The sequence below is a fragment of the Homarus americanus genome, unplaced genomic scaffold (assembly GCF_018991925.1).
Source record: "Homarus americanus isolate GMGI-L3 unplaced genomic scaffold, GMGI_Hamer_2.0 scaffold42643, whole genome shotgun sequence".
Classification (NCBI taxonomy): Eukaryota; Metazoa; Arthropoda; class Malacostraca; order Decapoda; family Nephropidae; genus Homarus; species Homarus americanus.
In genome coordinates this window covers 3,072,503-3,144,591 of record NW_024747582.1, presented here as the reverse complement: position 1 = coordinate 3,144,591, position 72,089 = coordinate 3,072,503, and the positions used below count along the sequence as shown (strand labels likewise).

At 43.4% G+C, this 72,089-nt stretch overlaps 2 protein-coding genes across 2 annotated transcripts in view; both read right to left on the bottom strand.

The window, feature by feature from the left end:
• LOC121879692 (amyloid protein-binding protein 2-like) overlaps positions 1-27,127 on the bottom strand; it is a 29,655-nt gene extending 2,528 nt beyond the window's left edge. The window contains exons 1-12 of the mRNA XM_042386422.1: positions 26,857-27,127; positions 21,901-22,014; positions 21,411-21,515; positions 19,146-19,306; positions 17,857-18,025; positions 13,958-14,098; positions 11,742-11,864; positions 8,880-9,004; positions 5,358-5,491; positions 3,959-4,101; positions 1,108-1,273; positions 1-725 (exon numbers count right to left, since the gene is read on the bottom strand). The exon at positions 1-725 is cut by the window's left edge and continues 2,528 nt beyond it. Of these exons, the coding sequence (XP_042242356.1) occupies positions 493-725; positions 1,108-1,273; positions 3,959-4,101; positions 5,358-5,491; positions 8,880-9,004; positions 11,742-11,864; positions 13,958-14,098; positions 17,857-18,025; positions 19,146-19,306; positions 21,411-21,515; positions 21,901-22,014; positions 26,857-26,997 (1,755 nt within the window). The 5' untranslated portion in view covers positions 26,998-27,127 and the 3' untranslated portion in view covers positions 1-492. The remainder of the gene's footprint in view (positions 726-1,107; positions 1,274-3,958; positions 4,102-5,357; positions 5,492-8,879; positions 9,005-11,741; positions 11,865-13,957; positions 14,099-17,856; positions 18,026-19,145; positions 19,307-21,410; positions 21,516-21,900; positions 22,015-26,856) is intronic.
• Positions 27,128-32,508: 5,381 nt separating this feature from the next.
• Positions 32,509-59,819, bottom strand: LOC121879742. Its single transcript, XM_042386510.1, has 18 exons — positions 59,738-59,819; positions 58,484-58,610; positions 50,497-50,714; positions 43,001-43,188; positions 42,541-42,655; positions 41,945-42,116; positions 41,128-41,347; positions 39,121-40,745; positions 38,111-38,291; positions 37,478-37,621; positions 36,941-37,062; positions 36,828-36,868; positions 36,247-36,270; positions 35,854-35,995; positions 35,462-35,744; positions 34,698-34,837; positions 33,343-33,489; positions 32,509-33,249 (listed from the first exon to the last, which is right to left on the bottom strand). The coding sequence occupies exons 2-18, from the start codon at positions 58,561-58,563 to the stop codon at positions 32,715-32,717; spliced, it is 4,377 nt and encodes a 1,458-aa protein (XP_042242444.1). The 5' UTR covers positions 58,564-58,610; positions 59,738-59,819; the 3' UTR covers positions 32,509-32,714.
• Positions 59,820-72,089: the final 12,270 nt, after the last annotated feature.

Below are 72,089 nucleotides of genomic sequence, written 5' to 3'. Positions count from 1 at the left end.
CGGTATCACCTAAGACAATTTAGTGTATCGATGCCCATCACTGAGTACAGTACAGTACAGTACAGTACAGTACAGTACAGTACAGTACAGTACTGTACTGTACTGCATGTACTTCTGAAACACTGACTTTAAACAATGTTCTTTCTTGCTTCTATCACATGAGCTGAGTGTAAGGAAATTAAAGTGATCTGGGAATATGCACAGTGTGTGTGTGTGTGTGTGTGTGTGTGTGTGCACGCGTGTGTGTGCATGTATATATATATGTATGTATGGTAGGTATGTATGTATGTATGTATTGGCGTGTATGTGAGTGTGTGTATATGTGCAAGTATGACTGTACAACACAGGAGTAAGGGTCTGCACACTACATTGGAGTCACTGAGAAAATCTGCATCCATGATTAGATAAAATGCATTTTTTGAAGCCACAACTCCTGCACTGGGGAGTATTTCTGGTAATGTTACTCACTAAACCAAACATCACGAGCCTCATTCACGACATAGACATAAATTGGTGTAAAGTGTCGGTCACTCGGAGAGGTTCCGTCAGTTCGTTAAAGGGCGACGTTTGCGTCTCTTGGGCTTCGTCTCGCAGGAGTTTCCAATAAGCTAGAACATTCTGGTACTTGAAGCATTTCTCCATGTTGGCCTGGATGCTGTACACGTGTAGTAAACCTCGATAGTCGTACTCCAAACCCGAGTAGCCTTCACCAAACAGCTTCTTGCCTGTTGAGACGGTAACTTTATCAAACACACAAACATCCAAACAAAACAGTCATATATATACTGAACTATGAATTACAGTCTTGGCCCAGTAGTGGTTTGGTGTTACTGGTAGTAGTGTGTGACTCCAACACCTTCCCATAACCTGCCACCCATAGCTCCAACACCCTCCCATAACCTGCCACCCATAACTCCAACACCCTCCCATAACCTGCCACCCATAACTCCAACACCCTCCCATAACCTGCCACCCATAACTCCAACACCCTCCCATAACCTGCCACCCATAACTCCAACACCCTCCCATAACCTGCCACCCATAATGCCAACACCCTCCCATAACCTGCCAATCATGGCCAAATTACAGGTACAAATAACAACTCACCAATAGAGATGGACCTGAGGTACAGTTGCTCTGCCTTGTCATACTTATTCATGTCATAGTTATAGAGGGAGGCTAGGTGGCCTACTGAGAGGGCCACCTCATAGTCCTCTGGCCCCAGCAGCTGTTCCTTGATGGTGATGGCTTTCAGATGCATCTCCTCCGCTAACTGTAAAATACAACATTTTCAAACACTTCGTCTAGCCTAGCCTAGCCTAACCTAACCTAACCTAACCTAACCTAACCTAACCTAACCTAACCTAACCTAACCCTCAAGTAATGCAAAACTTTTATGCCAAAGAGATAAGAAAAAATGTCACTGATATGTACAATGGTTGTAAAACAGTGAGTAAACTACACACCTGAAAAACTACTCACCTGTAAAAATTACATACCTGAAAACTACACACCTGAAAAACTACATCTAGAAAAGTACACACATGGAAACTACATACAGTGGGGTATGCTATAACGAACGGATCCTACTACGAATATTCCTATAACGAACGGTTTTACCTATAAAATTGAGAATGCTATAACGAACGCAACTCCTACAACGAACGCGGATGAATACCGGACTATTTCGCCTGGCGCATGAATATTGTTGCACCGCGACCCACAACAAGAGCGTCAGGCGCCAACTTTGTTTCATTGTGTAGCCAGTGCACCACTGTTATTGCTGAAATTTCGTCTTTTGATGTGGAAATAGAGTTATTTGTATAAATATTTTGTTATACAAGTGTACAATTGTGACAATGAATCGTTCAAAGCGAGTGAGAAAGCTCATAAGTCTTGAAACTAAGAAAGAAATCATAAAGAAATGTGAGGATGGAACAAGCATTGCGAAACTTAGTGTTGAGTATGGGATGGCTAAATCGACTATATGTACGATTTTAAAGAATAAAGAGGAGTTGAAAACAGTGCAAGTGGCTAAGGGAATCTCTAGACTTAGCAAAGCAAGGTGTAATGTTATTGAGGAGATGGAAAATTTACTCTTAGTGTGGATAAAGGAGAAAGAAATGGCAGGTGATAGCATTAGTGAAGCTATAATTTGTGAGAAGGCCAGACAATTGTTTGAGGACCTTAAAGCCAAGACTCCCAGTGCAAGTGATAGTGATGTGCCAGTGTTTATGGGTACCAAGGGGTGGTTTACTGGTTTCAGAAGGAGAAATAAAATACATAGTGTTGTGAGACATGGTGATGCTGCTAGTGCCGATAAGGAAGCAGCTAAGGAACACCATGACATTTTCTTGAATATTATTAAAGAGGGAGGCTTTGTTTCTCAGCAAGTATTCAACTGTGATGAAACTGGACTATTTTGGAAAAAAATGCCTCGCCGTACATACATTACCAAGGAGGAAACTTCTGTCCCTGGCCATAAGCCAATGAAAGACAGGCTTACCCTCCTTCTTTGTGCTAATGCTTCTGGTGACTGCAAAATAAAGCCACTCCTTGTGTACCATGCAGAAAACCCCAGAGCTTTAAAAAACACTAGGAAGACCCACCTTGGTGTTATGTGGTGGTCAAACCCAAAGGCTTGGGTGACCAGGAATTTATTCTCTGAGTGGGTGATTGAGGTGTTTGGACCCAGTGTTCGGGAATACCTCAGGGAGAATAATCTTCCACTAAAAGCTTTGTTGGTGATGGACAATGCACCAGCCCACCCTCCTAATTTGATGGTTGAATTGCCAGAGGAGTTCAACTTCATCACTGTGCACTTCTTGCCACCCAACACAACACCTCTCATCCAGCCCATGGATCAACAGGTAATTTCTAACTTTAAGAAGCTGTACACAAAGGCACTGTTTAGAAAATGTTTTGCGTCCACTTCTTCCAGTGATGTTAGCTTGAAGGAATTTTGGAAGAGTCACTTCAATATAGCAGATGCTGTATTTTTAATTACTTCAGCCTGGAAAGAGGTTACTGTGAGGTGTCTTTGTGCTGCTTGGAGGCCATTGTGGCCTGAATGTGTCCTTCAAAGAGACTTTGAAGGCTTTGAAGAGTCAGAAGAAGAGGCTGTTGTTCATGAAATTGTGGCTCTGGGCAATTCCATGGGCCTGGAAGTGGATGATGATGATGTTGAGGAGTTGGTGGAAGAGCACAGTAAGGAATTGTCCACTGAGGAGCTGCTTGAGCTTCACAAAGAGGAAAACGAGACACTGAAGCGGAGCTTAACTTCTGAGGAGTCAGGGGAGGAGGAGGACAAGGAGGAAAGCCGCATCATTCCAGCCAAAGATCTCAAGGATGCGTTCTTTTGCTGGAGCAAACTGTCCAAGCTTGCTGAGGATTATCATCCTGATGTTGGTTCTGTGCAAAAGGCCATCAGTGTGTTCAATGACAATGTTATGAACTACTTTTGGAAGGTCCAGAAATCAAGGTTGAAGCAGCCAACCCTGGATACCTTCTTTACAAAGATAACAAAAGAACATACAGACAAAGTGCCTGTGAGACAGTCACCAAAGAGGGCTAGGAAGGATGACTCCTCTCCTTCCACCTCTTCTCAATAATTCTCTCCTCCCCCCCTCCCCCCTCTGCCTCCTGTCCTGCATGCTGAACAACACTAAGGTAAGATAAAGTACCGTATTTTTTACATTTTCCACAGAATTTTTTCAGTGTTAAGTGGTTGTATTTGGGGGCCTGGAACGGATTAATCCTATAACGAACGAATGCTATAACAAACGAGGTTCTGGAACCAATTACGTTCGTTATAGCATACCCCACTGTACCTGAAAACTACACACCTGAAAAACCACATCTGGAAAAGTACAGACATGGTAACTACACACCTAAAAAAATAAACCTGGAAAACTACACACCTAAAACCTGAAAACTACATAATTGAAGAACCACACACCTGAAAGAGCCTCATGGACTGATAGAGACGTCCTAGGTTGCCGTAGTGCTTGGCTGTCTGTACATTCATCTCCCCAAAAGCTCTCATGGCCAAAGCTAAGGCTTCCTTGTGTAAGAGATGGGCCTCTGCTAGGTACTTCTTTTCTGTAAAGGCAGTTGTATATTACTAGAGAGACAGACTGGTAGAATACTGTATATACACGTACAATTTTACACGGATTCGGAATACGCATAAAAAAATATACGGTTCAGAATGTACTACAGGGTGTTTATAAAGTCCCTTTCTATCTCAGTGACAACGGTTTTTATTGCAGAACTCCATGATGATGAATGTGTATTGGTGGAAACACTGTGTACTCTAGGAAAGAAATGCAAAGAAATTAGAGAGAAGTTTTAAATAAAATTTCGTAAGCCAGGTCCTACAGACAAGACAATACGCATTTCGTACTGCATTTACGGCACCTTCTGAGACACGTGGACGTCCAGATCTTAGTTCATCATTAACAGATCCCGTTCTTTTAAATTTATTCAACAATTCGCGTATTGTCTATGATATATTGTGATTTTAAACATTGTTCTGTAAGCACAGTATGCACACAGCAACCTTCTTGGCAACATCTGCTCCACAAACAGTTTTCACCATTGCCACTGACTTCACCAGTTCTTCTCCAATGTTATGAGGCTTTTTCCCTCTTACAATATACCGTGCCATTTCAAAGGATGCCAAGGAAGCTTTCTCCAGAGAAAATGCTCAACTTGAGGGAGCATCAATCTGACTTCGGTTTATCTGTTCCTCTTTGTCCTTCCAATAACTCAGTGGCTTTTTAACAAACTTTGGGTGAGGTGAATGAATGCAAACAATGCTTCAATTTGTTTTTTATTTATTATGTCAGTTATGTGATTCAATTATAATATTGTAATATTTCATAATTTTGCCTTTTTTTTTTCAAGACCGTCCTGCGACCCTCACTTTGGGTCACGTTTGGGAACCACTGCTCTAGGGGTTAAGTCAGGGGTGGGCAAAGAGCGGCCCGCGGGCCACATTTGGCCCGCCAAATTATTTCTGTGGCCCGCCACTGCATTTGGCAATCATAAAAAAAAATTCTTATTAATTACAGAAAGGACAATTTTGGAAGTTGGGTGGACATAGCAGCAATACTGGCTCATCGCTGTTAACCTGTGGCCCGCGAAGTGTGCCACCATTCATGAAGTGGCCCTCCATCAAAAATAATTGCCCACCCCTGGGTTAAGTCATCATACTCTAGGGGTTCAGTCATCGTACTCAGAGGATTAAGGAGAGAGAGAGAGAGAGAGAGAGAGACAATTTCTTCATATATTTGGGATGATTCCTTCCTTCACCATTAATATAATAAAACAAAAGGAAGAATAAGTCCACCTACCAACGTCTTTATTTGGGTTATCAATGGCCATCTCCTCCAGTATCAAGGCCTTTACTCTCTTACTGGAGGACAGGAGGAGGTGGTCTTCAGGCAAGAGACGGAGCATCAGCTCAATCGCTCTCTCTGCGTGTGTTCTGAAATATAAACGGATAAACAATAACATTCCATAACGAACAACTAAAGATTTGTTGTATCTAAAAACTCTTAAGTGTAGCTAAATAGAATCAATTAAAGAAAATTTACACCTGTGTTTATTTCACCTAAAGAATAACTAATGCTAACCTAACCAACCCTGATGCTAATCTAACCAAACAATACTTGGAGGGATGAGGTTAGGTTAGAATAAGTCAGGTTAAGTTAGCATGAGGGTGGTTAATTTTTAAGTGAAATAAGATGTGGTGGAGATTATCCAAGTGATCTGCAAAATATAAAAATTACTATTAGTGATCCTAACCAACCAACCACTAACCAACCAAACATGGCAGGTTTTCTCCGGGTACTAACACTGGACAATAAAGGTCAGAATAAAGTATCAAGGAACAGACCAAGAGGTTAGCCAGGTTATTATGATAAGTAAACTATGACATAACATAAAGGATTAAGAAATTCACATGTTGCTAATGTATAAGATGAATTAGTTCAGTAAATAGCTGAGAGGAAGCCTTCAACTTACAGCTCCTCCCCGACTTACGACCCGCCTCAGTCGTACCAAAATTTTGTCAAATTACGTATTTTCGAGTCTCAACTTCAGTACACAGACAAAATTTTCGTTTGTAATTCACTTTAAAATGGCCGGCAAGCTTAAAAGTGAGAGTTTTGTGGTGCTGAGAAGAAAAAGAGACACCCATTTTAGATTTTCTATGTACTATTATTTAAGCATTTTCGACTTACGGCCATTTCGACTTACAACCTGGATTTGGGTCCCTAACCCCGTCATAAGTCAGGGAAGAGCTGTATTATCAAACCAATATATTAGTCTTGTCAGAGGCGAGATGAAGTAAGTGAATATTACAGCAATTTGACGCTGGACCGACTGGCCATTTCTTAACATATTATAACGGTTCCACTTCCATATAACCTATACAAGTCTCCCATTAATATAAACAAAACGTATACATTCCATTTTTTATTATGTTATTAGGCTGGGCTCTGACTTTTAAAAACTTAGACTGGTACTTTAAAGGCATACCCCAATAACCAACACATATGTGGACTGTGAAAAGTCAACAGATAGTGAATCAATCATTTTCAAAACAATTAATCCCATAAGAATATAACAAATTCAGGAAGGTAGAGACTAGCCACACTGAAAAACTCCCCTTGATATGTATCTGTCATGCACACTATCAAGAGAAAAACAACATACAGTACATATAGAGGAAGCATAATACAGGCATCCCCTGCATTACGGCAGGGTAGCGTCCCTGGAAAATTAACCGTATCGCAAAATTCCGTAACGCGAAACCTATGTTCCCATTGACTTCCATTATAAAACTGGCGATGCATTCCTAAAGAATTTTTTCGGCCCCAAAAAAGTAATTCAAGCACTTTTATGAATGAAAATAAACATTTATAAACACATACAATACAGTACATTAAATAATTTATGATGTACCTTATTAAAACATCAAGTTTAATATCCAATGTAATGCCTTTGTGACTTCTTTTTGCACTACTGCAGTCACTTTCACTTGATGGCCTCTTTCCAGTCATCTTGAATAAGGTTAATGCACTGTACTGTACTTACTGTATGTTTGTAAAGGGTAAATCAAACTGTTGGGGTGAGAAACATGCGCGCACACTGGATGTAAACAATGGAGTGACTCCTCTTCGCGGTAGCAAACACCAAGAAATCCACAACAAACAAGTTACAATTAAAAAATAAATAAATTATTTTATATAGTGATTTTTTTTTAATTGTTAAAATTTAACCCAATTTCCGTAAGGGCAGATTTACGGGCCGTATCGCGAAATTATTGGTCATAATTTACAAATTCCGTAGGAGCAAAATTCCACAACTCGGGGTTCTGTAACGCGGGGGATGCCTGTATTGTATATACCTGTATGTGTGTTTTGTTATGACTAAAGCACAGAGTAGACTTGAGGTTAAATTGTCAAATTTTTTAATAAATTTGTTTCTGATTATTTGTGAGGGAATTTTCCCATTATTATTTATTTGTATGTATGTATGTGTGTGTGTGTGTGTGTGTGTGTGTGTGTGTGTGTACACATATATACAATACAGGTAAAATAAATAATTGTCCTAAGGCCAAAAACATAAAGGGAATATACGTTTCTTTGTACACAAGTAACCCCCAGTCAAGAAATGTCATTCCCAGATTTGGCGATTCGCGGCCATTTTGAGAAGCGAACCCCCGTGAATTTGAAGGGCCTACTGTATTATATATCAGTTCAGTATTTTATTTAAAGGTTAGTGAAATGTTAAGGTTTTTAAAATGACAGTCAGTTTAACCCAACATTTCAATAAAAGTACAGGTAGTTCTGCTATAACGCGATAATTGTGTTCTTGTAAAATATCGTGTTATGGAAAATCGTGTAATAGAAATAACAGGGCTTATGGAGAAAATAGGGTTTGGTGCAGATTACTCGAAATCGAAAAAATTTAGTAGTTAGCCTAACACAAAGGATAGCACAGTCTAAATAAATGTTACATTCATATCTAATAATGAAATCATACAGTAAATGTAACACTTTACTTGATGGGGGAGAAGGGTGATTTTGAGGTTGATAAAATCGAGCTTCTCTTCAAGTGTTATATCCTTTCTTTTACGATCATCACCGGGAATTCTATCACCAGAACGCTTCTTGTTGATATTCTTCTTTACTATATTCACAGTTAATACTGTACCACAAAATTGGAGAAATAGTAAGCAAAAATCGCGTTATAGCAAACAAGCGTTCGCGTTATACAAATATCGTTCCTAATTCATAAATCGCGTTAGAGCAAATTCAAGTTATCAAAACACGCGTTATAGCAGAACTCACTGTACCCAATATGGCTCTCGTCCCAAGCATATCATATTCTGTGAGTGAGACCTACAGTATCTTTCTATAGCATAATAAACATTTTTGTAAACATGACAGCCCAGATTTGAGTTACAAAACACTTCCATTCCTGAAAAAAAAATCATAAATAGGGTCACATTCCCCCGTACTCCCAATATAAAAGCCGAGATGTGATCCTAGGAATATAAAAATTCCCAAACATTCTTTATACTGCCACAAAATTTGTTCTCAGTGACAATTTTGTTGCACACGATCAATATAAGTCAATAATAACAAAACAAATGACACACCTAGAGTAATAATCTTAAACCAGATCCTGCGAGAAACCTGAGGCACACAACGATGAATGTGATCCTTAAAGCCTACACTTGCCTATGATGGAGCAGTTCTTCAGCTGACCACCAGGGGAGGAGTGACTGTCTGGTTACTGAGGCAAACACTCATCACTCTGCATAATGATAACAAACTGTTCCTGTACTAGAGTGAGGCACTTACCTGGCGTGAGTAAACTTCCCAAATGCGTAATTGTGGACGTAGGATGCGTAGGCCAGATCTTCGTGGGCAATGGCCACGTGTAAGTTGATTCCTCCAAAAACATTCTGACGGACTTCTAGTGCAGTCTGGAACAACAATAAACTAATAAACTCGGGCACAAATACTCACAGCCTAGCATCTATTATTTTACTGTGTATTATAGAGTGAAGTCACAATACTGTGTATTATAGAGTGAAGTCACAATACTGTGTATTATAGAGTAAAGTCAATTTAGGACCCAATTCAATTTACGTCTTTATTTCATTCGTATTTACGACCAAAATATAATATAAATAAAATAAAATTACATTTTCATATAAATAAAAACTAAATCCCAATATGTATTATAAAAAAAAAATTACTGTAAAAAAATAATAGCGCCTTGAGCAAAGAAGCTGCCGGGCTAATGAGTGGTAAACAACAGTCGGAGCTTGGCGGGCCTCTTATTTTCACGCATCTGGAACAGGAACTGGAGAAAAACTTTCTCAGGTTTCTTACAGCATTTTTGCACCCCTATTCAACATGAGCAAGAGAGCTTAGCTTAGCCGAGAAACTAGATGTGTTGAAACGATATGAAAAAGGTGAGAGGTCTGTGGACATTATATGGAGCAAGCAATGAACATATTTTCTGAAGTGGATCCATTAACAGAAAAAAGCATAAAAATTTAAATACAGTCAGTGCAAGACTTACGACGGAGTTAGGGACCGACGACTGTCCCTAATACATAGAAAATCTAAAATGGGTGTCTCTTTTTCTTCTCAGCACCACAAGAACTCTCACTCTTATGCTTGCCAGCCATTTTAAAGGGAATTACAAACAAAAATTTTGTCAGTACACAGCGCGATCACTAAAGTCGGGACTCGAAAATACGTACCCAGTACAGTGAAGTCGCAATACTGTGTATCACATGCTGCACAGTGAAGTCACAATAATTTGTGAAATACTAATTCACCCTGGTGTCAGTTTCCTGGTGGGACGTGTGTGTGGGAGCTCCGTGTTTTTTGTCAAAAAACAGGGTCTTCCAGGAGTACCCAGTCTGATTTATAGGAAACCTGATTCGTGAGTGACTAGTGAGTGTCATGACCAGTACAGTATCTATCTGTGATCCCACTGAGTAGATACGTATATTTGTCAATTTACTGGTGAATCTGTGTCTACCAAGAGAGAGGTGTAGGCCCACCAAGCTCCCCTCAGTGTCACGGCTTGTAATCTGAGCCCTGTCCACCCCCACCGGGCCACCCAGCTGACCACACAACTCGACCGTCTCCCTACTGCCAGCTACTCAGCCCTCACTAGCTCCAATATGTCTAAGTTGGCTGCTAGTATCAAACATTCAAATTTCACAAAACAACAACTGACTGATGTGATAATGGAAGTCCAGGACATCTTACAACAAATGAATAAGGAGACCATCAGGAAACCCTGAAAGAAGAACCGCCCTTGTGGCAAAAGAGCTGGCTAGGTATAACATCGACATAGCAGCCATTAGTGAGTCGCGGCTCCCATACGAGGGCCAACTCACAGAACGGGGGTCTGGCTACACCTTCTTCTGGAACGGTAAGCCTGCTGCGGAGAGAAACCTCATTTATGGAGTTGGCTTTGCCATCCGCCAATGCATCCTACACAGGCTAACTGAAATGTTTATTGGGATCAACGAGCGCCTCCTGACGCTCCGAGTTCTAATGAATCACTCGCGTCACGCCTTCTTCATCAGTGCATACGCCCCAACACTGGATGCAGAAGATGACATCAAGGAGGCCTTTTACGCCAACCTTGACAGAGTGCTAACCTCTATCCCCAGAGAGGCATATCTCCCAGATAAGTGCTGATGTTGCAAGCAAGATGCAAAATGATTTGAAGAATTCTCTAGCATTTAGCTTAACTCTTGACGAGTCTACAGACATACAAGACAACCCACAACTGTCGGTATTTGTTCGTTATGTTTCCTCTGATGTAACTGTCAAAGAAGAGATGTTAGACTTAATGGCACTAAAAGAAACAACTCGTCACATTGACATTATAAATGCACTTGACAGAGCCTAACAAATGTGATGTTCCACTGGATAAACTTGTCAGTGTTGCAACAGATGGAGCACCTGCAATGGTGGGGTAATATGCAGGACTAATTGCACTCATGATAAGTGATCCCAAATTTCCAGAGTTCCTCTTGTTCACTGCATCATGAACACCTAGCAGCCAGATACTTCAGGTACGAAAATGTTATGAAAATTTTCCTAGATATTGTCAATTTCATCCACTCAAATGGGAAGACCCACCGACAGTTAAAAAACTTTATTGAAGAACTGAAACTTGAAGACAAGCCCAATGATGTCTCTTTCTACTGCACTGTGAGGTGGCTGTCAACCAGCAATGTCTTGAATAGGTTTGTAGATCTGTTGGACCCTATCACTACTTTTGTTGAAGACAGAAAATCTCCTCAACTGGAAAATGATGAATGGATGCAAGATCTGATGTTCTTTACTGATAAAAGAAAACATCTACAAACTCTCAACTTGGCACTCCAGGGGAAGGATAAGATTGTTTCTGGTCTTACTCAAACAATTTTCAGCTTCCAGAATAAAATAAGAGTTTTTCAAAGAGACACACTGTCAAGAAACTTCAGCAATATCTCTTAACATCATCAATAATGTTATGACAATATTGTACCTTTGTAAGTTGCTAAAGTATCTGATTAAAATATCTTTAATTTTATTGGTTTACTTGTTTTTCTTTTGCATATTTTCCTCCAAGTTTTGACCAAATGTTTTCTAAGACAAAAAAAATATTACCGTACTCAAGAGGTTAAAAGACTATTAACTTACCTGATACACTTGAACGCCCTGACTGATGGCATCCACGTTAAGGAGGTAGAAGCCGTAGTCAATGAGTGTGTCGGCGTACTTTGGATGTTTGTCCCCGAAAACTTCTGTGGCGATCATGACAGCCTGAAGGAAAACATGCCAATGAATATACTATATCGTATATAGTACTGTATACAAATTGCTAGGGGTGGGGTTGGTTAAGTTAGGTTTGGTTTGGTCAGGTCAGGTCAGGTCAGGCTAGGTTTTGTTTTGTTTTGTTTGGTTGGTCTGGTGTAATGATTGTTTATCAGACTACAGCTTACAGCCCAGAGAATTACAACACATACAGTGGGGTATGCTATAACGAACGGTTTTACCTATAAAATTGAGAATGCTATAACAAATGCAACTCCTACAACGAATGCGGATGAATACGGGACTATTTCGTCTGGCGCATGAATATTGTTATACAGCGGCTCACAACAAGAGCGTCAGGCGCCATCTTTGTCTCATTGTGTAGCCACTGCACCGCTGTTATTGTTGAAATTTCGTCTTTTGATGTGGAAATTCGTGTTATTTGTATAACTATTTTGTTATACAAGTATACAATTGTAACAATGAATCGTCCAAAGCGTGTGAGAAAGCTAATAACCCTTGAAATTAAGAAAGAAATCATAAAGAAACGTGAGAATGGAACAAGCATTGTGAAACTTAGTGATGAATATGGGATGGCTAAATCGACTATATGTACGATTATGAAGTATAAAGAGGAGTTAAAAACTGTGCAAGTGGCTAAGGGAATCTTTAGACTTAGCAAAGCAAAGTGTAATGTGATTGAAGAGATGAAAAATTTACTCTTAGTGTGGGTAAAGGAGAAAGAAATGGCAGGTGATAACATTAGTGAAGCTATAATTTGTGAGAAGGCCAAACAACTGTTTGAGGACCTTAAAGCCAAGACTCCCAGTGGAAGTGATAGTGATGTGCCAGTGTTTGGGGGTACCTGCATGCTGAACAACACAAAGGTAAGATAAAGTACCGTATTTTTTACATTTTCCACAGAAAATTTTCAGTGTTAAGTGGTTGTATTTGGGGGCCTGGGACGGATTAATCCTATAACGAACGAATGCTAACGAATGAGGTTCTGGAACCAATTACGGTAGATTCGTTATAGCATACCCCACTATAACGGTAAGTAGATGCCCTCGTGGTAACCCACATAAGTTGACACACCCTACAGTGACAGCAAGACCTGACCCAAGAGGACAAGGCCACTAAGTACTCGCGTTAACCGTGTGATATGACCGTGTTAAAGAAACCACACCTGGTCAAGACACACCCAGGCTAGTGTTAATTAGGAGAGGTCATCTGCCGGCTCTCCTCCAATATAAAGGCCCTGCAGCCCCTTACACGTATTCGGATCACTTTCACTGAGTCACGCTCGTCGCTAGTCAGGGTCGGGAGGGAGACTTCGCTCCCCAGCACCGCGTCTCCAGCTCGCAGGGTCTCCCATAGGAGACATAGTTCAGCAGCACCCACTGGGCCTCCCTCAGATCACAAGTGAGTCATTGTCAGAGCTGTCCATAGGGTGAGTTACTTACGGTGGGAAATGCATCCGTTTCATGTTCATGTCTGAGAGTCAGTGTCTAATAACGTAAATATAATGTTCTAGTGACTTTGATTTAATGTGCTATTAATGTGTCTGTGTCATTAAGTGAATAATAAATAGCTGTACCATTAGAGTTGGCGTTTGAGAAGATTTCCCCTGAGGTAATATCAAGTTAAATAACTAACCAGCCAAGCTACCAAACTTCCTCACCTTCCAATCCTACAACTAAATATTCCATCAATATCTTACACTAAAACTCCCCCATTACAACTCTATTCTATTCTACTCTCCTCTACTCTACTCTATTCTATTCTACTCTATTCTACTCTACTTTACTTTAATTCATTCTTTTTTGACTGGGAAAACAAAATATGGACCCCCATAAAATCCTGGATCCATCCCCCGACCATTCCTACAGCTAACTCCCACTGATGATGACCACCGTCCCTACAGCTAACTCCCACTGATGATGACCACCGTCCCTACAGCTAACTCCCACTGATTATGACCACCGTCCCTACAGCTAACTCCCACTGATTATGACCACCATTTGAAGACTAAAACACATTAGTAAACACCTAAGCTCAGTAATAACTCACCTGAACGTGTCTTAATGACCTAAAAAGCTCACCTGTTTGATAAGTAACCCGGCTTTCTTAAATTCCCGTTTCAGAACACAGGCTTTTGCTGACTGTCTTAACACATCGATGAGAGGTGGCTTTGGGAAATTGGCAACCAACGCTTGTAAGGCTTTTACACTCCAGCTGTATGCCTGAAATATAGAGTTAACATCAGTTGTATGCCTGAAATATAGTTAACATCAGTTGTATGCCTGCAATATAGAGTTAATATCAGTTGTATGCCTGCAATATAGAGTTAACATCAGTTGTATGCCTGAAATATAGTTAACATCAGTTGTATGTCTGCAATATAGTTAACATCAGTTGTATGCCTGCAATACAGAGTTAACATCAGTTGTGTGCCTGAAATATAGTTAACATCAGTTGTATGTCTGCAATATGGAGCTAACATCAGTTGTATGCCTGCAATATAGAGTAACATCAGTTGTATGTTAACCAGTTGTATGTCTGCAATATAGAGTTAACATCAGTTGTATGCCTGCAATATAGTTAACATCAGTTGTGTGCCTGAAATATAGTTAACGTCCAGTTGTATGCCTGCAATATGGAGCTAACATCAGTTGTGCCTGCAATATAGTTAACATCAGTTGTATGTCTGCAATATAGTTAACATCAGTTGTATGCCTGCAATACAGAGTTAACATCAGTTGTATGCCTGCAATACAGTTAACATCAGTTGTATTGCAATACAGAGTTAACATCAGTTGTGTGCCTGAAATATAGTTAACATCAGTTGTATGTCTGCAATATAGAGTTAACATCAGTTGTGTGCCTGAAATATAGTTAACGTCAGTTGTATGTGAAATATAGAGTTAACATCAGTTGTATGCCTGAAATATAGTTAACATCAGTTGTATGCCTGCAATATAGAGTTAATATCAGTTGTATGCCTACAATATAGAGTTAACATCAGTTGTATGCCTGAAATATAGTTAACATCAGTTGTATGTCTGCAATATAGTTAACATCAGTTGTATGCCTGCAATACAGAGTTAACATCAGTTGTGTGCCTGAAATATAGTTAACATCAGTTGTATGTCTGCAATATGGAGCTAACATCCAATGTAATTTGTATTTATGTAACCACACTAATATGAGGTGCTGTATGTAAGAAGGGCAGGTGTACAAGATGTATGGTAAGTTTTATAAGAAAAATTTAACGAGTACAAAACTCAAGCAGATGTGTAAGAATTCTCATTATTGTGGGTCTTATTTTACTGTTTAACTCACAGCTGGTCATTAATGTTTAAGTACGTTTTTCCGGTCTTTCAAACTGGGTCTAGCTACCACAGTCTGTTGGTGTCTGGCATTTTGTGTAAACGTTTCACTCCACTCAGCCTTGAGGACCTCCCCCCAGGGGGCCCACCCTCCTTGTGGATTTATTTTAACCCTTTCACCGCGTGTCACGCACTTGCCATTTTATTCTGGCTACTGTCAGACCATTTTATTCAGCTTAGAGTAACCTCCTGCTGTGAAAGGGTTAATATTTGAGACAATTCATAATTTTAAGGTTACTTTTTACTTTCATTACTTGAGTACAGGATACTGTACAGTAATTTATGAATAAGATACTTTTTTACTTCTACTTGAGTACATTGAACTTTAGATACTTTTACTTCTACTTGAGTAACATTTTGCCAATGTAACAATACATTTACTTAAGTAACAACGTCCAGTACTTTTTACAACTCTGAACATTAGATGATGATAGAGGGTGAAGAAATCCCCAAAAGAAACTTGCCTCTGCATAGTGTGACCTGAACATGGAAACTGTGCTGAATTAAACTAAAACCTTACAAGACTAAAAACAAATAAGCAGAGTAAAAAACACAGATAATAAATAGGATAGAATGTTCATCAAAAACCATTTCAATGTTGTTTTGTGGCACCATACAGTATACCTTTGGTTAAGACCTTACCTGTTCAAAGGTAATTACCCTGGTTGTTCATCAGGTCGAGCTATATTTTATATTACTTTGTTCCTGTATGCAATCATTGTTTAATATGTTAGATATATTAACTTAAAATATGTATGTATTAACTAAACCAGCCTATATTAGTTAGGTCAAATTGTTTCATAATTAGTGACACTGTATCAGCACTGTGTGGGTCACTGGTCCACCAGCTCAGCTAGTGAGTGCAGAGAGGCAGATGAGCCTGGCTGGTGAGACCATAAGAACACAAGAATGGAGGAAACTGCAGCAGGCCTATTGGTCCATACTGGACAGTCCCGTTTACACCCAACCCCTATTGCTCATATATCCAAGTGGTCCATGTGTGGTACAGTTGGTCTGGACTCATGACATATTTATATAGAGATAAGTGATGCATACTTTTGTACTGTTTAAGGTAAGGCTGAGGCTCTAGGGTTCAGGTTAATATAAGCTGTTTTCTGTATTTGATTTGTTCATTTACTCGACCTTTATAAATACATTAGCTAATTTTAGTATACTGATAAATTATGCAGTGTATGATTCTTCCTCAGTATGATGCATCTATTTTGAGTTAATCTGAGGCTTGTTAAGAACCTGGTGGAAATAATATAAGAGTTGTCATAGCATTTACCCTGCTTATTGTTGTGACCACTAGGGGCAGGGGTTTAAAACTATGCTTTCATGATCAAGCCTCACCTTTTACTTGACTAATGGCAAATTCTTGATAAAAAAGAGTGATGGCACAATAATGATAACAGATCAAATTCAAAGCTGGTGTAGAAGGTCGGCTTACCCCACGAAGGAGAGGACGTCTCCTCCCACTCTACCCGCTCCCCCCAGCACCAAAGAGAGATGGTAAGACACCCCCACCCCCCCCCCCACACCGGGAGAGGTGCTTACTACAAAGATCTCTGTGACTGGGGCACTCTACCAGGAGGTGTCAAACAGTCAATGGGACCAGGCAGTCATCACAATGGGGAAGGGGGTGCCCTCTCCGTTAAAAAACCGGCAGTCGGCCGCGTGTGACCAATACAGCAGCGGGCCAAAGATGTCTCCTGGCGGCGCAATAGTTCCTGACATCCCCAGGCACTCAATGCAGGGTGGATGTCACGGAACTTGTTTACTCCGACAGCATCCCACCTGCGCTGCCAACTGGAGCGGATGGCAGGTCTTATTACTGGCTTCATATCAGAGGCAGGTAGAGGGGAATGATGAGCCAAAGGGCAAAAAGCAGCTGTTTTTGCTATATAATCAGCACGCTCATTCACCTTCTCCCCCACATGGACCGGAACCCCCCAAAAAACTGTCTTTCCTGCCTCAACATTTGATGAGAAACAGCCACTGTAAAATATCTATAACTAAGGGATTTGGTGATGAGACACTAGCTGAGGCCTGAAGAGAACTACAAGAATTGCTAAAAACTGTAAAATCGTGATGTGGTTCTGCAAAAATTATCCTGAGGGCAAGTAAAATACCCGAAAGCTCTGCCATAAAAATAGATGGAATAGTGAGGAGACAACCGTCCTGACAGAAGTTGGTAAAGACTACTCCAACACCCACCCCTGCATCCAACATAAAGCCGTCAGTGTAAACAGTGATAGTCCCTCTGTGAGAGGAGACGCTTTAAAAAAAGAAAATAAACCACATAAGGAGGCAGTAAGTCCTTCCTTTCATTAAAATACTGACAAACTTGAAACTTCAGGGAGAATCAACAGAGCAGCACTAGAGAACAGCATGGGACATATCTGAACAGGAGGAACACAAAGCATACAGAACTCACAGCTTCCCTTACCCTGAAGTCAAAAGGTCACAGGAGGCTTGGATGCCGACTGTAGTGTGGGGACAAAGTTGCGTCAACTACACAAGTGTTGGTTACAGACTGAGGAAGGTGGTGGAGGCAAAACCAACACTGGACCTGATACTTAAACCATGAAGACATACATCAAAGAACTCACCTCTGCATAGTTTGACCTGAGCATGTAAAGTGTGGAGAATTCTGAGTAGAGAGAGGCGAGGTTGGGTGAGGCGCCTGCCAGCTGGAGTTGTTTCACCAACACCATGGCTTGGTTGTATGTGCGTTCTGCTTCCTCAAATCTACAGTACCCATTCTGTACATGCAGCAATCTGAAATATATAAATAAACTGTAATTATGGCCTGGCATATATTTAGATTTGCACAGTAATTATAAATACAACCAGAGCAGAAAAATCCAGAGTTACCCAAGCGGTTGGTCTTCCCACCCAAGCACCAACCAGACACCAAATGAACAACGATATTATAGAGCAATCCGACTGTGAGAAGGATTTAGGAGTAATGATAAGTGGGAATCTTAAACCAAGTAAACAATGTGTATTTGCTCGAAACAAAGCTAACAAAGTACTTGGGTTCATACAAGTAGTGTCCATTTGACACATCGCCATTTACTTGTTACGACTTCCGTGGAGTCATCAAGGATCCTCGTCTGTACTAGAGTGAGTTGATCATTTTTCTAGATTTGTGATTTTAGTCCCACTGAAGGATAAATCAGCCGAGTCTGTGGCTCATGCCCGAGTGATGAACCTCATATGTTCTCTTACTACTCCCAAGGTTCTTCTCTCCGACAACGGATTACAGTTCAAGAATCAACTTTCAGTACAAATACGTCGACAATACGACATCCAACAAAGTTTCATCGCAGCCTATCATCCACAGGCTAATTCCATAGCAACGCTCCCCATCTCCCTCACTGAGCCAGCTAACTCGTGTGCCAAAAAATGTATATTCCCCAGTTACATACAGTATGTCTGTGTATTCACATAATATTAAGATGTCTGCTGTATATTCATTTTGTATCAGTACCCCTGCAAGAGCAGTTTTATATGATTCTATGAATAAAGTATTAACAAAAGATGTATGTACTTTGTAACAATTAGTTTAGTCCTTGGGTCTGAAAAGGTGGGTAAAACCACAAAAACCAAAGGTGTAACTGCAATAGAAGCAAAGATATTGTGTATTTTATGGTAATGTCTTGAAAAATGGCCACCAGCAGGCAGATAAAGATTGTCTCCAATCTTTAAGAGATTCCTCATGGGTCCTAGTATCAGTGTACAGAGTATGATGCTTTAGGCAATAAGTGCACGACTTTTACTTTACCTATATACCTCACATTCAAGAGCTCACATCATTACTTACCTGTGACAACATTCAAGAGCCCACATCATTACATACCTGTGACAACATTCAAGAGCTCAAACCATTACATACCTGTGACAACATTCAAGAGCTCGTGTCATCTGCTGTGGTTGTGTGGAGTTGGCCAGAAGAGTTTGACAAGAGGTTAAGATGTTCTCTGCATCAGGGAGCCAACCAGCCTCTGCCAAGAATGCTGACACTGCCAACCCCTGCATTACTAAATTGTCGATTTGCTGAAAATAAAATAAAATGTTAATACAGTACCACTATCTAATCTAATCTAACCTAACCTAACCTAGCCTAGCCCCCCCCCCCCTACCCCCCAATGATGGAGACTTCAGTTTGGTCATGGTTAGGTTAACTTAATATTATGTTGGGTTAGGTTAGGTCAGGTTAAGTTACATAAGGTAAGTAGAGTTAGGTGCAGATCAGGTTAGGTTAGGTCAAAAATGGTTAGATTAAGTTATGTTAGGTTAGTATTAGGATAGGTTAGCATTAGGTTAGATTAGCTTAGCATTAGAGTGGTTAATCTTGAGATGAAACATATTAGGTGGCAGAATCATCACATCGCCATTCTGCATAATTTTTATGTTTTCAAACTGATGTGTGTTCCTTAACCTGTTTTTAATGTTGATTTCAGATATGACTTCAGTTTTCATCTATCACGCAAGGTTTACTGACACATGGAATCCTTGAGGTAAAGGTCAATGTTCAGTGTTGCATCAGCAGCTGTAGTGTTAAACCTCCTTGTTTTGCTCTACTTATATACTATTCCTGTTGTAAATACATCTTCTCGTGGATGTTTGAGCAATCCTAACGTATTCTGCTACATATGTGGGTGCTTTGTTGTGCATAAGCAACGACAAGAAATAATCGCATCCGTGAAAAATGCATATTGTGCCAACTTTGGGGTGAAAATAGGGGATTTAGATAAAGTATGTCGCATTGTGTTGAAGGTTTAAGACTGTGGAAATATGGTAAGAAAAATGCTATGCCATTTGGAGTCCCTGTGGTATGGCAGGGGCCTAGAAACCATGGTGATGACTGTTATTTTTGCTCTGTGAAGATAGAGGGAAAAATGCAAAAAAATAAACAAGGAATCATTTATCCCAAGAGTCCATCTGCCATGAGACCAGTGCCACATACGTAGTCCTGAGGTTCCAGTCCCCATTCCGTCAGATGTGTCGCAGTCAGTGTCATCAGAATCTGACCGTGATTCATCGTCAGGTAACGGAAGTGATGTTTATCAACATGAAGATATTAGTGATGTACCGGAGGTGTTTACCCACAGTGAACTTATCGATCTGGTTAGGGATTTGAATTTACCAAAGGAGTCTGCTGAACTTTTAGAATCTAGGTTGAAATCAAAGAAGTTATTGACCAAAGGGACATATTTTTCATGGTATAGGCAACGTGGACAAGAACTAGTTCATTTTTTTCAGAGGAAGGCTCTTTGGTTTATTGTAATAATGTGTCTGCTTTAATTAATTATTTTAGCATTACCTATACAACTACTGAATGGAGGTTGTACCTCCCTGTTTAGTAGCTGCATACTACCAATATGACCACCAATCTGAAGAATCGATGAACCAGTGTGAGAAAGAAGCATGGAATAGTTTCAAGAATGTTGTGTATAGTTTTTAGGCAATATAAAGGATCTAAACTATCAAAACATTGTTGAAGGTAAGTTGAATACCTTTAAAAACAAGGGTTGCAATATGAGTGTAAAAGTGCATTTCTTACATTCCCATCTTGAATATTTTCCTGAAAATTTAGGTACAGTAGTTTAAGTGAAGAGCAAGGTGAAAGATTTCACCAGGACATTAAGGAAATGGAAAAGAGGTATCAAGGAAGGTGGAATGTGAACATGATGGCAGACTACTGCTGGAGAGAGACTGTGCCAGTGAACAGATTGACAGAAAGTTGATAAAAATTAAGTTTCACTCATCCTAGAAGCCCAATATTATGTTCATTCATGGTCATATAATGTATATCATTTATTTCTGTATTTGCAGGTAATAGCCTTAATGACAATAATCTTTAGGTTTAGTTAACTTTGAAGCCTACTGAATTGTCTTATTTGTATTATCTCGTCATATTTGTATGTGCATAAGTTATATTATCTTGTCATATTGGTAATAAGTGTGATGTGCTAGAGAAAAACAAAGTTTATTTTTGAAATCCTTGATAAAAAAACGAATCAGAATCACATCTCAGTTTTAAAGCATCAATCATCTTTTCTTAAAATGCAGACCGGTGAATCCTTCAGAGAACATCACCCAAATGTGATAAGAAAAAAATAGGAACAAAACACAGGGTAACCCTACACTCACTCACCTGCTGGTCTAATGCTGAGTCTTGACTGCACCTTTCAACATAAGCTTGAGATAATATTGATGAGATTTTACTGCCATGACCCCCTAGAGCTTGGTCCATCAATGCCTGAGAGATAGAGAGGTGGATGTTTATTAGGTAAAGTTGTCATTACAGCTTACACTGATTTAGCTGGTAACTGTATAAAGTATAGTATTTACAGAATATAAGGACTGAAGGTGTACAGTTTAGTTTGTGGATACTGTACTGTACTGTACTGTATAGTGTGTATACTGTACTATACAGTACTATACTATACTATACTATACTATACTATACTATACTGTACTGTGCTGTACAGTACTGTACTGTATTGTACTGTACTCTACTGTGCTGTGCTGTACTGTACTGTACTGTACTGTACTCTACTGTACTGTACTCTACTGTACTGTACTCTACTGTGCTGTACTGTACTCTACTGTGCTGTACTGTACTGTACTCTACTGTACTGTACCTGAAAACAGTGGTGTAGTAAGTGCCTCTTGTCCACCACCTTGAGCATCCGTGTGAGAACGTCCAGGCTGCACAACTCCCCCCGCAGCTTGGCCAGGCAGCCATATTTATAAAGCTGTAAAGATAACATACAATTACTACAGTACTCGCCAGGCAACACTTTACATAGCATACTGTATACATGTTTATATTTACTGTACTGTACTGTGGTTAGGTTAGGTGTGTGTATCATCAGGCCCTGGTGATGGATCTTTAGTGAGTGAGAGGACAGTTTTCATTTCTTACATTGAGAACATAAAATTGTATGTCTGGCCACGTCCCACTCCAAAATCCAGGGCTCGTGTCTCCTCTACCCTACACACCCATTATACTCTGAGGATCGAGCTGCTATAGAAGACACCCGTGCAACTTCTTGAGGGGGGGGGGGGCAACTGGGCAGCCATCATTAGCCCTGAGAACTGTGGGAGGAGAATTAGATGAAAACTTGCCTGCTATTTTCTGCACTCGTTTCCATGCCTGGGACAAAGAAGATTTTTCGTTTAGAATGTAAACCTAAGAAGAAAAGGACTGGTGACGTGCGTAGTACTTTAACACTCGACAAGCTTGGGCTCTGGCCTGTTAGGTTAGGTTAGAGTTGGTGATTTAGTGGTGAAATAGGTTAGTGTGTTTGATATGACTGCCTCTACACAGCAGCCAGGCAAGTTAATAAACATATACTGTATGTGTTTATCTTTCTGCTATCCTATACAGTAATTATATCGACAGATATAGGCAGTAACTAGATATAGACAGTAACTTGATAGACAGTAACCAGATAAAGACAGTATCCATAGTCAGTAACCAGACATCAAAGAAGGATAGGATGAAGTAAGGGTGGTGGATAGTGAAGCACTAGAAGGAGTAAGCATAATTTTACCTGACCACATCAAAACAAATTACAGTAATAAACAGCCTATTATATGAAGTGTCTCTGGGTTACACATTTACCACTTTAAAAATACAGTAGTTTTGTAGTTACTTGCTGTAGCTGTATTTGTGTTCAATTATTAGTTTTTGGTGATACTACAGCATGTGGTCTACAAGATATTTTTAGTTTAACCTGTCCTGACCTAATCTGATTCACCCTGACAAAACCTGATCTACCCTACCTTTACCTGACCTGATCTAACCTAACCTAACTTGACCTAATCTTTCCTGACCTAACCTGACCTGACATAACCTAACCTAATGAGATTTGAGCCAACATGACCTACCTAGCCAGACCTGTGCTAACCTGACCTGACATAACCTGACTTAACCTAACCTGACCTAACCTAAGTTTCTATATTTATTATTATCTACAGTATACAGTACAGTACAGAACAGAACAGTACAGTACACTACAGCACTGTACACTAAAGAACACTACATAATAATATAATGGATACCCCTCGGGCCACCTAAGTGTGAATTTAAGGTGTAGAAGCTGTCACCAACACAACAACCACACCCTGAGTTAACAAGCTGCATGAACCAGTGTCAAGGAATAGTCCGAGAAGACCGGACAACTCTCCAACTGCACTGGCTAACCATTACCCCGGAATATGATCAACAAATCAATTAACATCCAGGTCCCCAATTACTGCTGGGTAGACAGAGGCAAATGGCGTAAAGAAACTTGCCCATAGTTTCACCCTGCCCGGGGATCGAACCCGGGTCCACTCGCTTGCGAGGTGAGGATGCTGACGATTACAGCACAGGTAACAACAGTACAATCACTACACTACAGTACAGTAAAGCCTCGAATAACGACGTTAATGTGTCCTCCAATATTGCAGTGTAAGGTGAATCGTCTTATTGCGCATCATTAATTACCATTAAAATAAAGCAATAATAATGAGATGCGTTCCCAAGTGTGACCTTTTCATATCTTTTGTGTGGCCTTTTACCCTCTTTTCCCCCAAAAAACAATACAATTAAAGAAAAGTGCAAACTATATTCTTTAAATAATGTTTCTGAATGCACGTTATACAATATAAATGAATAATAATATGGTCACACAAGAGATGGGACGCCATTGTTTTCGTTTGTGTTTACAGCCGGGAGTCCGGGACGATAGTTCTACACGAGAAAATGAAGAAAATAAGACCCTGGTTGTAGCTGTAGTAAAATTACTGTAAAAAAATTAATATACTGTACATGTTTTAACTAATGTTATTTAATGTTAATAAATGGAACAATAGAAGTAGCTAACTACTAATGGTAAAGAAAAAAAAAAGAGATGGATTGGGAACGCCAACATATACGTGCGCGTTTAAGGACACTGTACCGCGTTTATTACTGAATATGTATTTGATTGAATTAATCTTTATATATATGCGAAATGATCAATACAATTCATAAATAATACGTAGAATATAAAAACACACAAGAGGATAAGAGACGGAATTGTTGCCAGTGTTTACACCCATAATGTCAGTTTTCCTCCTGAAACTGAAGAAAATCAGACCCTGGTTGTTGTTGTACTAAAATTAATGTAAAAAATGATGCATGTTTTAATTAATATTATGTAATGTACAGTAGAAGTAACCACTGATATTAAAGAAAAAGTGACCGATAGTGGAACGCCAATGTATACTCAAGGAAACATAGTAATTTATCTTAAGAATACAGTGGTCCCTCGGTTAACGAACGCTTTGGTTAACGAATTACCTGACATAAGATTCTTCAATTCGGTTAACGAACAAAAAATCAATTAAAGAAATTCTTACCAAAACATGTCAACATGTTTTGGCTTGCTCATCGGCTGGTAGGTCAGTCCGCCAATACAGTCATCTGTTCTCAGCTTACATTTGTTTCCATCGGAGTAAATATCAAGAAAGTTGTGCTATTCAATATTTTTCCAAGTTTTATATTAAAATTATTAGTCATTTTAACATTTATTTAACATATTGATAATATATGCAGTACAGTGATCCCTCGGTTACCGAAATTTAGGTTAACATATTACCTTCCATAAGATTCTGGCATATTTACGGTAAATAATTAATTTCGTCGTGTAAAAAGCACATACACTAGAGACATCATTTTAGTCTCACATGATCAGTTTTTCACCGTGTTTTACCCCACAATTTCCCTCATCTTTCATTCCCTGCCACTACAGGTGATTTATGATTGTAGGTAAAGAAAAACTCAAATTAAAACAGTCTATCGGTTTTATTACTATCACCCAAAGAACATCTGGAAAAAATGAATGAAATCGAACATCCCCTTCTGGTGTTAGCCATTTCCTCCAGTACTATCATTTAAACTAGCAAATGATGCTCACATATGAAAACTACATAGTTAGGACAACATTTTGATACCAAGAAAACTGTTCTTGCTGTAACTGTCTACGAGCTGTCACCTCTTCAACTTTTTACCAATTTTTTCGGAAGCCACGACCCAGCGTGTCTGAAGTCTTAGGGTGAATCATTAATAATATCATTACCACATAAATAATACAACAGGTACTCCCCGACTTACGACTGGGTTAGGGACCGACATCCAGTTCATAAGTCGAAATGGTCGTAAGTCGGAAATGCTTAAATAGCACAGAAAATCTAAAATGGGGGGGGGTCTCATTTTCTTCTCAGCACCACAAAACACTCACTTTTAAACTTGCCAGCCATTTTAAAGTGAATTACAGATGAAAATTTTGTCTGTGTACTGACTTTGGGAACTCAAAAATACATAATTTGACCACATTTTGGTACAACTGAGGCGGTCGTAAGTGCGGGTGGACGTAAGTCTGAGTAATACGACTGGTCTTTTGGCATACATAAACAGATAGGTTAAGTAGGCTTGCCTTACAACTGCCACCATCACGGAAATGTGTACCGAGGATGAAAACATTGGAGGGAAAACCAAAAATAAAGAAAGTTGCAATTCCTCCAGCCATTTACTTCTGATCATGAGTTAAGAAGCAAGTTTACTTCCATAAAAAATTATCCTAAAGTGGCTCTTTCCCGTGAGTCTGGTGTCAGAAGTATTACCCAAACTGTTCTATAGTTGGTGTTTCCGAGTGAATTCAACCGAGGCATTAATGTCCGTGTATCGTTCCTGTTCGGGTGAAGATGGTGCCGTCGTTGGGTGGCACCGAACATGTTTATTTACCGGCACAGGTTAAACTGGGGAGGGGGGGTTGGGGGGGAACTAAAAACACAAAAACCACAATTCCTCCGCCCCCAACTGAGTCGCTCTTAAGGTATAAGGAATCAAATGAGGTTCAAATATATGGGGTATTTTTGTTAGGTAGCTGGTTAACACAGACACCTTGTTGTACACTGTTGATACCATTAAAATATTACCAGTACTACTACAGTATTTTGGTGAGGTAACTTAACATTTATATATGTGGAGAATTTGCATGTTCAACTAATATGGATCTGAGTTGAGCAATGTATTTTTCCAATGGCTTTCCACAAAAGTTATTTCCGACAAAAATCAATATTAAAGTTAAAATAAAACACATTAAAACTCACTGGAAAAACATATTGCTCAACTGAAAAACCAACTAACCTAACCTAACCTAACCTAACCTAACCTAAACTGAATATATTGGTATTGTTCCATTTTAAACCATTATACAGCGGAAGGTTTTGACTTAAAAATTAATAACCTCGTTGATAGCAATTCTTCTCAACCCTACTTGTCACAATTGAATAATAAGCAATAAACTGGATGCCTTTGGCTGTATATTGGTTGAAAATGCAACAATAAGTGCAATTATCCCATATAACTTAACCAAGGTTGTCAATAAGTAGAATGGTATTATAAATCACCAACAATCTAAATAAAAACATTAAAAACCCTCAACCATCAACAATAAAATAAATTAAGAATAAAATCCAAGAAATAAAAAAATAAAAAAATAAACACCAAGAACAATACAATAAAACTATGAGTAAAAGTTATAAAAAGAGACAATATTACTAACCTTATATAACACATCAAACTGTACAGAAGGAGGGAAGATCTTTAATTCATGGCTGATATTCTTATAATGTAGAACCACCACATTTAAGGCCGTGTTATAGAGAGTCCCAGGGAACCACTTGAGTATTGAGGCAGAGGCCATTAATCTCTCTAACACAACGAAGACTTAATTAAACCTTATTATAGTTCCTTCTTCTCTATCTCTCTCTCTCCTTCTCTCTCAATGTCTCTAACTCTTACAGCTGATCAATGTCAACAAGGAAGAGACATCTGGTGCTCACTACACGAACTTCTACAACAACTCCGACTCCTTGATACCGAATCCCTTTAGATCCCTTTCTCTCAACCGCTCTCTTCCATTTCCCTGCCATAGATCAAACCTTTTTTTTTCCTTTATTACCTATTTAACCCCATTCCCCCAACCCTTCCCCCCCCTCCCATCTTCCTACCCCCACTCCAGTTGACCTTCCTCCTCCTCTGAAACCCTATATTGAAACACTCTTCGAGACTTTCTTCACTGAAATCTCTTTTGTCATCCCGGATATTGAGTCATTGAAACATCGATACTTTATTTTTTTTCCAAATCCCAGTGTCAAATTCCCATTAACGACACCGAACCCTCAAACCCAGACATCACCACCGAACCCTCAAACCCAGACATCACCACCGAACCCTCAAACCCAGACATCACCACCGAATCCCAACATTGTCACTGAACCCTCAACACCGAACTCCAGTACGAAACCATTACCTCGACTACGAATCCCAAACTCGTCCACGAATCCCACTACTGAATTGAATTGAATTGAAATAGTTTATTTCGCCAGAAGAACACAGATACAGAGTGGATAATAATAACAATATTAACATGGTTGAGCCAGTTGAGAACCTGAGCTCTCTTGTAGGCACCTGATATATACTATACATTTATCTCAAGGAAGTATTATGTAATATTTAGTAACATCTGGATTAGTACAATAGCATGGTACACACACACACACACACACACAACAGCTTCACAGACGCACACAACAGCTTCACAGACACACATAACAGCTTCACTCACACACAACAGCTTCACAGACGCACGGCGGGGAGGGAACCTTCAGGTGATATCCAGAGTGAGAGCAGTGGCTGATTCTCTCTTTGTTGGGAGGGGGTTCTTTGGGGCCTTGGTGGAGCTGGTACAGAGTGGGGGGAGGACATCCACTTACCCGAGTCCCTCACAAGTGTTTTATGACTGAACGTCACATATTTCCCTTGCTTCTTTAAACGTGTCCATTTGCAGTTGGCGGACTTTAGTCGTAACTGGGCATAGGTCCTCGTTGACGAAGATAGTAGTGCCTTTCAGCTTACTACGCTGGTGGAAGACTTTATCACTGACACTGACTTCGGTAAGTTTAAAATGGTCTTTCAGCAGGTGTGAAATTTTGTGCCTGGATGACTCCCAGTTCTCGTGGGGATCTTCGGGGACTCCGACAAACAGGAGGTTGTTTTACCACACTATGTCGTCCACATAATCCACCCGACCCGCTGTTATCAACTGTTCCGTCTCGAGCTTAGAGTTCTCCTCGCTAAGCTGTTGAACTCGGGTCTTGAGTGTTCGGTTCTTCTCAGCATCAACATTCAACTTTGCTGTTAAGTCTCTTATTTCCCTTTGTGAGAATTCCAAGCTTGTTACAACTTCATTCAGCTTGGTAGTGTGACGGAGGCCAGCTTCCTCTAGTTTCCCGATGGTCTCCTTATTAACGAGAGCCGTTGGACTCCAATTATCACATCAGCAGCTGTTGGTTCTTGAGCTTTACATTTGTGATACTAGCAGCCAGTTTAGACATATCGGAGGTAGTGAGAGGAGTGTAAGCTGGCAGTAAAGAGATGGTCAAGCTAGGGTGGCTAGCCTGGTGGGACGGTGAGGGGGTCGATGGGGTGGTCACGACTGGACAAGGGCACGGATTACAAGCCATGGCACTGAGGGGAGGTTGGTAGGTCTATTACACCTAGCAGGGTAGTCACAGATTCACCAGTAAAATGACACATATATCTACTTAGGGGATCACAGGTAAATATTATCACGCACTAGCCACTCAGCAATCGGATTTTATAGAAGTCAGAATGGGTACTCCTGGAATGAACCTTTTTTCGACGAATAACACGGAGCTCACCACATACACACCCTAAATCCCACACAACGCAAACACCTAGAAAAAGTGCAAAAGAGGGCATGCAAGATTATTCTAACCCCTCCTACTCCACATATCAAGAAGCACTCAACACACTGATCCTCTCGGCTCTCACTGACCATCACCACGACCTCATCTGCAAATTTGGTGAGAAGCTTCTGCACCATCCTCGACACTGGCTCCTACTACCACCTGAGGTCCCTCGTCCACGAATTGCTGCTCGACACGACAACCGCATCCACCACATACGGGCACGTACTGATCGCTATGAGAACAGCCCAGTCCCTACCATTGTAAAAATTATCAACAACTCGTAATCAACCAGTGTATTCACTCCCAGTCAATCTTACCTTTTTTGCACTGTCACTATGTGGTATGACCTTCTCCCCACCTAGTTATTATATATCATATTTATATCACTTATGTTACTTGTAAATTATTTGTCAATCAAGACACCCATTCCCCAATAATGTAACTGCATATTTTCAGCCTTCCAGCTGCCATGCTCTTTTAATAAACCGTTAATTATTATTATTACACACACACACACACAGTGATAACTGCCCGTGAGACCCAACAACAAGCAGAGATGTGTTAATCCGTCCACGATAGGGAAGCCTGGGACCACACATGACTACACCACTTGAGTGAGTGAGGTCCTGTAATACCAGACCACATGGAGTCCCCATGATGCTACAACACCACGTAGTGAATGAGTTGCTACAGCATCATGTGATGCCCCTCATAACACCATCTGTGAGGGAATTACTACACCACTTGATGCCCCTCATAACACCATCTGTGAGGGAGTTACTACACCACGTGATGCCCCTCATAACACCATCTGTGAGGAAGTTACTACACCACTTGATGCCCCTCATAACACCATCTGTGAGGGAATTACTACACCACGTGAGGTCCCTCATAACACCATCTGTGAGGGAATTACTACACCACGTGAGGTCCCTCATAACACCATCTGTGAGGGACTACACCACGTGGGTCCCTCATAACACCATCTGTGAGGGAGTTCCTACACCACGTGAGGTCCCTCATAACACCATCTGTGAGGGACACCACGAGGTGTGAGGGAGTTCCTACTGAGGTCATGGCCACACCTGTGATGGAATTACTACACCACGTGAGGTCCCTCATAAAACCATCTGTGATGGAATTACTACACCACGTGAGGTCCCTCATAACACCATCTGTGAGGGAGTTACTACACCACGTGAGGCCCCTCATAACACCATCTGTCAGGGAATTACTACACCACGTGAGGCCCCTCATAACACCATCTGTGATGGAATTACTACACCACGTGAGGTCCCTCATAACACCATCTGTCAGGGAGTTACTACACCACGTGAGGCCCCTCATAACACCATCTGTGATGGAATTACTACACCACGTGAGGTCCCTCATAACACCATCTGTGATGGAATTACTACACCACGTGAGGTCCCTCATAACACCATCTGTGAGGGAGTTACTACACCACGTGAGGCCCCTCATAACACCATCTGTGAGGGAGTTCCTACACCACGTGTCTGCTGTTCAACACCTCATCGTACATGATCTACGTGACCGCCACTGTAAACCTTACTCTGTATGTTCCTTCACCTTTCTCTAATGAAGGCTTTTGATACACCACCAATGTATGTGATAAGTCAATATGTTCAATGTCTATTTTCAGCCGTCGGGCTGCAGAACTTTTTTCAATAAACCGTGAATTATTATTATTATTACACACACACAGAAAGAATAAAACACACACAGAAAGAATAAAACACACACACAGTAACTCACATTTTATTGAATTATCATTATGTGAGGATATTAATACTGGCGGAAACTTGACAAAAAATAATAATATATATAGAGGGTAAGCATGAGGGAGCCTGGCAGGAGAGAGAGAGAGAGAGAGAGAGAGAGAGAGAGAGAGAGAGAGAGAGACGACCTGCTAGGAATCATCATCATCACTATCATCATCATTATCATCATCATTATCATCATTTAACAAGATCACAGTCGCTTAACTCTGAGGGATGCTGGAGTGACGTAGCCTTGTGTGTGTGTGTGTGTGTGTTGGGGTGTGGAGGGAGGACGTCATGAATACAGCTGTTGTAACTGTAATTATTGTTGTTGTTGTAACTGTAATTGTTGTTGTTGTTGTATGAGTTTTAGTAGATCACTTAAATAAATTGTGTTCACTTAAATAGATTATATTACTTTTCTAAGCCTGTATTCACTTAAAGGGACTGTGGAGAGGCCTCGTCACCCCAGCACATCTTTGTGATATTATATATACACACACACATATTAAAAATTATGTACATTAAAGTTTTATAAGTGGCGAGTGAAAGGTCAGGTGGAAGGGGAATGTAAATAACAAGATGGCTTCCATTGTTTATACTTTAAGGGCCAAATTTGTTTCTCCGAGTTATTATTATTATTATTTAGGTAACGTCAACAATAAAGTAATTATTTATAGATTATTATCGTAACTTCAACAACGAGGGAATTAACTATATTGTATTATTTTATGTATTTTTTTATTTAATTTTTTGGGGGGTTTGTAAGAACTCAATTATATTAGTGTACATTGCAATTCAATGGGCCAGCCACCTTACAATGTTGGGTAGGTTCGTACAGGACCAGGAAAGAGAGAGAGAGAGAGAGAAGAGAGAGAGAGAGAGAGAGAGAGAGAGAGAAGAGAGAAAGAGAGAGAGAGAGAGAAGGAGAGAGAAAGAAAGAGAGAGAGATCTGGGTCAAAATACTCAGACTACGTATTACAATAGTTAGTAGGAATGACTTGAACACTTAACTATATATACCATACACATCAGATATACAAATCAACAAGTATATATATACGTAAGTCTACACACACACGCATATATTAGATATCTTGACCCACAGCTGATATAAATACACCACTTGGTATAAGATGTTCTATAACCTGTACTAACAAGGATTACAATGTTCTGTTCATCAACGAAAAATAACTTATTTGTTATACATATACAAACTGAACACTATATATACTGTATATATTTATGACAGGGTGGTGCAGAAGTCAGTTTACTCGAAGAGGACAGAAGGTGAACTAAACTGTTCTCCGTGAAGTGGTTTTTGCGCCACCCTGTTTGTTGACACTGGCAGAGCCTTAGTGTCTAGATGTAAACAAACAAACATACACACGCTCGGGTGTAAACAAAACAAGCGAAGTTAAGAAGGGGGTGTTTGAATTATCAGGGGGGGGGTAGGTTAAAGCCTGTAATGTATGGGGTAGGGTAAAGCCTGTAATGTATGGGGTAGGGTAAAGCCTGTAATGTATGGGGTAGGGTAAAGCCTGTAATGTATGGGGTAGGGTAAAGCCTGTAATGTATGGGGTAGGGTAAAGCCTTTAATGTATGGGGTAGGGTAAAGCCTGTAATGCATGGGGTATGGTAGGGTAAAGCCTGTAAAGCCTGTAATGTATGGGGTAGGGTAAAGCCTGTAATGTATGGGGTAGGGTAAAGCCTGTAATGTATGGAGTAGGTTAAGACCTGTAATGCATGGGGTAGGGTAAAGCCTGTAAAACCTTATTCCTGATCTGTGAAAAAAAAGTCGTATTTAAAGTCCCTAGGAGAGATTTAGAGTCCTAGAGAGAAATAGGAAAACGTGCAGAAGAGATCTAGCTGAAGAGGGACCTAAGGAAAGGGGGAATTGGGAAGGGGAAACGGAGGGGATTAGCCTGAGGGGGAGGTGGGGGTGGAGGGGGCCGGAACACGGGGCCAGATGGTTGGGGAGGTCGGGCTCGTGGGGGTAGTGGCTGTGGTGGTGGGGGTTGCTGGGGGGGTTGTTGTGGAGGAGGTGGGGGTGGGGTGAGGCCTTCGTTGAATACATTAGCAGGAGGTGGTCGTGGTGCTGGTGCCGCTGGAGGGGCTGGTTGTGCTGGTCTGTTTGGGTCGAGGATGTTTCCACACTGCGCACGACAAACATTATCTCGTAAAATATCATCCAGACCAAATCTTGAGCGCAGTTCGAAACAGTTGACTTTTAAGGTCTGGCACTGCGCCCCAGAAGAAGTGCAGGTGCATAGTGTACAAGGTGTGGGTGTGCGAGTGTCTCCAATGCCCACCGCTTGGTTACCTATGACGCAGGTGTTGGAGTCACGCCACAGTTGAAGATTAACATTCGACACCGCCCCACATGGCACCCGGGGGTTCCTGAAACACGTCATCATCATCATAATCATCATAATCATCATCATCATCATCATCATCATCATTACACAAACACACACACACACAAACACTCACAGAAAGTCGTGGGGCATGTCAAACACTCCTCGCTGGATGTGTTCGACCACGTCACAGTTCTGGCAGATGAGGGAAGCCATCGTCACCTTGCGGATGTCAACGAGCTGTTCTTCGGTAAACTTGAGACTGGGGTTGGACGTCTCATACCTGTGTGGGGGAGATGAGTTGATGAGCTGGTGGACAGGTGGTGCGGAGGTAGTGGACAGGTGGTAGGGAGGTGGTGGACAGGTGGTAGGGAGGTGGTGGACAGGTGGTAGGGAGGTAGTGGACAGGTGGTAGGGAGGTGGTGGACAGGTGGTAGGGAGGTGGTGGACAGGTGGTAGGGAGGTGGTGGACAGGTGGTAGGGAGGTAGTGGACAGGTGGTAGGGAGGTGGTAGTTACTGGACATGTACTGACCCTCTGTTACACACTGTTAGAACATAAGAACATAAGAATGGAGGAAACTGCAGCAGGCCTATTGGACCATACTGGACAGTCCCATTTACACCCAACCCCTATCGCTCATATACCCATCCAACCTATGTTTGAAGCTATCCAGCGTATTCAAGTTAATGATGATATTTGGTAACTTGTTCCACTCGTCCACTACTCTATTTCCAAACCAATCTTTATCTAATTAAGTTTAGTTTAGGTTAGGTTAAGTTAAATTAGTTTACAGTAGGCTAAGTTAGTGTTAGGTTAGGTTGAGTGCGACGGTTAACTGGATACAGCTCTCGCCTCCTGTTCCAGGGGTCAGTGGTTCGATCCCTGGGTACGCCTAGTTCACCCAGCTGTAAATGGGTACCTAAGTTTACAAGTTGGGGAAGTGAAGGCGGTTGAGTGTAGTATCCAATTTCAGGAATGACCTTAAGTTAACATCACCCGAAAGTGGGTCTCATAGGCATGACTGTTCGTTAGGGACAGTGTGGATACATCACAGAGCCTTCAGTATACAAGGAGGCAGCATGGCCGGTATTGCTCTTGACTACACTCGCTTCCCCAACTTGTAAACTTAGGTACACATATTGCAGCTGGGTGAACTAGGAGCACCCAGGAATCGAACCACCGACCCCTGGAACAGGAAGCAAGCGCTGTATCCAGTTAACCTAACCTAAACTAACTTAAATTCAACGTAACGAAAACTAAGCTAACTTAACCAACACAAAACTAAACCTCTTGTAACTTAATCTAACTTAACTAAACAAAACTTAACTTAATCTAAACCTAACTTCAACTAACATTACCTAACCTAAATATAATTAGGTTAGTTTAGCTTAGATTAGGTTAGGTTAGGTTAGGTTAGATTAGGTTAGGTTAGGTTAGGTTAGGTTAGGTTAGGTTAGGTTAGGTTAGGTTAGGACAACAACCATCTCACCAGAATCTGTCACATTTCCTCAAGAAAGAGAACTGCAGCCCGATGATACAGCCAAAGGTCGGGCCGATAATGCCTCCCTGTAGTGGCGTCTCACACAGTCCACCAGTGAAGAGGTCGATGTCCTCCACGCTGTTGTATACCTGGAGGAGTGGAGGATGGAGTGAGTGTGTGGTGGAGGATGGAGTGAGTGTGTGGTGGAGGATGGAGTGAGTGTGTGGTGGAGGTGGAGTGAGTGTGTGGGGGAGGTGGAGTGAGTGTGTGGTGGAGGATGGAGTGAGTGTGTGGTGGAGGATGGGAGGGAGTGGAGGAGGTGTGTGGGGAGGTGGAGGAGTGTGTGGGGGAGGTGGGAGGAGGGGTGGTGGAGGTGGAGGAGTGTGTGTGGGGAGGTGGAGGAGGTGTGTGGAGGTGAGTGAGTGTGTGTGGGGGAGGTGGAGGAGGGGAGGTGGAGTGGTGTGGTGGAGGTGGAGTGAGTCATCAACACAAACACACACACTGACACATTTACAGTACACACATACATACGACGCAACACAACACAGAGAACACACAACACAACAGACCTCACACACAACACAACACACCCTCACACACAACACAACACAACACACCCTCACACGCAACACAACACACCCTCACACACAACACAACACAACACACCCTCACACGCAACACAACACAACACACCCTCACACGCAACACAAAACAACACACCCTCACACACAACACAACACACCCTCACACGCAACACAACACAACACACTTACCCGCTGTAGTTTCTCAATCAGTTCAGGTTTAATCTCTCTGCTCAGGTCAGCGAAGGTCCTAGCTCGTTTGAGGTTACAGATGGCTCGGTACTCGTTGTAAGAGCGGATACCGTGTTCTCGCCCTCGTTGTATGTTAAGGGCGGCGAGATCGAGACCCGAGAAAGGGATGGTAGCGTCCTCGAAGAGATGATTCGTTATCTCCTCAGTTAAAAAGTTGTCTAACGTCTCCATAGGTGTAGAGATCAACCCCCGGACCAGTTCATCAATCATCTGAAACTCGAGTCTGGGGAAGAGAGAGAGAGAGAGGGGTGAGAGGGGGTGAGGAGAGGGAAGAGGGGAGTGAGGAGAGAGAAGAGGGGAGAGAGAGAGAGAGACTCACACAGGTTACTCACAACATATCAGGGTTGAAGAAACTCCTCCTGAGTTCCACGCCGTCATGGTTCTCACTGAAGGAGGTGTCCATACGGAGGAGTGACCGTCTGATCAATGAGTGACCGAAGCGGAAGGCAGCAGTGGCAAACTCATTCAATATTCCTGGGTTACAGTTGCCGAGAGAGGGGTGAGAGGAGGTGAGGAGAGGGAAGAGGGGAGTGAGGAGAGAGAAGAGGGGAGAGAGAGAGAGAGACTCACACAGGTTACTCACAACATATCAGGGTTGAAGAAACTCCTCCTGAGTTCCACGCCGTCATGGTTCTCACTGAAGGAGGTGTCCATACGGAGGAGTGACCGTCTGATCAATGAGTGACCGAAGCGGAAGGCAGCAGTGGCAAACTCATTCAATATTCCTGGGTTACAGTTGCCGTCGTACTCTGTGTGTGGGAGAACTGAGATTAGGTGGGGGACCTGGTGTGGGGACCTGGTGTGGGGACCTGGTGTGGGGGACCTGGTGTGGGGGTGTGGGGGACCTGATGTGGGGGACCTGATGTGGGGGACCTGGTGTGGGGACCTGGTGTGAGGGGACTGGTGTGGGGACGTGGTGTGGGGGACCTGGTGTGGAGGACCTGGTGTGGGGGACCTGGTGTGGGGGGACCTGGTGTGGGGGACCTGGTGTGGGGGGACGTGGTGTGGGGGGGGACCTGGTGTGGGGGACGTGGTGTGGGGGACCTTGTGTGGGGGACCTGGTGTGGGGGGACCTGGTGTGGAGGGACCTGGTGTGGGGGAGGGACGTGGTGTGGGGGACCTGGTGTGGGGGACCTGGTGTAATGGTGGGGGACACACACGATATAGTTTTTCTTCCATCATAGTCATATATGTATGTACTGTATGTATGTATGTATGTATGTATGTATGTATGTATGTATGTATGTATGTATGTATGTATGTATGTATGTATGCATGTATGTACGTATAAGAGACAGGCACTGACCTCCGTAATATCCTTCAGGTTTTAGTGTGAGGGAGTACAGCCTCATGGCGTTCCAGCCCAACACTCGAGGCAGGAACTCATTGTACACAACATGTTGCCATTCTCCCGTCAGCCTCATGGCGTTCCAGCCCAACACTCGAGGCAGGAACTCATTGTACACAACATGTTGCCATTCTCCCGTCACTATCCTCCGTGCTTCTTGATACAATCGCTCGTCATCCCAATGTGGGTTAACCTGTTGGGGTGAGAGTGAGTCATAGTGGGGTGTTGGTGGTACAGCGGTAACACGCATAACTCTCACCAATATGTCAAGGGTTCGAGCCTCGGCCTGGACACACGTGACAAGGGTGTTGTGACCACTACCAAATACCACAGGTTTACCAGTTTCTTCCTGTACTAACACTGGGTAGACCGCCCTAATGGCTAGTAAGGTGATAAGTGGTGAGAATGATCAATAAAATAATAGGGTGTGGGTTAACCTCCAGGCAAGACTATAGGGGACCTCGTTCTAACAGAAACTCACTGTACGTAAAATTAAACAAATTGCTTTCTTCCCTGTTAGGTTAGGTTAGGTTTACTCACTACTACCAGGTTAGGTTAGGTTAGGTTTACTCACTACTACCAGGTTAGGTTAGGTTAGGTTTACTCACCACTGCCAGGCCATCAGCTATACGATTGTGTTCCCTCATCCAGATGGTGTGGACCACTGCCAGGCCGGGCTGTTCAGACGACCTCGAGTCACCCGCCTTGAAGCACCGACCCGAGTCTGCTTTACACTCTGGGTTGCCCGTCTCCTGTACACACCAGGTGAGTAGAGATTAAATAGGCTGTGAAACGTTTGTAAATTGGGTGTGAAACCTTTGTAAATAGGGTGAATAATGTCTGTAATGTGTAAATAGGGTGTGAAATATTTGTAAATAGGGTAGGGAACCTCTGTAAATTGGGTGTGGAACATTTGTGAACAGGCTGTAATACCTTTGTAAATTGGGTGAATAACGTTTGTAATGTGTAAATAGGTGTGAAATATTTGTAAATAGGCTGTGATACCTTTGTAAATAGGAAGTAAAACGTTTGTAAGGTGAAATAGGGAGTAAATATTTTGAGATAAGTTTAATATGGGTAGTAAAATAGGTAAATAGTTTGAAAGTAGCGGTAAAAGTTTGTAATTGGGAGTATGGTAAGTAAACTTTGTGAGGAGTTATAAATAGGGGTTTTGTTATTGTTTCTAATGTGTAAGATACACACACACACACACACACACACACACACACACACACACGTACCTGGGGCAGTAAGGGCTTGCCACGGATCGGATGTCTGGTCGCATTAAGATAGCCAGAGTGACTGTCTCTCAGTTCTCTTGCCTCACACAGCTCCTGACCATAGATCTGGGAGGCGTCCAGGAAGGCGGTGTTTTGATTGATCTGTTCTCGAGCTCCCAGAGTTTGTTGACCCGGTAGTGATCTGTGGGAGGAGAGTGTGGTTACTGGTGTACTGGTGGAGGGGAGAGTGTGGTTACTGGTGTACTGGTGGAGGGGAGAGTGTGGTTACTGGTGTACTGGTGGAGGGGAGAGTGTGGTTACTGGTGTACTGGGTGAGAGTGTGGTTACTAAAATGGTGGAGGGGAGAGTGTGGTTACTGGTGTACTGGTGGAGGGGAGAGTGTGGTTACTGGTGTACTGGTGGAGGGGAGAGTGTGGTTACTGGTGTACTGGTGGAGGGGAGAGTGTGGTTACTGGTGTACTGGTGGAGGGGAGAGTGGCGCCTGGTGTACTGGCAGGGAGGGAGAGTGTACATTGGTTTACTGGTGGAGGGGAGAGTGTGTGGTTACTGGTGTACTGGTGGAGGGGAGAGTGTTGTTACTGTGTACTGGTGGAGGGAGAGTGTGGTTACTGGTGCACTGGTGGAGGGGAGAGGTGTTACTGGTGTACTGGTGGAGGGAGAGTGGTTACTTTGCACTGGTGGAGGGGAGGTTGTTACTGGTGTACTGGTGGAGGGGAGAGTGTGGTTACTGGTGTACTGTTGGAGGGGAGAGTGTGGTTACTGGTGTACTGGTGGAGGGGAGAGTGTGGTTACTGGTGTACTGGTGGAGGGGAGAGTGTAATTACTGGTGTACTGGTGGAGGGGAGAGTGTAATTACTGGTGTACTGGTGGAGGGGAGAGTGTTGTTACTGGTGGACTGGGGCAAGTAACAGCGTGGTTAATTATCATGGGAGAGATAGAGAGACAATGAGACAAAGTTATCCTGGAGAGAGAGAGAGACAGAGGAACAGGGTCAGTAGCAGTCAACTTACCTGGTGAAGGCAATGCAGAAGGGTCTCCCAGAGGATATATTGACGGCGGGATAGAAAGGATCGTTGTCAGGGACGGGGATGGGCCAACACTCTGGATGGACTCTCTGTTGTGCCTCACAGTCCCTGCAGTCCAGGATAGAACTCTGGAAGCCCTTGTTGACGGGTGTGAAGGTGATGTCGTGGTCAAGGAACTGTCCGAACTGCATCACCATGAGGGTGTAGCGAGCGTGAAGGTGAGAGATATCGTTGTGGATGGTGGTGGAGATGGTGCGGGGGGAGGGTAAGGCGTTGCCCGAGACAGAGCGAGTGCGTGGCTCTGAGATGCCGTCGTCGTAGCCAGCAGGTAACATGCGGGCGAATACGGTGTTGGAACGACCAAAGTCAGGACGTCTGAGGTTGTTACAGTGACCACTGATAGTTCTGAAACGGTTGTTAGCGTCACACGCCCTGTGTTCCTCCGTCTCCCGACAATTACGGATCAGAGGGGCGGGAGGGACCAGACCAGAGATATCCACGGACGGTAGGTTAAGGTCCAGCGAGTCGAACTCGTTGCCGAGTCCCTGAATCTGTCGACGGACTCTACGGTCGTGCATGATGGTGATGAGTTCCTGGCTGGTGGCCTCGAGGAGCACGGACGTGTTGGCCTGGATCAAGGACGTGGGGGTAGGCTTATTGTTGGCGTATGCTGAGCCTACCGGTGACTTGGACCCTGCCACCAGACCTTTCTCGAAGATAAGCTTCTCCATCTGTCTCCGCTTCTCCACGACCTGTTTCCCTTTCTCCACCACACTGTGTAAAATATCTTCAGCCACCACCACCTTCCCGCGGGTCTTCCACACGCCCAGATCCATGTCGTCCAGGTCACGGCAGGATACAGGGGCATTCAGGAACTGGTCACCAGCGAGGAAGGCAGAGCGGGGCACACTACTCAGCCCAGGCACGTTGTTACACACCAGACGCGCCATGGACGTCTTCCTGATTTCAAAAAGCTGTTCTTTACTAAAGGCGGCAGGAGGAACATCGTTCTCATACCAGTACCTGTCTGTCTGTCTCAACACCTTGAACTGGAGGGCAAGGAGGCAAGAGGCCGTAGGACCCACCAGGGCGCCATCCTGAGGTCGCTCTGAGATGATGCCGGTGAAGAGATCGATGTCGGCCACGTTGGCGAAGATGATCTGAAGTCTGGCGATATGCTCCACCTCCATGGTGTCTGTGAGGTCTTCGAAGCTGTGAGCAGGACGCCGGCCACACAAGGGGCGCCACACCACGTACGGCGGTAGGCCGTGATCACGTCCACTCTGTACCGTCCGGGCAACCAAGTCCAGTCCGCCCAGGTACCCCCTGATGGAGGCACTGACGGCGGGGTCGAAAGTGAGAGAGTTAGCGGACACCAGACCACTGATGAGCTGCTCATAGGCACCAGCCTTGTAGAGGATGGTCATGTTGAGGGCTGTCATGCCTAGTGGGATGTTGTGGCGACCAAGGGGCAGCTGGTCGGGTAACAGCGTCAGTACCAGATGTAACACGGCCGTGGCCACAGAGTTGAACACTCCAGGTTCAATGGTGATGTCATAGCTGTGGTAGAAGCCCGCCGCTAGTGGGATGAGCTCATTCTCCTCGGCAACCTGTGTGGCGACACTCATGTTAGTGTACATAAGAACATAAGAAAATAAGGAGTCTGCAATAGGCTGGTTGGCCTGTGCATGGCAGCTCCTGTCGAGAGTTACTACCACTCTCTATCATCCCTGAATCTATCCAGTCTCCTTTTGAAACTTTCCAGCATTCCAGCACTTACTACATAGTTGCTAAGCTTGTTCCACTCGTCCACCACCCTATTTGTGAACCAGTTCCTTCCTATCTCCCTCCTAAACACACAAACACACACACACACACACACACACACACACACATACACACACACAAACACACATACACACACACATAACACACACACAACACACCCAACACCCAACACACCTCCAACACACTCAACACCCCAACACCTACCCGGGCTCCCAGTATTGTAGGCAGAAATTCCTTATAAGTTATATGTTGCATCTGGGCAGCGATGATAGCTCTTGCCTCCTCAAACACGGTGTCGTCCCCCCACTGAGGGTTGAGCTCAGAGAGGACGGACGCTACTCTGTTGTGTTCATGGACCAGCAGAGTCTGTAGAGCAGCCAGGCCAGCGTGTGTGTTGAGACGTAGATCACCCCCCATGAAACACCTGCAGGAGGGTAATGGTGAGAGCGTGAAGGGAGGGAGGGAGGGAAGGAAGGAGGGTAATGGTGAGCATGGAGGGAGGGAAGGAGGGTAATGGTGAGCATGGAGGGAGGGAAGGAGGGTAATGGTGAGCGTGGAGGGAGGGAAGGAGGGTAATGGTGAGTATGGAGGGAGGTGGTGGAGGGTAATGGTTGGCATGGAGGGAGGGAGTAACTCTGACAAGGAGTGACTCTCTGACATGAAGAAGGAACTCTGACATGAAGGAACTCTGACATGAAGGAACTCTGACATGAAGGAACTCTGACATGAAGGAACTCTGACATGAAGGAACTCTGACATGAAGGAACTCTGACATGTTAAGGGAGGAAATCAAGACACTCGGTAATAATATTCTAACAAAGTATAGTGATACAAAGGAAATTAATGTTTAACAAGAGTGAACCATTACAAACACGAGTGAACCATTACAAACAAGAATGAACCATTACAAACAAGAGTGAACCATTACAAACAAGAGTGAACCATTACAAACAAGAGTGTGAACCATTACAAACAAGAATGAACCATTACAAACAAGAGTGAACCATTACAAACAACTTACATCATGGCGTCTTTGCAGGTGTGTGAGGTAGCTCGTGGCAGCAACCAGTCGGCTTGGGTCTTCAGGTGACCATTCTCAAAGAGCCGTAATGAGTCCGATTCTCTTTTAGTTGACCCATACAATCCCGACCCATCCAGGAACGACGTGGCGCCGTTCAGTTGTTCCCGAACTCCTGCAGGTGTGAGGGAACGTGATGACTGAACAGTAGTAGGTGTGAGGGAACGTAATGATGGAACAGTATTAGGTGTGAGGGAACGTGATGATGGAACAGTAGCAGGTGTGAGGGAACGTGATGATGGAACAGTATTAGGTGTGAGGGAACGTGATGATGGAACAGTATTAGGTGTGAGGGAACGTGATGATGGAACAGTAGTAGGTGTGAGGGAACGTAATGATGGAACAGTATTAGGTGTGAGGGAACGTAATGATGGAACAGTATTAGGTGTGAGGGAACGTGATGATGGAACAGTAGTAGGTGTGAGGGAACGTGATGATGGAACAGTAGCAGGTGTGAGGGAACGGATGATGGAACAGGAGTAGGTGTGTAGAGGTGGAACTTGATGGAGAGAGAGAGAGAGAGAGAGAGAGATAGTTACCCAGAGCACAGTCAGTGGTGGTAGCAGGGGCAGTCCTAGCGTACTCCCAACACAGTTCACCGTCCACTATTGGGAAACATTCAGGGTGTTTCTCCGTCAGTCCACAACACTTCACCTGTCAACATATGGTACGTTTTACAACCAGCTGTGAGTTGTGAGGTTATGACACATATTTGGAATCCATGACCTTAAAATACTATAACTAACAACCTTAAATTATTACAATCACAAGCTTAAAATAAATTGACCTAACCTAAGCTTAAATTATTATAATCACAAGCTTAAAATAAATTGACCTAACCTAAGCTTAAATTATCACAATCACAAGCTTAAAATAAATTGACCTAACCTAAGCTTAAATTATTACAATCACAAGCTTAAAATAAATTGACCTAACCTAAGCTTAAATTATCACAATAACAAGCTTAAAATTAATTAACCTAACCTAACCTAACCTTACCTTTTCCCCTCTCACTCCTTCAGCTACCAGAGGTCGGGAGAGGTCATGGGCGAGGTATTGACCCCACACAGAGGCCAGGAGAGACACGTGGGCGTGAGTGTGGATATGACCAGCGTGGGCGGCTTGAGAAACAAGAGAGGCTGGAGGCAGTGCTCGTCCGGCCAAAGACACGCGGGGGGAGGATACGCCTGTGAAGAGTAAAGGTTGTAGTGGTGGTGGTTGTAGTGGTGGTGGTTGTAGTGGTGGTGGTTGTAGTGGTGGTTGTGGTGGTGGTTGTAGTGGTGGTTGTAGTGGTGGTTGTAGTTGGTGGTTGTAGTGGTGGTGGTTGTAGTGGTGGTTGTGGTGGTGGTTGTAGTGGTGGTTGTAGTGGTGGTTGTAGTTGTAGAGGTGGTGGTGATGGTTGTAGTGGTGGTTGTGGTGGTGGTTGTGGTGGTGGTTTATGTTGAGGAGAGTAAGGGTTGTAGTTATGGTTGTGGTAGTTGTATATGTCAGTTTAATAATAATAAATAATAATAATAATAATAATCATAATAAAAATAGTAATAATAGTCATAACAATAATAATAATAATAATAAAAATAATAATATTAACAATAATAATAATATGCTCTCACAAATATCATTATTCTTACTACACATTATTGTTCTTACTGTACAAGTCATTACATAACATTACAGCAAGACACAGTGGCTGTAATGGTTCACTTCCCTCACGACTCATAAATGACCAATAATAACGCGGTAGTCGACTCATTCTCCCACAACACAAGGTCGCTGTCACCCCTCGTCTCCTCTTATTTGGTTAATGTTAAAGTTGGACTATTTTTTATTATGTACTGCATATTGGTGAAGGTTTCATGTCTTTGCTGCATTTATGCGTTAGAGTAGTTTTTATATTTATAACGGTTAATTGTGGCTTAATTTAACGAAAATAACGTATTGAATCACCCAATCAAAGTCATTGTTCTTGTTCTTGTTCCAAACTTAGTCCCTGCTGCTATATGGCACCACAAAAATTGTGACCAAATCCCAGGTTACTGATCTGTCTCTCTCTCATTTACACACAATTGTAGGGTTCAATTGTTTCTCTTATATAACAACACAACATACATATATTGTTTCTCACTATTATTTTATTTTATTTACTTATGGTCGTTTATTATTACTAATATTATTATTTTAGTTATTATTTTATTATTAACGCGGAGATTTGAGTTATTGAAGAGATAAATATTGACTGAAAGATCGCGCTTGGAAACATATGATGAGTTAGAAAAATATCTTCCTTCTATGTACAGTTCTCCAGTCTCGTATATTAAGCGTTATTACTGCGTTATTATTGATGGTGATAACGGGTCATTATCATCATCATCTTCTCACCCAGTCAGTTAGCAGTGCCTTAGGAAACTTGAGGTCAGTGATATGAGTGAAAATGTAAAATGTTGTGACTGGTAGGAAGCTGTTACCTGCCTCTGTGATGGTGGTAGTTGTGGTAGTATGTTGATGGTGGTAGTTGTGGTAGTATGTTGATGGTGGTAGTTGTGGTAGTATGTTGATGGTGGTAGTTGTGGTAGTATGTTGATGGTGGTAGTTGTGGTAGTATGTTGATGGTGTCTGATGGTGGTAGTTGTGGTAGTATGTTGATGGTGGTAGTTGTGGTAGTATGTTGATGGTGTCTGATGGTGGTAGTATGTTGATGGTGTCTGATGGTGGTAGTTGTGGTAGTATGTTGATGGTGTCTGATGGTGGTAGTTGTGGTAGTATGTTGATGGTGGTAGTTGTGGTAGTATGTTGATGGTGTCTGATGGTGGTAGTTGTGGTAGGTTAGGTTAGGATAACAATTATAATGTTTATCTCTCAGACCAAAGCACCCAGGCCAGTAGAATAACATAGACTGCGCAGTAACCAGGGGAGTACCTGCTCACCCTCGTAAGTGACTCACCCTATAGTGATTGAGGTGAGATACAGACCTGACCCAAAGGAGGTCAAGGTCACAAAGGGAACAATAATTCTCACAGCCACGCAATTAGCTTAACCCAGGGTCATGACCTTGTTAATTTAAGGAGCTACTTACTACCCACCCAGTACTTCTGCTACCTGACCAAACAGCGGGTCTAGCAGTGGGTGGACCAGCATTTTAGCTAAAGGTCCGTGTAGGTAATATTCCTACAAAAAAAAAATTCTACAGGATTATTCTTATAACAGTGAAGGGTCAGCAACACACGTCCCCAGTCCCACTCGTCGTCTCATCCAAGAAATCTTCACTATGTGTAGCGAGGTCTCAGCCTGGTCCATCGACGGTGTGCGACCCTCTCATCGTGTTGGCTGTGTAGACGGTAGTAATGCGGTGATCCTGAACCTCCCCAACGGTGGTCGACTTCGTGCCTATTTTACTTGTTAGGTAATAGGAATATATCATAGTCTATTATATATTGTGTTAGAAGCTCCATTAACCCCCCCGTTGAACTAGTAAAATAAAGGTGTAACACGCATTGGTGGTTTATATACTACACTTGTACTGAGCCTGTGTTAATATATCTTCACACCCTCGGGTCACGCTACCTACCTCCCTCACTCTACTACTAAATATGATATTTAACCTCATTATACAATAGGTTAGGTGAGGTTCGATTCGGGTAACAATAGGTTAGGTGAGGTTAGATTAGGGTAACAATAGGTTAGGTGAGGTTAGATTAGGATAACAATAGGTTAGGTTCCCTTTACGTAAAATTTAATACTGATTGATTTTCTTTAAGGTATTTCTTGTGGAAAATACTGCTACGTGCACACGGTGAGTCCTGGTGAACAGGCTGAGCGACAGAGTACAGCCGTTGTGTTCTGACCTCACTAGGGGAAAGGTCACAGCAGGGTTAGCTCCCGAGGGATAATTATCAGATATGGCCAGTGCTATGTGTAGGCTGGGGTGTATGAGTTTGTTGGCTAAGCTGGAGAGGGCTAAGGACGAATTAGAGAGGGCCAAGATGGAGAACCTGAAATTAAAGGAAGAAATGGCGAGGATGAGAGAAGAGGCGAGACAAGGAAAGCCCGTGTCTGACGAGAACTCAGGGGAGTGGAAGGTTGTGAGGAGAGGGAAGACCAAACTGGTGATGAAAAAACACACAAGAGCGTCAACAACGACATCAACAGCTAAGTGTACCAACTCCTTCAGTCCCTTGATAGATGAATTGGACGTTAGTACAGTCAGGGACAGGGCTGACAAGGAAGGTATACAAACTTTAATTGTTGGTGACTCACAGGTAAGGTACTTGGACAGGGCCTTTTGTGGTAAAAACAAAAATAGGATGAGGGTGTGTTTGCCAGGAGCTGGGGTGGGGGATATAGTTGACAGGATGGACAATATCTTGTCTGGTAATGGGAACAAACCCATTATCTGCCTCAGTGCAAGAGGCAATGATATTGGCCGGTGTAGGAGCGAGGAACTTCTTTACAAGGCTAATAAAGTACTTGGGTTCATACAAAGGAGTGTTAGTTACAAGACTAGAGAGGTCATCCTAAAACTGTATCTTGCGCTTGTGAGACCACACCTGGATTACGCAGTTCAGTTCTGGTCACTATATTACAGAATGGATATAGAATCCTTGGAAAGAATTCAGAGGAGAATGACAAGACTAATCCCGGGCATTAGGAACCTTGAGTACAGAGACAGGGTAAAGTATCTTAATTTCCACTCCCTCGAGAGACGTAGAGCGAGGGGCGACCTGATAGAGGTGTATAAGTGGAAGGCAGGGCTAAACAAAGGGGACATTACAAAGGTACTCAAACTATCCAACCAGGAGCGAACTCGTAACAATGGTTTTAAATTAGACAAATTTAGATTTACGAGCGAAATAGGTAAACATTGGTTTGGTAACAGAGTAGTGGATGAATGGAACAAGTTACCAAATATCATCATTAACTCGAATACGCTGGATAGCTTCAAACATAGGTTGCATGCTCATATGAGCAATAGGGGTTGGGTGTAAATGGGACTGCCCAGTAAGGGCCAATTGGCCTGCTGCAGTTTCCTCCATTCTTATGTTCTTATGTTCCTTCCCTACGCCATGAACCACCATCTTCAATGCGGCCGGTTAACACAGTGTCAATATTACCAAGCGTAGTTTGGGGTATTATATAATAACAGTGATAAAGCCAATACCTGGGTCAGTGTTGTTATTATTTCATGGCGACTATTGCGACCTTGTTATAATAGCAACTGCGTTATATTACCATTGAGTATATTTATTATGTAAGTTATGGAGAAGAAATATGAATCTGAACGTATTCCCTGAATATTTTGACAATGAGAGTAGTAGTAGTATAAGTAGTAGTAGTAGTAGGGGCCGGTATGGACGTCAGCACTCGAGGATTCTGGATACGGGGACAGCGAGCTGCTTTTGACGTCAAGATATTCGATCCCATGGCCGCATGTCACCGTAACCTAGCTCTCGATACTGCACACAGGAGGAACGAGAACGACAAGATCAGGGCATACGGGGAGAGAATTCTGAACGTTGATCAAGGCAGCTTCACTCCTCTGGTGTTCACAACCTCTGGTGGGATGGGACCAAGTACAAGATGTCTCTATATAATACTCGCGGAGGTGATCTCCGAACAGAAGCAGCAGCCCACAAGTTATGTTACAGCCTGGATGAGATGTTTACTGTCCTTCTGTCTCCTTAGGTCTGCTTTGCTCTGCCTCAGGGGAACGAGAGCTTCAGCCCCAAAGCCGACAACAGCTACAGATATTGACTACGAAGCAACAGTCACTGAATGCCGCACAGATCTGAGGCTAAACTAATACAGCTAGGATAGCTACTTATGTATTAGCATATTTAGTTTTAAGGTAATAAAATGGCGGCGAAGGTCCACCTGAGGCTGCAAACCAATTAAAAAATAAATAGTAGTAGTAGTAGTAGTAGTAGTATGAACAGTAATAGTAGTTATGCTAACACTTAATACCTGTATAAGGAATTCTTAAGGTACACAATAATTTCCGTCTCGTTTATCTGTTCAGTAATATCAAATACACTAGTGTTTGTTTGTATGGATGACGTCACTGTTTATATGGATAACGTCACAATTTGTTTATATGGGTGACGTCACAATTTGTTTATATGGGTGACGTCACAATTTGTTTATATGGGTGACGTCACAATTTGTTTATATGGGTGACGTCACAATTTGTTTATATAGGTGACGTCACAATTTGTTCATATAGGTGACGTCACACTTTGTTTATGGTGACGTCACACTTTGTTTATATGGGTGACGTCACACTTTGTTTACATGGGTGACGTCACACTTTGTTAACGTGGATGAGGTAACAGCATCTTGTCCTTGGGTAAGTGTGTTCATGTGTTCGTGCTTCAAGGTTCTCCTCTGAGGGTTAACTGTTTTCAGTGAAGTTACATTGGTTTTATTTTTAGGTTAAGTTAGGTAAGGTTAATCTGGTTGAGGTTAGGTTAAGGTTAATCTGGTTGAGGTTAGGTTAAGGTTAATCTAGTTGAGGTTAGGTTAAGGTTAATCTGGTTGAGGTTAGGTTAAGGTTAATCTGGTTGAGGTTAGGTAAGGTTAATCTGGTTGGGGAGTTAAGGTAATCTGGTTGAGGTTAGGTAAGGTTAATCTGGTTGAGGTTAGGTAAGGTTAATCTGGCTGAGGTTAGGTAAGGTTAATCTGGTTGAGGTTAGGTTAAGGTTAATCTGGCTGAGGTTAGGTTAAGGTTAATCTAGTTGAGGTTGGTTTATGGTTGAGGTTGGGTTAGGTTAATCTGGTTGAGGTTAGGTTAAGGTTAATCTGGTTGAGGTTAGGTAAGGTTAATCTGGCTGAGGTTCGGAGGTTATTCTGGCTGAGTTAGTAAGGTTAATCTAGTTAGGTTAGGTTGAGTTAGTTTTCAAGGTAAGTGAATAACTTTGTTTTGGTTTATTAAAATGTGCTGTTATTGTCGGTAAGGCTGTTTTAAGTTAGGCCTAGGAACTTAAGGCTAAGTTAGGCCTTGGAACTTAAGGCTAAGTTAAGCTATTTTAAGTACAGGTATTTAAGGTATTATAGTTAAGTTTAAAGTATTTTTTATGTACTTTTTGGGGACTTGTTGTGGTAGTCCTCTGACATTGCTCGCATTTGCTGTTCGTGGTACTCATTTTAACATTGGTCGGCCTTGCTTGAAGGATCTGACGTCATGTATCCCCCGTGACCCGAGAGAGACCATGGGGGTTCCTGGTGTGTGAAGGCCGTCATGTTGCTGGGTGATGCTTCTCAGTGTTGGATGATTACCACGAACAAGGTCACTTATTCTTCAACAGCTATCTGAACAAACTTTAAATAACATAACTTTTTTTAGGTTAGGTTACGTTTTGTTAGGTTAGTTTAGCAAAGTTAGGTTAGGTTAGTTTAGATTAGGATAGGTTAGTTTTAAGTTGGGTTAGGTTAGGTTATTTTAGGTTAGGTTAGGCTAGTTTAAGTTAAGTTAGGTTAGGTTATATTAAGTCATATCGCCTTCTTTCAAAACAACAAATAAAGATATTGCAAATCTTAAAATTAAGAAACATTTCACGTTTAAAAAGAAACCGTGTGTGTAGAGGCAAAAGTAAAAAAAAAATCATCAAAATAAAAACTACAATCTTCCCGCCAAAGTATCACAATCATAACAAAAGCTCGCCATTCCTACAAACCAGTTTATATATATATATATATATATATATATATATATATATATATATATATATATATATATATATATATATATATATATATATATAATGTAAATCATATATAATCTCGCCTTTATAATAATATTTATGGCGGATATAAAACATTTGTGGTTTCTTGTCTAGGTATATTGTTTGTATACCTGTGTGTACTTTATTGACGAATGTTTATTTCTTTATCTGGCCAAATATTAGAGAGACAGACAAACACTCAAGTCTTCACAATCTGTTTGATAAGACGTTCACGGTTACCAAAACAAACAACAACAATCAAGTCATTCAAGGAGTGTGGCTAGAAACATGTGACGTCATCGCAGTGAGTGCCGCCAGACGTACCAATCACGTCATTCAAGTGATCAAGTAGGCGTGGATAGGCAAGAATGACGTCATAACTGTCGCCAGCAGATCCGTCAATCACAGTCTTCCGGAAAGAAAACATAGGCGGAGCTAACCGAGGGTGACGTCATCGCCAAACGTGAGAGAGTGTCATGATTGGTTGGAAAAATTGCCTTATGTGTCATCACCGCTGCTGTTACGTCACCGCCGTAAATTATAAGACCGAGAAAAGCCTTTAATGGTGTGTGGATTTTGTAACCATGGAAACAAAAGACGATCATGGAATTAGACAAGTGACGATCGAGTTGGTTGTGTATGTGATATTTATAAGCAGATAAATAAGTAAATATACTGTTTAAGTAGATAAGTAGATACGTTTTGTGAGTAGATACCTTTTCTAAGTAGATAAAACATTACACCAATTACAAAACAACTTATAAAAACTACAGCACTTACCGTCAGCATACCAGGCAGGAAGCAATCTTAAATAAGGAGTGTTGACAGCGCCCCATCTTGGCTGGTCGGGGTTATTACACGTGCCATCTATAGTCCTGTAGCGTGAAGGCGGGCAGGAGGACGGTGGTAACGGGGTAGGGCAAGAGTCGGCCAGTACAGTCTTCATGGTGTCGTGTTGGGGCAAGACCAGTGACACTTGCCCGACTGTGAGATTGTGTCTGTTGAGGCCACAGACAGAGAGAGAGAGGTTAGGTTAGGTTATTATTATTATTATTACTGCATTATATTGCTAAACACACGATAGCAAACAATATACACTTCTCCACACTTCGCGGGGAAGGGGGGTGGCGTAGGTTAGGTTAGGTTTGTGTTTTCCGATGAAAATATTCCTTAAGTTGTTACGTAATGAAGAACAGTCCGACTTACTGGAGCAACGTGTGTGTGTGTGTGTGTGTGTTTTACTGTACCTGACAAACGTTCACACTGATACTACAAAAGGTTCACACTGGCACTACAAAAGGTTCACACTGATACTACAAAAGGTTCACACTGGCACTACAAAAGGTTCACACTGATACTACAAAAGGTTCACACTGGTACTACAAAAGGTTCACACTGATACTACAAAAGGTTCACACTGATACTACAAAAGGTTCACACTGGCACTACAAAAGGTTCACACTGATACTACAAAAGGTTCACACTGGCACTACAAAAGGTTCACACTGATACTACAAAAGGTTCACACTGGTACTACAAAAGGTTCACACTGATACTACAAAAGGTTCACACTGATACTACAAAAGGTTCACACTGGCACTACAAAAGGTTCATGAGTTTCAATTAATAGAACCTATGGGTTAGGGCGTAGGGGAGTGTCTTAGACCTACTTGGTGAGGTTATTGTCATAGCCTATTCAGGATAGCAAAGTGCCTTTTCTTCTTACTTACTGTTTTGATTCTTACCTATCACGTGTTACCTATTTCTCTTTCATCTACCAAATCTTTTTTCCCTTCCTACATTCCCCCCTCCCTTCCTCCCCCCCTCCCCTTTCCCTACATTCCCCCCTCCTTCACTCCCTTTCCCTGCATTCCCCCTCCCTTCCTCCCCCCCTTTTCACATTCTACCCCCTCCTTCACTCCACCTCTCTTTCTACATTTACCTCCTTTTTCCCTCACCCCCCCTTCCTCCCCCCCCCCTTCCTACATTCCCATTTTTTGTAGAGAAAGAAGAGTAGGGGTAGAGGAAGTTATAGTTCGGAAATTGAAGAAATTTACGAGAAGGTAAGAGAGGGCGGGCTGTCATGGGTTAGTTATTGTCTGTCGGTACAGGCACTAGACATCCTACCCATGGGTGTTTTAAGGGCCTTATTTCATATTCCGCCGACCCTACTGGCGGATGTTGGTCTAGGGAGGTTGTCTATTGCCTGGCCTTATAGATCGGGGGTGGTAATGGACCTTTTAAGATTTGGTAACTTTTTGGGAGCCATGTATGGTTGTTGTCGTTATCTGGTGGGAGTCTTTGAAGGAGTTCTTGCTCTGATCGTTCTATCTTTTGCCAGACTCTGCTGGCCAGGGTGTGCAGCTGCTGGTTGATGGGTTTTATTCTCAGGTCTCTATGTATCTCGGCTGTGGTTCTGGTGAAGGGGTATCTTTCACCTGTGACGAATCTCAGGGCTTCATTTTGGACCACCTGTAATTTTAATATTTGAGTGGTGCTCATAGTATGAAGAGGTACTGCTGGGTAAGTTAATATCGGTGTGATAAATGATGTCACCAGGCGGAGTTTTATTTTCTCAGGAAGCGCTTTAAAGTGGTACAGTTTTTTTCAGCTCTCTTCTTGCCTTTTCCTTCCTGGTGTGGACATGATGGGAGTAACCTGTCGTGGATATATTCAGGCCCAGGAGGATGCTTCTGCTTCTGTAGTCTATCCAGGCATTCTTGATTACTAATGGATGGGTTTTCTTTCTACATAAGGGAGTCACTGTGAATTTCGGGAGACTGGTTTGGATTTTCCATTATTTTTCGTAATTATTTACCCATTCTATTTCTCGTCTAGTATTGTCGACCTGTAACGCTCGTGATTTTCCTCGATGTGTTGTTATTTGAGTGATGTCAACTGCATACATAATATCTTCGTTTCCTGTTCTAGTAGGAGGGGGGGTGTCACTTGTGTAGATGATATATAGGGTGGGAGAGAGGACGCTGCCCTGAGGGACTCCGCTCATGAGTGGGAAGGTCTTTCCTGTGTGTTGTCCCACCCTCAATCTGGCATTTCTGCAGTTAAGAAAGTTGCAAAGCAGCTTTTTGATGTGGGTACCTGTGTATCCACACCCGAGACTACCGTTGTCTCCTCTGAGATTGCTGTAGTCAGGGTTTGTGAGTCTAGGTCAGTTGATTCTAGATTGCTCAATGCAGTTAACAGATGCTCTTGGCCCTGCTGATCAGTGTATCTAATAGTAGGGGAGTTGGTGGCTCCTGTTAGTGGGATTTTGAACAGTGAATGAGGATGTTGCCCTGAACAGTTCTGGGATGGGCAGATTGTGGTGGCGTGAGCATTGTTAGAGTATTGCTTGAAAGCAGAACATCCTCCTCTTGGGCGTGCTTGACAATCATGTTGGCTACAGTGTCACGGTCATGGAGGTGTCTGTCTCTGACACCCAACATGACTGACTGCATTGTCTGTAGTGGCTACAAGGGCCATAATCCCTCCCTCCTTTCTTCCCTCCCTCTTTACATCCCTCCCTTCCTCATTTCTTCCCTCCCTCTTTACATCCCTCCCTTCCTCATTTCTTCCCTCCCTCTTTACATCCCTCCCCTTCCTCTTTCTCACAGTAACCAACTATACACACATCCAATAGCGGAAGTTGTACGTAATGTATGTATGTATGTATGTATGTATGTATGTACAGTGTGTGTGTGTGTGTGTGTGTGTGTGGTGACACTGACCCAGGACCATACACTAGGGACAGTACACAAAGAAGTGAGGAGCCAGACACAGTACTGGACCTGGTAGTGCCCCGGGGTGGAACCATCGACTCTTACGAATGGTGAGTCAATGTGTAAAGAAGAGAGAGATAAGAAGCAATCTCTCTCTCTCTCTCTCTCTCTCTCTCTCTCTCTCTCTCCTATTCCGCACAGGAGCAGACAGGGAGAGAGACACAGACATACAGGAAGAGAAGGAAACAGGGAGGGAGGGAAGGAGTCAGAGAGAGGTGAAAGTGGTCGCTGCCTTTATCAGTTTCTTACCATATGTCTGCCTGTCTGTGTGTACATCAGTGTGTCTTTGTGTGCGTGTGTGTGTGTCTGTGTCTGTGTGTACGTCAGTGTGTCTTTGTGTGTGTGTGTGTGTGTCTGTGTGACTGTGTGTTTGTTTGTCGGTGAATGTGTCTGTGTTTGTTTGATTGTGTCTGTGTGTTTGTCAATGATTAGTTTAGAGGTCAACCTTGAGGTTTGGAGGTCGACCTTGAGCAGTTTTTGTGGACAACCTTAAGATATCTTGAAGGTCGACCTGGAGAACTCTTAGTGGTCAACCTTGAGAGAATCTTGGAGGTCAACCTGGGGTGTTTTGGAGGTTTACTGTGGTGTATTTTGGAGATCGACCTTGAGGTGTTATGGAGGTCGACCTTGAGGTGTTATGGAGGTCAACTTTGAGATAATCTTGGAGGTCTACATTGAGGTGTTTTGGAGGTTTACTGTGAGGTGTTTGGAGGTCGACCTTGAGGTGTTATGGAGGTCGACCTTGGAGTGTTTTGGAGGTCAACTTTGAGATAATCTTGGAGGTCTACATTGAGGTGCTGGAGGTTTACTGTGAGGTGTTTTGGAGGTCGACCTTGATGTGTTTTGGAGGTCGACCTTGAGGGTACTTAGTGCTTGTACATACATCACAAACTAAAGGTTAAAAATACATAATATTACAACTTTCAACAACTATCAACATACAACCACCATTAACGATCCAACCACCATAACTACCACAACTACTCATAACTACCCAACCACCATAACTACCACAACCACCACTTTATCAACCACCCTTAACTACCACAACTACTTCTGGCACCCAACCACCACTTAACTATCCAACCACCACTTAACTACCCAACCACCACTTAACTATCCAACCACCACTTAACTATCCAACCACCACTTCTCCAACCAACACTAACTACCCAACCACCACTTAACTACCATAACTACTCCTTAACTACCCAACCACCACCTCCACCCAACCGCCAACTGCCCCTTCCCGCCAACCACTGCTGAGCTACCCAACCACCATTTACCACCCAACCAGCACTTAACTACCCAACCACCACTTAACTATCCAACCACCACCTTACCATAACTACTCCTTAACTATCCAATCACCACTTAACTATCCAGCCACCACTCAGCTACCTAACCACAATTTGACGCCCGCAGGCAGCTAGTTTCTCCCCTTTCACTAACAACCACCAGTAAGCGATTCAACAGGGTGATTCGGCAGTTTGTGTAAATTTTCTTGTTTTTAGTTGAGAAAAGTTTTGGTTTTTGTGACTTCCTTATTGATTGTGATGATGGTGATGATGATGGTGATGATGGTGGTGGTGATGATGATGATGATGGTGGTGGTGGGTGTTGATGATGGTGATGATGATGGTGATGATGATGATGATGGTGATGATGATGATGATGATGATTGATGACTGATGATGATGGTGGTGACACATTACACAGCAATATATAATCCCACAGACAGAAGAATTAGGACCAGACTCCCAGATAACAGCTGTTGCCTGATGTGGTGAACTTACAGAAAGTTTGGTGAGATATTGCCTCACTGACAGCTGGCTCCTTGAGTGAGAGCCTAACAGACATTCCAACGGTGACTGGATAATGTGACTGTCTGTGTGTGTTTTTAGACTGGAATTACACCCAGTCACTCAGTCGAAAGTGTTGGGGAGGAATGAATGACAGTGAATGTGATTAAATAATAACTGGTGGATTTATAGACAGTTAGTGACAGTTAGTATTGGGCTGACAGCATCGATAGTTAAGGTGTGACAGTTCATAGGTGGAAGTAACAGTACACACACACACACACACACACACACTTTCTCAGGGTTAGTTGAGACAGAAACCTATGTACTATTGTCCCTTCCTCCTCCTCCTCCTCCTCCTCCTCCTCCTCCTCCTCCTCTCTTCCTCTCCTCCTCCTCCTACTCCTCTTTCTCCTCCCTCCTCCTCTCCTCCTCTCCTCCTCCTCCTCCTCCCCTCCTCTTCCTCCTCCTCTCCTCCTCCTCCACTTCTCCTCCCTCCTCTTCCTCCTCCTCCCCTCTTCCTCCTCTCCTCCTCCTCCTCCTCCTCCTCCTCCCTCCTCCTCTTTCTCTCTCTCCTCTCCTCTTTCTCCTCCCCTCCTCCTCCTCTCCTCCTCCTCCCTCTCCTCCTCCTCCCTCCTCCTCTTTCTCTCCTCTCCCTCTCCTCTTCCTGCTCCTCTCCCCTCCTCCTCTCCTCCTCCTCTCTTTCTCCTCCTCCTCCTCCTCCTCCTCCTCCTCTCCTCCTCCTCCTCCTCCTCTCTTCCTCCTCCCTCCTCCACTTTCTTCTCCTCCTCCTCTTCCTCCTCCTCCTCCCTCCTCCTCCTCCTCCTCCTCCCCTCTCTTCCTCTTTCTCTCTCTCCTCCTCTTTCTCCTCTTCCCTCCTCCCTCTCTCCTCCTCCTCCTCTCCTCCTCCCTCTCCTCCTCCTCTCCTCCTCCTCCTCCTCCTCTTTTCCTCCTCCTCCTCTCCTCTTTCTCTTTCCCTCCTCCTCCTCCTCCTCCCTACTCCTCCTCCTCCTCCTCCCTCCTCTTCCTGCTCCCTCCTCCTCCTCCTCCTCCTCTCCTCTCCTCCTCCTTCCTCCCTCCTCCTCCTCCTCCACTTTCCTCCTCCTCTTCCTCCTCCTCCTCCTCCTCCCTACTCCTCTCCTCCTCCTCTCCTCTCTCTTTCTCCTCTCTCCTCCTCCTCTTTCCTCCTCCTCCCTCCTCTCCTCCTCCTCCTCCTCTCCCCTCCTCCTCCTCCCTCTCTCCTCCTCCCTCCCTTTCTCCTCCTCTCTCTTCTTCTCGTCATCTCCCCATCAGGCTTGTCTCATTCTCTGCTTCGCTTTCTCTTTTTTTTTCATTCTTCTGTTTGATATTTCCTGTTTCTCTCATTGTTATCACACAACAACACACACACACACACACACACACACACACACACACACACACACACACACACACACACACACACACACACACACACACACACACACACACACACACAGGGAGCTGTGTAGTTGAGCAGCAGGCGGGTGAAAGTTATACAGCAGACAGGTTCATGGGGATGGGGAGGAGGGGATGGGGGAGGGGATGGGGAGGAGGGGATGAGGAGGGATGGGGAGGATGAGGAGGAGATGGGGAGGAGGGATGAGGAGGAGGGGTTGGGAGGAGGTTGGGAGGAGGATGAGAAGGAGGGATGGAGGAGGATGGGAGGAGGATTGAGTTGTCCATTGATGGGTTAGAGAGGAAGATGAGAGGAGGAGAGAAAGGGAGGAAGGGAGGAAGAAGAGGTGTGGTGGGGAGAGATGGGAGAGGGAGGAGAGTTCGTCTTTGAGGAGGGTGGAGTGTTGTTTGGGAGGAGAGGGAGGTATGCCTTACACCCTCCCCTCCCTCTCCCCCCACTCCTCCCCTCCCTCCCTCTCCCCCTCCTTCCCTCCCTCTCCCCCTCCCTCACCCCTCCCCTCCCCTCCCTCCACACCGTCCCTCCCTCCCTCTCCCCTCCCTCTCCCCTCCTCCACCCTCCTCCCATCCCTCCCCTCCCTCCCCCCCCCTCCCTCCCCCTCCCCTCCCTCCCTCTCCCCTCTCCTCCCTCACCCCCTCCCCTTCCCTCTCCCCCCCTCTCCCCCCCCTCCCTACTCATCCCCCCTTAGGGTAACTGACCCCTCTTCCCTCACTCATCTCACTAGGCCTACCGAGAGGGGGCAGGTTTTCCCCGAAGGTCCCACTTACCTATGATGTAAGCTCTCCTCCCTCTACTTCCCCACCCATGCTATTGCCCTCTCTCCTCCCTACCCTCTCTCCTCCCTACCCTCTCTCCTCCCCTACTAGCCCCCCCACCTACCAGGGACCAACCTTGCCTAACCTTCCCACGAGCAGTAGTTAAGTTGTTTGGAATTCCCATCTAGGTGACTGAAGGGCGGTGACCGATAGCTCCATTTAACAATAAACTACTGTAAATAACCTAACTTAACCTAACCTAACTTAACCTAACTTAACGTAACCTAACCTAATTTAACGTAACCTAACCTAACCTAACTTAACCTAACTTAACTTCCTTTTAACTTTGTGTTTTTTAATGATGTCTTAGTTTTGTGTATATATTGGGTTAAGTTAGGTTAGGTTAGGTTACGTTAAGTTAGGTTAAGTTAGGTTAGGTTAGATGAAGGTTAAGTTAAAATATTGTTCTTTTACTTAAGGGGGTAGGAGAGAGAGAGAGAGAGAGAGAGAGAGAGAGAGAGAGAGAGAGAGAGAGAGTATACGTAATGCTCTTGAAATTTAGGCCACACAAGTGAATATCATCTCTCTCTCTCTCTCTCACCCGACTTGTCTCGATAGGATCCTACTAAGACCCGACCTTCGACGATCAATAACCGACTAAATATACCCAGTATTACAATTAGTGGACTGAGACAGGACCAGTACCCATCCCGACTATAATTCAATCAATACCCGACCAATACCCAAAAAGTACCCGACCAATACCCAAAAAATACCCGACCAATACCCAAAAAGTAACCGACCAATACCCAAAAAGTACCCGACCAATACCCAAAAAGTACCCGACCAATACCCAAACAGAACCCGACCGATACCCAAAAAGTACCCGACCAATACCCAAACAGTACCGGACCAATAGCCAACCCTGCCCGTGTCATCCCTACTTCCTGCCCACCTATTTCCCACATCTTAACCGTGTCCAACAGAGCCACGCACCTGACAGCGAGGATGTGGGTGGCCGTCTGAGAGATAAGAGCCACAGCGGCGATAGTTCTTGTCCGCTCCGTCCCGGCCATTAGAGTATAGTAGTGGTAGGCGGGTGAATCAGGGCCCAGCTTCCCTCCTGTTGGGTGAAGATGTGGGGTGATTAGAGGGTGTGGGGTGATTAGAGGGTGTGGGGTGGTTAGTTGGTGTGGGGTGGTTAGTTGGTGTGGGGTGGTTAGTTGGTGTGGGGTGGTTAGCGTGGGTGTGGGGTGGTTAGTTGGTGTGGGGTGGTTAGTTGGTGTGGGGTGGTTAGTTGGTGTGGGGTGATTAACGGGTGTGGGTGATTAGCAGGTGTGGAGTGATTAGCGGGTATGGGGTGATTAGTGGGTGTGGGGTGATTAGCGGGTGTGGGGTGATTAGCGGGTGTGGGGTGATTAGTGGGTGTGGGGTGATTAGCAGGTGTGAGGTGATTAGCAGAGGTGGGGTGATTAGCAGGTGTGGGGTGGTTAGCAAGGGTGGGGTGATAAGTAGGTGTGGGGTGATTACATAAGAACATAAGAATGGAGGAAACTGCAGCGGGCCTATTGGCCCATACTGGGCAATCCCATTTACACCCAACCCCTATCGCTCATATACCCATCCAACCTATGTTTGAAGCTATCCAGCGTATTCGAGTTAATGATGATGTTTGGTAACTTGTTCCACTTGTCCACTACTCTATTTCCAAACCAGTGTTTACCTATTTCGCGCCTAAATCTAAATGTGTCTAATTTAAAACCATTGTTACGAGTTTGCTCCTGGTTGGATAGGTTAAGTACCTTTGTTATATCACCTTTGTTTAGCCCCGACTTCCATTTATACACCTCTATCATATCGCCCCTCGCTCTACGTCTCTCGAGGGAGTGCATATTAAGATGCATTAACCTGTCTCTATACTCAAGGTTCCTAATGCCCGGGATTAGTCTTGTCATTCTCTTCTGAATTCTTTCTATAGGGGATTCTATATCCATTCTGTAGTACGGTGACCAGAACTGAACCACATAATCCAGGTGAGGTCTCACAAGCGCAAGATATAGTTTTAGGATGACCTCGCTAGTCTTGTAACACTCCTTTGTATCAACCCAAGTACTTTATTAGCCTTGTTTCGAGCAAATACACATTGTTTACTTGGCTTAAGATTCCTAATTATCATTACTCCTAAATCTTAATAATAATAATAATAAATAAAATAATCTTAATAATAATAATAACTGAGAGACAACTCACCACTCTGGAAGACATGAGGTTCTATCACTTCTATCTGCTCTCTGACCACAAGCACCGCCTCACGCACCGCAGCCTGTACTTCATGAGGGGTGAGGTGTACGTCAAGCACCCGTTCAACCCCGCCTGCTGCCACCCCCGCCCACGAGAACCATGTTACCGCCACGCCCGCCACCACCGCCAGCAACCTGTGAGAGAAAAGTTTAGTGGGGGTTAGTTAACTGCTCCGGAAATGACAAAAAATATGTTTTAACCAAACTAATCTGACCAGTTCATTCAGCTGTAAATGGGTACCAAACCTAACCTAACCTAACTTAACCTACACTCACCTAACCTAACCTAACCTACTTATCATTACTCCTAAATCTTTCTCACAGTAGGATTTCTCTTTTAACAACTTTCTTCATCTGGTGTCTGGTTCCTTTGTTTACATCTCCTAGACTAAGTACTTTTCATTTGTCCACATAAAGTTTCTTCTTTATTTCAGATCACTCGAAAAAGTTATTTGGATCTTCCTGTAGCTTTGCGGAATCCACGTCAGATTTAATTACACGCCATATTTTAGTGTCATCAGCAAATTTACTTATGTTGCTGTGTACTGTTATATCTGTGTCGTTTATGTACAAAATAAATAATAATGGTCCAAGTACTGAGCCTTGGGGCACTCTACTAGTGACGTTACTCCAATCGGATGTAGTGCTGTTAATGCTCACTCGCTGTTTCCTGTCCTGTAACCACGCCCTATTCCATTTTAGAATTCTCCTCCAATGCCATAAGCCTCCACTTTTTCGTATTAGTCTTTAGTGAGGAACTCTATCGAAGGCTTTGCTTAAATCGAGATATGCTACATCGTAATCGTGCCCATTGTCCACTGATTCGAAAACAGCTGGAAAGAATGTTAATAGATTAGTCAGACATGAACGCCCGCCTTGGAATCATTGATCAACTTGTGCTTCTCCAGGAGACTTAGAATAGAGTTTGAAATTAATGCTTCCAGCAATTTGCCTACAATTGATGTTAAACTGATTGGACGGTAGTTAGAGGATAGTGATCTGTCTCCCTTCTTGAAAATCGGAAACTGTAACACTCTAACACCATGTAACAGTGCTGTAACACCATGTAACAGTGTTGTAACACCATATAACAGTGCTGTAACGTCACCTAGCAGTGTTGTAACGTCACCTAACAGTTCTGTAACCGTCACCTAACAGTTCTGTAACGTCACCTAACAGTTCTGTAACTGTCACCTAACAGTTCTGTAACGTCACCTAACAGTTCTGTAACGTCACCTAACAGTTCTGTAACGTCACCTAACAGTTCTGTAACGTCACCTAACAGTTCTGTAATATCCTGTGAGAGCAATACAGGTCAAGGACTGTATTATAGATGTGCTGTATTGTTCTTGTAATGTTGTTTAAACATTTTATTTACCGTTGACTGTTGCTGTTGATGACTGTTGACTGTTATTTACCATTGACTCTTGACTGTTATTTACTATTGACTGTTATTTACCGATAACTGTTATCTACCGCTTTGACTTGACACCACAGAGACAGACTGACAGACAGACAGATATATTTTTATATATCTGTCTGTTCATGCAGCTCGTTAACTCAGGGTGTGGTTGTTGTGTTGGCGACAGCTTCTACACCTTAAACACTGGGTCATGCAGCTCGTTAACTCAGGGTGTGTTGTTGTTGTGTTGACGACAGCTTCTACACCTTAAACACTGGGTCATGCAGCTCGTTAACTCAGGGTGTGGTTGTTGTGTTGACGACAGCTTCTACACCTTAAACACTGGGTCATGCAGCTCGTTAACTCAGGGTGTGGTTGTTGTGTTGGTGACAGCTTCTACACCTTAAACACTGGGTCATGCAGGGTCATGCAGCTCGTTAACTCAGGGTGTGGTTGTTGTGTTGGTGACAGCTTCTACACCTTAAACACTGGGTCATGCAGCTCGTTAACTCAGGGTGTGGTTGTTGTGTTGGTGACAGCTTCTACACCTTAAACACTGGGTCATGCAGCTCGTTAACTTAGGGTGTGGTTGTTGTGTTGGTGACAGCTTCTACACCTTAAACACTGGGTCATGCAGCTCGTTAACTCAGGGTGTGGTTGTTGTGTTGGTGACAGCTTCTACACCTTAAACACTGGGTCATGCAGCTCGTTAACTTAGGGAGGGGCAACCATTATTATTATTATTATTATTATTATTATTATTATTATTATTATTATTATTATTATTATTATTATTATTATACGTCTATCAGTGAGTTTATTATTTGTTTCTGTTGTTTGTTTATTTGTCTTGCTTGTTTGTTTTTGTTTGTTTATTTAAGATGTTATTTGTCGTCGTAAGTGATGAAAGTGACCTTCTCTGCCGTGTTATTTAAAGGCCGGATGTGACGTCAGGAAACCCAAGGTGACGTCACTATTGTTTATTTCGTAAAGTGCTTATGTCAACTTCCTGTAAGGGCGGGGGAGGTAAGGAAGAGGAGGGAGGGGAGGGAGAGAAAAGAGGGAGAAAAGGAGAAGGAAGCCGGAAGAGAGGGAGAGGATCTGCTAACCACCCCACACCTGCTAATTCCCCCTCCGCCCCCCCCCCTCCAGTTGTGAATGAGGGAAGGGGGGTGGAGGTCACTTCCCCTCCCCACCCCTCCTTCCTCCCTGTAGTAGACCGGTTTCAGGAGGGAACGGGGGTGGTAGGGTAGGGGAGAGGAGGAGGAGGGTAGGGGAGAGGCGGAGGGTAGGGGAGAGGGGGAGGGGGGGATAAGTCAGAGAGAGGGGAAGTGATCAATAATAGTGAGACATAACCAAATCATTAAACAGTTACTTCTTATCAGTTTTAACAGAAAAAATTCACGAGGAAATGCCAGAGGTGGAACTGATATTTAGGGGAACATAGAAGAGATAGTAAAGAATATTACTATCAGAAACGAGGATGTTCTTAAGTAGATAAATAAACTAAAGAAGACAAAATCCCCAGGGCCGGGTGAAATTTTCCCTCGAGTTTTGAAAGAGTTTAAGGAATAGATTAGCGGACCCCTCGTTAATTTATTTACAAAATCATTAGACACGGGAGTTGTACCAGACTTGTGGAAACAGGCAAATGTAGTACCCATATTAAAAAAAAGGAGACAGAGCATCAGCGTCAAATTATCGGCCGATTAGTTTGACGTCAGTAGTGGGGAAATTTCTTGAATCAATTATAGCAAATAGCATCCGATCGCATTTAGAGAAAAACAAATTAATCTACGACTCTCAACATGGGTTTACAAAGGGAAAATCTTGTCAAACAAATCTTCTGACGTTTTTCTTTAGGAAAGTCTTCGAGGTAGTAGATAATGACGAAAATTACGATGTTATTTACTTAGACTTTAGCAAAGCATTTGACAGAGTACCGTATCAGAGGCTTCTGAGAAAAGTTAAGGCTCATGGTATCGAGGGGAAAGTTTTAAATTGGATAAAATCATGGCTCACCGATAGAACACAGAGGGTCAGCATAGATGGTGTTAAATCTGAGTGGGGCTGTGTAACCAGTGGGGTTCCCCAGGGGTCAGTACTGGGCCCACTCTTGATCATAATCTATATAAACGATTTTGATACTGGGATCAGCAGTGGCATAAGCAAGTTTGCGGATAACACCAAAACAGGGCGGCAGATTAATTCAGGGCAGGATGCAAATGCACTATAAGAGGATTCAAATGAACTGCAGGAGTGGTCAGAAAAATGGCAAATAATATTCAACACCAGCAAGTGCAACGTACTTAATATTGGAAGAACAAATATTGTCAATTTATACAGCCATAACAACATCAACCTAAAGAAGTCGACTTGTGAAAGAGACTTAGGGGTACTTGTAAGCCTACGGCCTAGAAAACAGTGCGTTAATGTTCGAAATAAAGCAAACAGAATATTAGGTTTTATATCTAGAAGTGTAAATAATAAGAGTGCGGAGGTCATATTGCAATTATATCTTGCGCTAGTCAGGCCGCACCTCGATTATGCTGTTCAGTTCTGGTGCCCTTATTATAGAATGGACATCAATTCACTAGAGTCGGTGCAGCGAAGAATGACGAAAATGATTCCGGGACTTAGAAACCTTCCATATCAAGATAGATTATAGAAACTAAACTTGCATTCCCTAGAAAGACGAAGAGTGCGGGGAGATATGATAGAAGTATTTAAGTGGGTGAAAGGAATCAATAAAGGGGATATAGATAAAGTTCTTATAATATCCGAGCAGGATAGGACTCGGAGCAGGGAAATAGGAAAGGAGATAAAAGGAAACTGGTTCACAAATAGGGTGGTGGATGAGTGGAACAAGCTTAGCAACTTTGTAGTAAGTGCTGGGACGCTGGAAAGATTTAAAAGGAGGCTAGATAGATTCATGGACGATAGAGAGTGGTAGTAATTCCCGACAGGAGCTGCCATGCACAGGCCAACCGGCCAATTGCAGACTCCTTATTTTCTTGTGTTCTTATGACCCAGTGTTTAAGGTGTAGAAGCTGTCGCCAACACAATAACTACACCCTAAGTTAACGAGCTGCATGACCCAGTGTTTAAGGTGTAGAAGCTGTCGCCAACACAATAACTACACCCTAAGTTAACGAGCTGCATGACCCAGTGTTTAAGGTGTAGAAGCTGTCGTCAACACAACAACCACACCCTGAGTTAACGAGCTGCATGACCCTGTGTTTAAGGTGTAGAAGCTGTCGTCAACACAACAACCACACCCTGAGTTAACGAGCTGCATGACCCAGTGTTTAAGGTGTAGAAGCTGTCGTCAACACAACAACCACACCCTGAGTTAACGAGCTGCATGAACCAGTGTCAAGGAATATTCCGAGAAGACCGGACAACTCGCCAACTGCACTGGCTAACCATTACCCCGGAACACGATCAACAAATCGATTAACATCCAGGTGCCCAATTACTGCTGGGTAGACAGAGGCAAATGGCGTAAAGAAACTTGGACAGTGACAAGATAGTAACAGTAACGATATAGTGACAGCTACAATGATAGTGGCAGTAACAATACAATATAGTGACAGTAACAGTACAGTGACAGTAATACAGTGACAGTAAAAATACAGTGACAGTAACAGTACAGTGACAGTAATAATACAGTGACAGTAACAATACAGTGACAGTAACAGTACAGTGACAGTAATAATACAGTGACAGTAACAATACAGTGACAGTAACAGTACAGTGACAGTACAATATAGTGAGTAACAGTGGCGATATAATGACATTAACGATAAAATGACAGTGGCAATATAGTGTCCGTGACAGTGACAGTGTTGTGACAGTATAATATAGTAAGTGACTGACAATATAGTGACAGTAACAAGACAGTGATAGTGCAATACAGTAACAATATAGTAACAGTAACAATACAGCGACAGTGACAATATAGTGACAGTGTTACAACGTAGTGAGTGACAGTGACAATACAGTGAGTGTTACAATAGTGAGTGACAGTGTTACAATATGGTGACAGTGACAGTGTTACAATGTAGTGAGTGACAGTGACAGTGTTACAATGTAGTGAGTGGCAGTGACAGTGTTACAATATAGTGAGTGACAGTGACAATAGAGTGAGTGTGTTACAATACAGTGAGTGACAGTGACAATAGAGTGACAGCGTTACAATACAGTGAGTGACAGTGACATGAGACAGTGTTACAATACAGTGAGTGACAGTGACAATACAGTGAGTGACAGTGACAATACAGTGACAGTGAGAATGACAGTCATCAAGTGATTTCATGATAACATTTAACACGTGAAGACAAACGGAGTGTGTTGTGTGTTGTGTGTTGAGTGTGTTCTGTGTAGTGTGTGTTGAGTGTGTTGTGTGTTGAGTGTGTTGTGTGTTGAGTGTGTTGTGTGTTGAGTGTGTTCAGCGTATTGTGTGTTGGAGGTGCTCTGTGTAGTGTGTTGAGTGTGTGGAGGTATTGTGTGTTGAGTGTATTGTGTGTTGAGTGTGTTGTGTGTAGTGTGTTGAGGTGTTGAGTGTATTGTGTGTTGAGTGTGTTGTGTGTTGAGTGTGTTGTGTGTTGAGTGTGTTCAGCGTATTGTGTGTTGAGTGTGTTGTGTGTAGTGTGTGTTGTGTGTTGAGTGTGTTGAGTGTATTGCGTGTTGAGTGTGTTGAAGTGTATTGATTGCTAAGTCACTTTCTTCCTCTTTATTTTGTTGTTAGGTTAGGTTACTGTTACGTTAGGGTTAGCTTGGTTAGGTTATGTTAGGTTACGTTGTTTACGTTAGGTTACGTTAGGTTACGTTAGGGTTAGCTTGGTTAGGTTACGTTAGGTTAGGTTAGGTTAGGTTAGGTTGGTTAGGGTTAGCTTGGTTAGGTTAGGTTGTTAACCTAAAACTTGCGTGTGTTTGAGTGTGTATTATCAGGAACTGTGCTTGAGTGAGTTATGCATGCAGAGACCGTAGAATATGCGTGTGCGTGTTGCGTGCATAGTTTCGCCTGTAGGATGAACATTACACAAGAGTTTGCGTGTAACGAGAGTGTGTTGCGTCACTCCACACCCCCCTCGTGACGCCAGCACACACACACACACACACACACACACACACACACACACAACACACACACACACACACACACACACACACACATAATACATACATAAATACTAAACCTTTTTTCTCTTCCTTCCTTTCCTCCTCCCCACACTCCTTCTTCCTTCCTCCTCCCACACTCCTTCCTTCCTCCCCCTCCCCACACTTCCTTCTCCCTCCCACACCTTCCCTCCCTCCCCACATCCTTCCTTTCCTCCCTCCCACACTTCCTTTCCTCACACTCCTTCCTTCCTCCCACCTCCTTCTTCCTCCCTTCTTCCTTCCTCCTCCCACACTCCTTCCTTCCCTCCCTCCCACACTCCTTCCTCCTCCCACACTCTTTCCTTCCTCCTCCCCACCTTTCCTTCCTTCCTCCTCCTCATTCCTTCCTTCTCCCTCCCACACTCCTTCTTCTCCCACCGACAGAATCTTCAAGTCACTTAACTATATACACTATTACTCTCCGAACCTTCATTTCACCACACACACACACACACACACACACACACACACACACACACACACACCACACACACACACACACACACACACACACACACGCACACGCACACAACACACACACACACACACACTACTCTCCTGTCAATCGGAATCGAGTATGACGATTAATCAGCTACTGTATGGTGTAGTGAGGTACTGTATGGTGTAGTGAGGTACTGTATGGTGTAGTGAGGTACTGTATGGTGTAGTGAGGTACTGTATGGTGTGGTGAGGTACTGTATGGTGTAGTGAGGTACTGTATGGTGTAGTGAGGTACTGTATGGTGTAGTGAGGTACTGTATGGTGTAGTGAGGTACTGTATGGTGTAGTGGGAGGTACTGTATGGTGTAGTGAGGTACTGTATGGTGTAGTGAGGTACTGTATGGTGTAGTGAGGTACTGTATGGTGTAGTGAGGTACTGTGGTGGTGTAGTGAGGTACTGTACGGTGTAGTGAGGTACTGTATGGTGTAGCAGGTACTGTATGGTGTAGTGGGTACTGTATGGTGTAGTGAGGTACTGTATGGTGTAGTGAGTAAAATGTATGGTGTAGTGAGGTACTGTATGTGTAGTGAGGTACTGTATGTGTAGTGTGAGGTACTGTATGGTGTAGTGAGGTACTGTACGGTGTAGTGAGGTACTGTATGTAGTGAGGTATTGTATGGTGTAGTGAGGTACTGTATGTGTGTAGTGGGGTACTATGGTAGTGAGGTACTGTATGGTGTAGTGGGGTACTGTATGGTGTTGAAGGTACTGTATGGTGTAGTGAGGTACTGTATGGTGTAGTGAGGTACTGTATAGTGTGAGGTACTGTATGGTGCTGGAAGGTAGTGTATGGTGTAGTGAGGTAGTGTATGGTGTAGTGAGGTACTGTATGGTGTAGTGAGGTACTGTATGGTGTTGGAAGGTACTGTATGGTGTAGTGAGGTACTGTATGGTGTAGTGAGGTACTGTATGGTGTAGTGAGGTACTGTATGGTGTAGTGAGGTACTGTATGGTGTAGTGAGGTACTGTATGGTGTAGTGAGGTACTGTATGGTGTAGTGAGGTACTGTATGGTGTAGTGAGGTACTGTATGGTGTTGGAAGGTACTGTATGGTGTAGTGAGGTACTGTACGGTGTAGTGAGGTACTGTATGGTGTAGTGAGGTACTGTATGGTGTTGGAAGGTACTGTATGGTGTAGTGAGGTACTGTATGGTGTAGTGAGGTACTGTATGGTGTTTGGAAGGTACTGTATGGTGGTGAGGTACTGTATGGTGTAGTGAGGTACTGTGGGGTAGTGAGAGGGGCCTGTGGTGTAGTGAGGAGGTACTGTATGGTGTTGGAAGTTGTACGGGTGTAGTGAGGTACTGTATGGTGTAGTGAGGTACTGTATGGTGTAGTGAGGTACTGTATGGTGTAGTGAGGTACTGTATGGTGTAGTGAGGTACTGTATGGTGTAGTGAGGTACTGTATGGTGTAGTGAGGTACTGTATGGTGTAGTGAGGTACTGTATGGTGTAGTGAGGTACTGTATGGTGTAGTGAGGTACTGTATGGTGTTGGAAGGTACTGTATGGTGTAGTGAGGTACTGTACGGTGTAGTGAGGTACTGTATGGTGTAGTGAGGTACTGTATGGTGTTGGAAGGTACTGTATGGTGTAGTGAGGTACTGTATGGTGTAGTGAGGTACTGTATGGTGTTTGGAAGGTACTGTAGTATATTACTGACGTAGAGTTTCAGAACACTTTCGTCGCCATCTTTGTTTTGTGTCTACGTGAGTTAAGTTCTCTAATTCATCTCCAGAGGATGTAAACACACGGCCTTGTTCGAGTGGTTGAGTTTGGCCTTGACTATGGCTTCCTTCCCCCTAACTTTTGCCTCTTTCCCTTATACTAGTACGACCATCATTACTACTATTACTACCACTACTACTACTACTACTAATACCACTACTATTACTACTACTACTACTACTAATAATAATAATAACACAACACGGAAATAATCCACATATTACCTCCGTGATCCTCTTCAATGTTTACCTTCGCCATTATGTAACCCGGACCTACAAATCCTACTAAATCCGGCTCATGCGGTAAATGAAAGTGTTATTTGGCTCGAAGAATACTGAAGAATGCTCACATCCACCCAGAGAATGTCGAAAGCGATTTTTATTAGTTGTTGTGGCAGTAATAGACGATAATGAGTAAAAAGTTACAAAATCTTGTGGTCACTTGAGTCAGCGGTTGGCACCACTGAGTTTAGCTCAGGAAATACTGTTGGCAGTCCTGTGACACAGATAACTTCGAGCTTCCTTAAAAGGTATGGTGAATATTTGTGTTCGTGTTTCATTACTACTACTACTACTACTACTACTACTACTACTACTAATAATAATAATAATAATAATAATAATAATAATAATAATAACAATAACAATAACAATAATAATAACAATAACAATAATAATAATAACAATAATAACAATAACAATAATAATAATAATAATAATAATAATAATAACAATAACAATAATAATAATAATAATAATAATAATAATAATAATAATAATAATAATAATAATAAACCTCTCTATTAAACACTACACAATAAAAGTAAAAAAATAAAATTGCTCGAGTCATTAAGAATTTGGAGTTACGTATTTATTAAGTTGCATTCACTTTTATGGTAAGGATTATCTAACCTAACCTGACCTGACCTGACCTGACCTACTCTCTCGGGATTAGGTTAAGGTTTATTATTTGGTATGTTAGATTAGATAAGCATAAGGTTAGGTTAGGTTAATATCAGGTTTCTGGAGGTTAAGTTAATCCGAGGCGTTAATCTTAAAGTTAAATAAGTTGGCGGAGTTAATCTTGAGTTAATGTGACCTTTGTTCTGTTAATATGAGTGTTTACTTTTTATCACGGTAGATGCGGCCACACACACACACACACACACACACACACACACACACACACGATGTTTATCGAGGAGTTACGTCACTGTGAAAGTGAGGCAGTGGAGGGTTGCCACCTACCACTTTCCTCTCCCTTTTTCCTCACTACTTACCAGTATATTGTCTGTTCCTCATGTACACGGTATAAGTGTAAGTGTCGCCATGTATGTATGTATAAGTGTAAGTGTCGCCATGTATGTATGTATAAGTGTAAGTGTCGCCATGTATGTATGTATAAGTGTAAGTGTCGCCATGTATGTATGTATAAGTGTAAGTGTAAGTGTCGCCATGTATGTATGTATAAGAGTAGTCATGTATGTATGTATAAGTGTGTCTCTATGTATGTATGTATGTATGTATAAGTGTGTCTCTATGTATGTATGTATGTATGTATAAGTGTGTCTCTATGTATGTATGTATGTATAAGTGTAAGTTCCTGTAATATGTCATGGGAATGCTGTACAGATGCCGCAGCTACTTCACTCCTGAGCAGTTGCTTCAAGTATATAAGGGATTCATTAGTCCTAACTTGGAGTACTACTCTCATATCTGGGGTGGCTCTTCTTCTGTCCAACTGTTAGATAGGGTGGAATCAAAGGCATTTCGTCTTATTAACGCTCCTCCCTTAGTTGACAATCTCTCTTCCCTCTCTTCACCACAATGTTGCTTCACTCTCTCTCTTTTACAGGTACTTTAACGGGCAATGTTCGGTGGATTTGGCATCCTGTGTACCGCCGGCCAGGCCGTGGGCTCGTAACACACGTCTTGCCCGCGGTGCCCACCGTTTCTCTGTGGCTGTCGGTGACACTAGAATAACCCGTTATAGTACCTCCTTCTTTCCTCACACAGCTTAACTGTGGAATGCTCTGCCTTCTTCTGTGTTTCCATACTCATACAATCTGTCTCACTTTAAAAAAATGGTTTTCCGGCATCTTCGTGGTGTACATTAACACAGTATAACCTTTTTCTTCTCTATTTTAATTTAATTCTGTTCTTATTCCCCCCCCACCCCAGGCCCGTTGTGGGTCGTTTGACCTGTGCGTGGGTGGGCTAATTCCCGTAAAAAAATAAATAAATAAAAAGATGTATGTATGTGTAAGTGTCGCCTTAGTGTTGTAAGGTAGTGTTTTAATGTCTGCCACTACTACTACTACTACTACTACTACTACTACTACTACTACTACTTCCTCCTACCTCTCACCTCCCACCTCCCACCTCTCACCTACCTCCCACCTCCTCCCACCTCCCACCTCCCACCTGCTCCTACCCCCCCACCTCCTCCCCACCTCTCACCCTCCTCCCACCCCCACCTCCCACCCCCCCACCTCCTCCCACCTCCCCACCTCCTCCCCACCTCCTCACCTGCTCCCCTACCTCCCACCTCCCACCTCACCCCCTCCTACCCCCCCACCTCCTCCCACTCCCCACCCTCCCACCTCCCCACCCGTTCCCACTTCACCTCCCACCTCTCACCTCCTCCCACCTCCCCCACCTCCCACCTCCCACCTCCTCCCACCTCCCACCTCCTCCCACCTCCTCACCTGCCCCACCTCACCCGTCTCACCTCTCACCTCCTCCCACCTCTCACCTCCTCCCACCTCCCACCTCCCACCTCCCCACCTCCCACCTCACACCTTGCCCCTACCCTCCCCACCCTCCCACCCCCACCCTCCCACTCCCCACCCCACCTCCCCACCTCCCACCTCCCCACCCTGCTCCCACCTCACCCTCCCACCCCCACCTCCTCCCACCTCTCACCCTCCTCCTGTCTCACCTCCTCCTGGCCTCCCCCACCTCCTCCCACCTCCCACCTCCTCCCCACCTCTCCACCTCCTCCCACCTCTCACCTCCCACCTCCCCACCTCCTCCCACCTCCTCAGCCCTCCCACCTCCCCCACCTCCCACCTCCCACCTCCCACCTCTCACCTCCTCCCACCTCTCCACACCTCCCACCTCCTCACCTCCTCCTACCCTCCCATCCTCCTCCCCACCTCCTCTCACCCCCTCCCTACTCTCTCCCCACCTGCTCCTACCTCTCCCACCTCCCACCTCCCCACCTCCACCTCCCTCACCTCCCTCCCACCACCTCCTCCCACCTCTCACCTCCTACCTCTCCACCCTCCCCTCCCTACCTCAATTCCTCCCTCCCTACCCCTCCCCACTCCTCCCCCTACCTCTCACCTCCTCCTACCTCTCACCTGCTCCTACCTCTCACCTCCTCCTACCTCTCACCTCCCCTACCTCTCACCTCCTCCTACCTCTCACCTGCTCCTACCTCTCACCTCCTCCTACCTCTCACCTCCTCCTACCTCTCACCTCCTCCTACCTCTCACCTGATGAT

Coding starts and splice junctions, on each gene's coding strand:
- LOC121879742 (XM_042386510.1), bottom strand. CDS start 58,563: ATGGCCGGGACGGAGCGGACAAGAACTATCGCCGCTGTGGCTCTTATC. Junction 36,271..36,827: donor ACCTGAAGGATATTACGGAG/GTCAGTGCCTGT, acceptor TCCCACACACAG/AGTACGACGGCAACTGTAAC. Junction 33,490..34,697: donor AGGAAATGTGACAGATTCTG/GTGAGATGGTTG, acceptor TCCCCCACACAG/GTATGAGACGTCCAACCCCA.